General features: G+C 40.1%; 2 protein-coding genes across 4 annotated transcripts; one reads left to right on the top strand and one right to left on the bottom strand.

Annotated features, from left to right (window-relative positions):
• Positions 1–9,444: 9,444 nt before the first annotated feature.
• dsc2l (desmocollin 2 like) lies at positions 9,445–29,045 on the top strand. Of its 3 annotated transcripts, XM_077220970.1 has the most exons (17): positions 9,486–9,895; positions 12,193–12,295; positions 12,913–12,974; positions 13,050–13,103; positions 13,193–13,306; positions 13,459–13,614; positions 13,733–13,874; positions 14,671–14,825; positions 14,976–15,110; positions 15,305–15,490; positions 20,730–20,977; positions 21,222–21,364; positions 22,496–22,717; positions 22,898–23,134; positions 24,278–24,393; positions 24,488–24,772; positions 27,240–29,045. In XM_077220970.1, exons 1-17 carry the CDS (start codon positions 9,854–9,856, stop codon positions 27,450–27,452), a joined length of 2,613 nt encoding a protein of 870 aa, XP_077077085.1. In that variant the 5' UTR covers positions 9,486–9,853; the 3' UTR covers positions 27,453–29,045. The 3 variants fall into 3 exon arrangements, 2 of the variants coding, with proteins under 2 accessions (XP_077077084.1, XP_077077085.1); XM_077220969.1 differs by having other exon boundaries at positions 9,445–9,895; positions 12,913–13,103; XR_013200033.1 differs by having other exon boundaries at positions 9,449–9,895; positions 12,913–13,103; positions 24,488–25,061; positions 26,248–29,045.
• A 918-nt stretch (positions 29,046–29,963) lies between these two features.
• c1ql1 (complement C1q like 1) lies at positions 29,964–31,581 on the bottom strand. Its single transcript, XM_077219613.1, has 2 exons — positions 31,029–31,581; positions 29,964–30,251 (listed from the first exon to the last, which is right to left on the bottom strand). Exons 1-2 carry the CDS (start codon positions 31,545–31,547, stop codon positions 30,072–30,074), a joined length of 699 nt encoding a protein of 232 aa, XP_077075728.1. The 5' UTR covers positions 31,548–31,581; the 3' UTR covers positions 29,964–30,071.
• Between the last annotated feature and the right edge of the window lie 30,206 nt (positions 31,582–61,787).

Here is a 61,787-nt window from a genome sequence, read left to right as displayed (position 1 = left end):
AATGGTAACTATGTAAATGTCTTAAATTTTTATAGAAATTAAAAAAAAGAAAAGCTTATAAAATTAACGTTATTGTACAGGGCATTTTGTAAGAAGAAGAGATGAAACCCATTAAAAAATAAACATTTTCCAGATTAAAATCATCTACATTCAATTTTGTATGCATTTTTATATGAACTACAAACTGTGATAACGTGAACTAAGAATAAACATTATTACTTCTCCAGCATTTATTAATCTTAGTTAATATTAATTTCAACATTTACTAATACATTATTAAAATCAAAGGATGTATTTGTTAACATTAGGTAATGCACTGTGTGTGAACTAACATGAAGAAAAATTACAGCTGGATATTATCTAACATTAATAAAGATTAATAAATACTGTAACAAATGTATTGCTCATTGTTAGTTCATGTTATATTAGGCCATAATGTTTATAACATAAACAACAATAACAACAACAAGTATTTAGTTAATGTTTAGCATTACTTTAGTATCAGATTATCATACATTTTAAGGGACACTACCAATTAAAATTTTGAGGCTGTAGGATTTTTTTATCTTTTTGAAAAAAGTCTTGTGCTCATCAAGGCTGCATATATTTGATCAGAAATACAGTAAAAACAGTATTATTGTAAATAATTATTACAATTTAAAATAACTGTTTTGTAATGGAGTAATGCAGCCATTGCAGTCTTCAGTCACATGATCATTCAGAAATCATTCTATACTATGGCCTCTCAATAAACATTTCTTATTATAATAAATGTTGAAAACAGTTGTGCCGCTTAATATTTTTGTTAAAACCGTGATCATTTTTTTCAGGATTCTCTGTTGAGTTGCAGTTCTATAATATTAAAATACATCAAAAAATATTATTACAAATTGTTATAAAAACAAAATGTGTGTACAGAGGCACAGAAAAATAATCTTGAAAATTGATTTTAAGACATTGATTAAGTGCTATGAGAGGCCGATTAGGGTGAAACCACTGACTCACTGTCTGACTGTCATCAAACAAATCTACCTGTCACACATCTGCATTTGTCATATGCATTTGTTACATACTGTATGTCACACCCAAAGTACGTTACAAGTACAATTGACGTTTGATGATGACTTCCAATGCCCCCAAACTAAATTTTAGCGCCCAAAAACGTCATGTTTCAGTCAGAAAATATTATGTGGTAATACATTTAGAGACTGCAGAGTGGGGGAAAGGAAACAAGAGAGACAGTCACTGAGCTCAGCAACTGAATAACCCGAGCACAGAGTGATCTCTCTTAACACACAGGTGTTGAATTACATGCATGCATCGGTACTCATGCAGGCAGAGCACATTGCCTCAAACAAAGGAGTGCTACACAATACTGAAGGTTTTATAATGCAACATTTGGGAGAAATCTGAAAATAACTCTGGGAGTGAAAGTGGTTTGTGGTTTATGCTTGGGATTTAGAGGCATCTAGGACATGTTCTGTCAGTGTGTATCAATAGCACCTGTACTGTCACTGTCAACAGTTATAACATCCCATCTTACACTTGGTTTAGTGACTGGTATCTCTCTCTCTCTCTCTCTCTCTCTCTCTCTCTCTCTCTCTCTCTCTCTCTCTCTCTCTCTCTCTCTCTCTCTCTCTCTCTTTTGTCTGTCTCTTTCACACTGGTGTTGTGCACCATTCAGAATTGCATCAATTTAAGTTCCTCAATTTCAATTAAGGCAGCAAACCGAATGCATAACTTTAAATCTGAATTTAGGGAAGTTAAAAATAGGGAATAAAGCTGCTGTAAGTGTAATTTTTCACCATATAATAATACAAAATTATTAACATTTCTATATATTTTAATTACAAATACTGCACACAGCTAATGGAGCGTTTCCAAAAACATGAATAAACAGTTTATATTTATATTTATTTATAACTTTCATTATATTCTCCATATGGTGCAAGGAAACTTTGTTCCCAGAATACTCTAATTTATTTTTGTCAATATTTAGTTTTATTAAGTTATCTGAAAACAGTGTAGTGGACTTTTTGTGGTGCTGTATGGCAAAATAAAATCTGTATTAAAGACGGTAGACCGTATTAAATCTAGTTCAAGAATAGCAACTTATAGAAACATGTCTAATCAGTTGACAAATTAAAGTTACAAATATTTTATATTACATTGGCAAAGTTAATAATGTAATTGGTAAAAAAAAAGAATTCCTCTGATTTTCCGCTTTGAATTTCTTGTGTTTCCAATTTAAATTCCATTCAATTCAACTCCTACGCTGATAGTGAATAAATTCAGATTTTTGCCCCACCTTGATTCGTACACGAATTTTCTCATGATTCAGTTATAATGACAGAACTTTGTGTGATTTTCATCTGTCAGTCAGATGTTGCGCATCAGCAGGTGTGGCAGGTGCACACCCAGAGTCAAGAGAAGCTTCAGGGCTTCAACATCACCCATCACACAATGTTCATGTCAATGTTCATGTTCACATCAAGAATATCAGGATTATTATTTCTTATCACATACAAAATGGGGGTTTTCATTACACAGTCGCCCCACCAAATACAGAGTTTGCAGAAAGACTGAAAAAGTATTTCCAAGAAAAACATACTCCAATAATCCTTGTTTACATCTTTGAAAAAATTATGTTTTACAGTGTAGAATAGAATAGAATATTACTAAATGTACTTTCATGTGGAAATAAAGAGGATTTTATTATATATTATTATAGTAAAAGAAATAGAGTATTAAAATCTAAAAATAATGCAAGAAAATATATAGTTCCAATTTTACAGTGCCACCCAGCCACCCACTCCCCACGCCTATGCCATCCAGATCTTCAGCCCCATCTATGCTGGCCCCCTTAGCCCTTCGGCGGCTCCTTCGCTAATTCCACCAAGCAGTGTGGCTCCACCTTGGGTTTTCAGTTCACCAGCTCCACCCTGGTGTTTCGATCCCTAGCTCCACCTCATGCTGTCGACCCGTCGGCTCCACCTTGACTCCACGCTCCCTCGGCTCCATCATGGCAAGTCATCCCTCAAGCTTTGCCATGCTCCCTCACCCCTTCCAGCTTCCAGCGTCTTAGTCAGTCATCACCATGGTTGCGCCATGGACATCTGGTCCTCTGGCTATAGTCCCTCCACCCCTTTGTCTCCACCGGGCTCTTCCTTCCCTCTGGCTCCACCGTTGTCCTCACTTACTCTGGCTTCGCCTTAGTCTGCCAAGTCCCCATATCCTCATCGGCCCCGTGAGCCTCCCATTCCGCTCCTGTGTCTTCGTCTCCTCAGCTCCGTCTGGGTCTCTACCACCCTTGTCTCCACCTCAGTCAGTTGGGCTATTGGCCCTGGCTCCTCCCTCCTTCGGTTCTGCCATGTGCCTGCATCCTGATGGGTCTGTTTGGGGTCACTCCCTGGCTCCTTTCACTGTCATCTACTCCCTGGTCTCTTTTGCCAGATCCACGTCCTCCTCTTCAGTCCCCCCCCCCCCCCCCAACCTCTCTTAGAAATTTTTTTTTTTCTGTTCTGTTTCCAGTGTTAGTATTTGTTACCAAGGTCATTCATTATTGGATTAATGCATTGCACCTTTTTCTCATTTCCTTTCATTGGTCTACATTTATAGACAATTAAATACACAATATAGCCCTGTGTTTGTGGTGTTCTTTGTCCAATAGTTCTTTGTGGTTATTTTAAGTGGTTGCTCTGTTTTTGTATTTGGAGCGTGTTATTTTGAGTTAGTTCTCATTCAAATCAGCTGTTTCATCTAGATCCAGTCTTTATTTCATCCTTGCAAAAACTGTCACATAAAGGAGACAAGAGGCAAGTAGACACGAGGATTCAAAGGCAGAGTGATTTATTCGGATGCCAAATAGGAAAGGTTCAAACTCCAACCCCAGGAACAAACGGGAGGACACAAACTGGAACATGTAGCATGTACAACGAATCGGCACAAGACAGCAAACAAAGGGAGATTAAATAGGCTAACAAACAAAAGAGGTAACAAGGCAGACAGGTGGGGGAAATAAACCAATAACGAGATAACAAGGTGGGCGGGGTTGACAATTAGACAAGAGAGCACATGGCACAAGAAACAACAAGACACTCATGTGTTAACACAGGACCAGACTAGACATAAACACATGACAAACCGGCCGAGTCACAGTCCTGTCACAAACCCATGGGAAAATCCAGAGGTGACAGAACTGTGACACCAACACCTTGCTGAGTGTTTGCAAAACAAATAAAATCAAATAAAATCTACTGCTATGATAATGTCATTTTCAAGCTGTCATACAAATCTCTGCTGAGAAAAATTATGTGCTGTTTTGCGCATTAGTGAAGGACAACGTTTCAGAAAAGGGTCAAATTTGGTCATTGGGTGGAGACCGATAACATGCTGCATGCAGTTCACCTGGGGCCTGGGTGCTCCTCAGGACATGTGTCGCAATAACATAATTATTCAGTCTACAGTGTTGGTGAACAAATGTGGAAACCATCCAATCTTCACTGTTTAAGTTGTACCCATTGAAATAGGACATACTGTCTTCATTCTGAAAACATTCCCTTAATATTTTCTCCAAGCAATTTCTGATGACTAACTTTACCTAACATTATAGTCTTTTTAGAACTAGTTTGCATTGATCAGAATCAGAATCAGAATCAGAAGGAGCTTTATTGCCAAGTGTGCTTGCACACACAAGGAATTTGATTTGGTGCTGAGGCTTCCAGTGGACTATACAAATACAACAAGAAACATGAAACATAACACTACAAATTATAAGAATAAAGAATAAAAACATAAATATATGAGAATAAAAGTATCACAGTTAGGTTTAGTCAGAATAGACATTTCCAGATTTACAGATTATGAACATATTTACAGTGTTTTGAATATTATAATAAATAAATCTAAATATAAGTATAAGTATCACCTGAGTTGTAGGATATTGCACTAAACAGTGGGAGTATTGCACTTAAAGGCATATGTCTTGGGAGGTGTGTTAACTGTTCAGAAGGGAAATGGCCTGTGGGAAGAAACTGTTCCTGTGCCGAGATGTTCTTGTGGCCAGTGATCTAAGTCTCCGTCTTGACGGTAACCGTTCAAACAGGTGGTGACCAGGGTGATTGGAGTCTGTGATGATTTTACCTGCTCTCTTCCTCACTCTGGAAGAGTACAGGTCCTGGAGGGATGGCAGGGGGGCACCAATGATCCTCTCCGCAGTCCGGACTGTCCGTTGTAGTGTCCTGATGTCTGATTTGGTAGCTGAACCAAACCAGACAGTGATGGATGTGCATAAGACAGACTCGATGAAGGCTGAGTAGAACTGAATCAGCAGCTCCTGTGGCAAGTTGAACTTCCTCAGCTGGCGAAGGAAGTCCAGTCTCTGCTGGGCTTTTTTTTACAATGGAGTCAATGTGATTGTCCCACTTCAGATCCTGAGAGATGGTAGTGTCCAGGAACCTGAATGACTCCACTGCTTCCACAGTGCTGTTCATGATTGTGAGTGGGGGGAGTGCTGAGCTGTTCCTCCTGAAGTCCACGATCATCTCCACTGTTTTGAGCGTGTTCAGCTCAAGGTTGTTGTAACTGCACCAGACAGCCAGCTGTTCAACCTCCAGTCTGTAAGCAGACTCGTCACCGTTCCGGATGAGACCGATGACAGTGGTGTCGTCGGCAAATTTCAGGAGCTTGACAGAGGGGTCTTTAGAAGTGCAGTCATTAGTGTACAGGGAGAAGAACAGTGGGGAGAGAACGCACCCTTGAGGGGCGCCAGTGCTGGTGGTGAGAGTCCTGGATGTGTGTTTCCCCAGTCTCACTCGCTGCTGCCGGTCCATCAGGAAGCTGGAGATCCACTGACAGATCGAGGATGGTATGGAGAGCTGGGTCAGTTTGGCTGTGAGAAGATCAGGCATGATGGTATTGAAGGCTGAACTGAAGTCCACAAAGAGGATCCTTGCATAAGTCCCCGGTCTGTCGAGATGTTGCAGGATATAATGCAGTCCCATGTTGACTGCATCATCCACAGACCTGTTTGCTCTGTAAGCAAACTGAAAGGGATCCTGCAGGGGTCCAGTGATGTCCTTCAGGTGGGCCAACACCAGTCTTTCAAACGACTTCATGACCACAGACGTGAGAGAGACAGGTCTGTAGTCATTAAGTCCAGTGATTTCGGGTTTTTTTTTTTTTTCTCTGATCTCCTTTGTCAGTCTGTTTCTGGCCTGGTTATACAAGATTTTATCCCCATTTCTGTAAGCATCCTCTTTGGCTTTTACTTTGAGTTTCCCAGTAAACCATGGTTTATCATTAGTGAATGATAAGAATGTCCTGGTAAGAATGCATGTATCCTCACAGAAACTTACATATGATGTTACAGTATCTGTGAGCTCATCCAGATCGGTGGTAGCAGCTTCAAAAACAGTCCAATCAGTGCAATCAAAGCAGGCCTGTAGATCCTGCTCTGCTTCATTGGTCCATCTTTTAACAGTCCTTAACACAGGTTTAGCTGATTTCAGTTTCTGCCTGTAGGTCGGAATAAGATGAACCAAACAGTGATCAGAGAGCCCTAAAGCTGCTCGTGAAACAGAGTGATACGCATTCCTTATTGTGGTGTAACAGTGGTCCAGTATATTACTGTCTCTGGTGGGACATGTAACGTGCTGTCTGTATTTTGGTAGTTCACGGGAAAGATTTGCTTTGTTAAAATCCCCAATAATTATTAGAAGAGAGTCCGGGTGCCTTTGTTTCGTTTCAGATATTTGTTCAGCCAGCTGTTGTAGCGCCGCGCTCACGCACGGGTCTGGAGGCATGTTAACATTCACGAGAATGAAAGAGGAAAACTCCCGTGGCGAGTAGAAAGGTTTGCAATTAATGAAATGGGTCTCTAAGTTAGGAGAGCATATCTTGTTCAGTGTTGTTATATCTGAACACCAATTTTCGTTAATGTAGAAACACAATCCACCACCTCTCGTTTTCCCCGTTAGCTCCGCGATGCGATCCGCTCGGAACAGCTGGAAGCCCGGCAGATGTATTGCGTTGTCCGGTATGGCTTCACTCAGCCAGGTGTCAATGAAGCACAGAGCAGCAGAGTTAGAAAAAATCCTTGTTAATCCTTGTGAGGAGAAGTAGTTCATCCATTTTGTTAGGAAGGGATCGGAAGTTCGCAAGATGAATGCTTGGGAGTGCGGTGCGCAGGCCGCGCTCGCGGAGTTTAACCAGCGCGCCGGCACGCTTCCCGCGTTTGCGTCTGACCGCGCGTTTGAACAACAACGCTGCACCTCCGACGAGAATGTCCAGCAAAACGTCTGAATAATCAAAAACTGTATAGTTTTCTGGTGTGTGTTTCCTAATGTCCAGTAGTTCGTCTTTGGTGAAACTGATAGGAAAATAATGACTAAACACAGGACAAACGAACAAAAACAACACAATAGCTGGAGAGCTCCACACCGAGGCAGCCATCTGCGGCGCCATCTTGGTTTATATCCTGCTATCCTGCTGTTTATATCCTTGATTCTGCTATATGTATTGTATAAAGCACTAAAATAAAGGTGACTTGACTTGATGTGTTTCAGAGGACACATTTGGCCTTGAAGGCTTGCTGTGAAGGCTTGTAGACTACTCGTGTACTAGTATACAAATCATTCAAATGTATCAACTGATAATTCTGTTACATCAATTCCACTTATTCACAAAAATCTGTTCTTTTCAATGGCAAATATGCCTTTGAAGACATTAAGACTTAATAAATTAACATACAGTTTTTTAGTGATTCAGAACTAAATAGGCCAATTATTTGATTAGTTCTAATTCCCTTACAGTGCATGTGCATAATTTATTCACCTAACAAGATGTCAACACCATGAGAACTATTGGAGAACTCAATGGTTTCGCCCTCTCAGCAAACTCTCTCTTGATCGTGTCATTGCACTTGTACAACAGACATCTGTGTGTCCTGTATAAAATGAAGGTAGTAAATGTATAGCAGTTCAGTGAGCTGTTTGGCTGCATGTGTGCACAATAGTACATACTCAACACTACTGACAGGACTCTGCCAAATTCCTTTCCACCCAACCCGACCCATCCTCCACCTCCCCTTCACACAAACACCATCATAATTGCAACATGCTCATCTCCAGGCTGTCATGCTTCCACACATTCCAGTAAAATGGTCTAACAACGTGATAGATGATATCCAGAAACAAGAAATACCACTTTCTGTGAAAAACACTACCTGTCTTTGTCCATTGTTTGTTTCAGCACACATCACTAATCCCTGGCCTTTCTGTTTTTCAGCGAAGAAAGTCTAGCCTAGTTTTAGAAAATGACATTATCAATGTAGCCTGAAATGTTATAAGAAATAAAATTGCGTAAATAGTCACTTCAAAACAAAGTTCAAATAGCGGTGCTTTACACAGAAACTCTTTCTTTTCTTTTCTTTTCTTTTCTTTTCTTTTCTTTTTTTAACATGATAAAGAGGTGCTCAATCTTCAGAAATTATGATAATCAACCTCAGAAGGCCAGACTAAATATTATATGGGCTCATTAATTTCAATTCATTTTATATTAGATCTGCCAATTTTGCAGCGTTATTATAAATGAATGAATGATGAATAAATAAACAATAAACAAACAAACATAAATAAATAAATAAATATAGTAATTTAGCTAAATGTGTTTTTTTTCATATGGAAACATGGTTATGCAAATTTTGGGACAGCTGTTTTTTGGTTATTTTTGATATTTTAATAAAATAGTTTAGTTTTTTTTTTTAAATGAATTGACATTTAGTTCAACATACTGGTTGTGCGATTAAAATTATTGGAAAAAGTCTAGAAGGTGCGACTCGGGAATACTTATAATTTATATCACTTATAGTTTATTCAACAAAAACATGAGATTTAATTCTCATGTTAAATTGCACCATATTGAAAGGACATAATAGTATCACTATTTGAACACTCTCTGTGTTTTGTGATGTTTTTGTAGCTCTCATGAGTCTCTCTCAGTCATTTTTTCAGTCTGAGTCACTCTCTTATCAGTGTTTCAAAAGTTTGGTTGAAGGGAAGCATGTATCCTGTCCTTTTGTTGTTCTCATTTTCTATTTGTTTAAAGGCAACAAGACTTTAAAAGTCTGCAAAAGGCTTAATGCATCAGACAGTGAGAAACAGAAGCCAGTGACATACAGAGCCACAAAAACATGAAAGGTAATAATTTAAAATGAATAAATCACGTCCCACGTAAAAAAAGAAAGAAAAGGTGTGCACATGTGAGTGGTTTCAAGCTGGGATTGCTTTTTATTATCTTTTTTTAAATGGACTTAACGGGTGATTAAATGCAAAACCTAAAAAAGGCTTATTTTATTTGCTGAATGTGTAAATGCAATGATGACTATCTCTATAATCACCTCCTGCACTCCACCCAAAAATATGGAGATTGATTGTGTCATGCATTAATCATGTCTGGACAGTCAGATGGTATAACAGGTGAAAGTCTACTCTGTTAAAGTATAACCTCCTTCTCTCTCTTTCTCTCTCTGTCACTCTCTCCGAAACACACAAACTCAGAGGGAGTTTTAAGGGGCAGTTTGGGGTGGAGTTTAAGCCTCCAGAGCTTCCCAAGCTAAGGAAGTCAGGGACAAAGCATAGTTTGACGTGTTTAGTGTACTCTAAACTCCCATTCAGCCCTATTGATACATCAAGTGAGAGGCTGAGGCAAATGCCACACCTATAATAAAGACTTCAATGACATGTGAGCCTTACCGCGCCCAGAGGACTTTATCCGAGCACGTCTGTGAGATACACGCAGTGTGGTGGAGTCCAGAGAAATTCAACTTCTACAGATCACATACACACACAGCAGGATGTATGAGCGCGCGCTGCTCGCTGTCTGGCTACTTACTTTGGTAAGTTACATTTTGTTGCGTTAAAAGCTAATGTCGTCAGTTGTTTTTTTGCTTTGTACTTTTATTTTTTAGGTCATGTTTAGGCTTTTTCTGGGCCTACCTGAATTCTTACCGTATCCTTGCTGATTTACCTTGGTAACCATAGTTTCCGTCAAAATGCTAGTTAGTTGTTATTAGCCTGCCCAACTACACTGCAATATTTCTTAAACAAATCGAAACGCTAGTACAATAAAATATTATTAGGAGAAACACAATTATTTAAAATTATAAGAGGATACTTATTTTCAAATATGTTTACATAAACGTCAACATTTTAATAGTTTTATAAGTAAAATAAACAGAACATGTATCCTTAAAACAATATAAAACATTTTGACAACAAGTAAATATCTTATTCTAAGGATACATTTTCTGGTCATTATAATTTTTATTCTCAAATAAATGTAGGTCCTATATTTAGTTTTAAGCATGTTTAGAATGTTTTACTTTATTTTAGTTTCTTCTGATATTAGAATATTTCTTTCATTATAATTTCATTTTTATTCATGCCAGATGTGGTTAATATCATTGATCACGTTTTATTGTAGTCAGTAACTGTAGTAGGCTAAGTATGGTAATTTGGTTGAAACATTACCCAGATAGCAGACCAACACTGAATCAACATTGAATCAACTTTAATGCATTAACCAAAAATGAGGAGCATGAATGTGAATATGAATAACGTTTTGAATGAGGAAACAGATGGATTGACATAGCCCATGTCTAAGTTCCCCCAGTGGGGGAAAACGAAGCTGACCAAAAATCAACATTGATTCAATGTTTGTCTTTTTCAACACTGAAAATCATTGAAATATCAACATTGCTCCAATATTATTTAGCAATATTATTTTTCAACCTCAACCAGAACGATGATTCTGATGGAATTTCAACATTGAATTAATGTCACCTTGCTATCTGGGTACCATGATTTTTTGTAAAATATTCTCCAGTGATAATAAAACATTATTAATAGATACTTTTTCCTACATCCTCCAAACTACTTAGAAAATTATAAATAGTAAATTTATAAACAAATAGGCTAAATAATAACGTTCTTATTAGCATAGCATAATGAAGTACTCACTAATTATTTATCTGCAGTTGAATGGTCTGATTAAATTTTTCCCCCCTTCACCAAATGGTTGGGATAATTGGTCTACTTAGTATCATCCATAAATTCAAATATATACATTTAATTAATTTGCTTTGAAGACTCAGTAGTGCTATTGTAAATGTTGTCGTTCATTCATTCATTTGTTTAATTCACTGACCACTAATGTTGATTAATGAGAAAGGTGATTATTATAAGATTATCTAATGTTTCTCATTTATATAACAGAAACAATAACCATGGTTGCTCAGTTTTTGTTAACGATGATTCCACTAAATCCCAAATGGAAGCGAGTGATTTCTTGGTATTGTTATATACATTGTGGTAAACTAAATTTGTATTTTCCTGCATGTTTTAATGACATATTTGTATTGCCTCTTTGTTCGGCATCAGTAAAAATCACACAAAGACACAGTCACAGTAAACACTTCAGCATTCTACTAAAGCAACATTTTCAAGTCTGTAGATCTAGGCTACAGGTTGCACTGGAAAGATTAGGCTGGTTTTAAGATAAGATAAAGCTGATATGTATCTGTCAGAAACCCATCACATTACACAATGAAATGAGACAGAATACCATTGAGCAGCATATAGAGTTCTTGACAACTGCTGTCGATGTTGTTTCCTTAAAGCTGGTTTTGTCAATTATTTAGCTATGTTCTTATTATATTTGTATTAGTCACATGTCATTCTTGATTAATGCCAGTGATTGTTTCAGTTTATCACTGCTTGTTTGCCACACATGTAATGCCTTCATACTATGCAGCTGTTTAGGCATGAATGTAACAAGTAACAGATAATCAGAGGTGGTAATTCATATAATGTGGTGGACAAAGAGTGTAAAATAAGACACTGATTAAGAACATGTTTTCTTTTTTCTGTGTAAACCAATCACTCCAATACAGAATAGTATGTAGTATACTATTACAACAACGAGTATATACTGTTTGAAATATTTGTAAAATGCAATCTAGTTCCTTCTTTTGATCTTAAGTTTAATTTAAAATTATTCTGATGAATTAGGATTGGAAGTCATGTTTTAAGCTTCATAATTGCCTTTTACACGTGAGACTTTTGCTCAATCGCACTGTGGAATGTGATGCTTCCCTTTATTCCCACTCTCACTCACTTTCAATTCTTCCCTCAGGTGCTGTTTCAGAGCGCTGAGTCTTGTGAGTTGAGGCCTGTGCTTGCTCAGGTTCCTAAGAGACTGCCCGCCGGTTATGTCATCTCTGAGGGCATGGAAGAATGTACGTTTTGTGGTTTCATTAATTATTTTTGCCCGAATGACATGAATTGACCTCGTATGACTTTCTACAGATTAAGTTTTTCCTTCAGTTGATGTGGTTAATTAAGTTACATAATATAACAGTAGCAAAGTTAATTGGTTAGTTATTGGTAAAATAATTGCTCTCAATTTTCTCCCAAAAATGAAATTTCTGTCATTATTTACTCAGCCTCATGTCATTCCAAACATTCAAATGGACACAAGGCATCATTAAAATATCCCAAAAGTCACATGAAAACGAAAGGTCTTTTGTTTCTATGTCACTTTAATTTATTTTTTAAGTAATTTAAGTAATTCTAGAACTTATTTTAAACTTATTTTATTGCAGTTAGTTGCTTTCAACTAATATTTATTCTATTGTATTTTAGCTATATTTAAATTAACAAAAATATTCTTATTTTTAGTTAACAGTAATGGTGATACTTTTATGGCACAACCTTTTTGAAGCTTGAAAGCTTTAGTGCCAACTCATAGGTAGACACATGCCCACAACAATAGATTCAAACTGCTTAAGGTTTTGGAAAGACATAAAGCTTAGCTGTGGAATAGTTACCTGATGTTACTATTTGTTTTTCACAGTGACCCTCAAAGGCTGTGCGGTCAAGCCCGTGGCCTTTACTTCCAGCGACCCTGACTTCGCTGTAAATACAGATGGAACCATTATTACAGTTCGTGGTTTGGTGATTACAACAAAACGGTTTTCTGTTCTGGTGCAGGATGACAGCGGCCTGGATTGGAGGGTAGACATTATATTGTCTTGTAAAGATGAGGTAAAACTACGGTCTGTATTTTTTAACCATAAACCATATGATCTGGATCAGTAGCATAAGTAATGTTTCTCTACATTTCCTGGCTTCAGGCATCTCAGAAGTCCAGCAGTGTGGCTCACAAGCGCATTAAGAGAAGATGGAGACCGTTGCCTTTCTCTTTTATTGAGAATGACAGCCCTCCATTCCCAAAGGACCTGGAGATGGTGAGACCAAGTAACATTAGCTACATCTCACTTAAGTCATTCTATTACTCCCCTCCAGTTTCATCCTCCCTTCCTTGATCTCAATTTGACCTTTTGTTATACTTCTTGTTTTGTTTTTTGCTTACTGTATATTGCTGTGTGTCTCTTCACAGATTTCATCTGATTCCTCTGTAAATTACACAGTGTATTATGTGATCAGTGGACAGGGTGTTACGACAGATCCTGTGGGCCTATTCCTGCTCGACAAGAAAAGTGGCATGCTGAAGGTGACCAGGGCCGTCGACCGTGAGCAGTACCCACAATTCAACGTGAGGCTCTATATTCCAGTCCTTATACAGAGAACGGTGCAGCAGCTAATGTTTTGGAGTATAATTACAGCATCAATACAACTGAATATGTCTGCTTCTCTCGTCCCTCTTGTTGTAGCTTATAGTTCGTGTGTATGACCTAAGTGGCAGAGAAGTTGATGATTTTCTGCCCATGACTGTGATTGTGGAGGATAAGAATGACAATGCCCCTGAGTTTGTTGGAGGTCGCTTATTCTCTGTAGAAGAACAGTGCAGGGCAGGTAAAGAGACATTTTTCACCTATCAAGTCCAGACTATACAGTAATTCACACCAAAATCAAAAGATTGAAATAAGAATTAATATTTTAGAAATTAGGGCCATGGCCATTCAAATGTTTAAGTTATTTTCATAACAATTTGCATCACCGTAATATAAAAAAGATGATATTTCTTATATTCTTATTAAATATATTCTCATAAACACTCTATAGTACTTATTACATCATGGTAGTATTTGTTTTGCCACCTTTATACTTTAAAACTAAGTAAAGTATAAAGGTGGTGAAACAAATGCTACTTTACTACTACTTTAAAAAAAATTATTATTAATTTTACAATTATTTAGATATAAGCAATGTTAGTACTTTAGTTAAACTCATAATTATTACAGTACTCAAACCTGTATTATTTCGGTTAGTTGCCACGTTTTTTTAAGTTTAACTGTTTCATCTAAAATGTATTTTTTATTTTAACTAATGAAAACTATTTTCACAAAATATATAAATGATCCAAAATATAAACGTCATTATATTTATACTGAATAAAATTTTTTTTATATATATAAAAATTTAAAAATATATATAATTACTAATTTATTTCTTATCCGTTTTCAAAATTCATCACTTATTTTGGGGTGAAATATGACTCAGACTTTTCTTGACAGGCTTTGTTAAATTTTTGTGAGATAACTCTTGTGCTAACTGAGAAATGCAGTAAATTATACTGAACTATACCTGAATAAACTAATACAAATATATTTATTAGGATGTTTAAGTATATTTGTATTCTGTTTTTCAGGTACTCTTATAGGACAAGTGAATGTCACGGATAAAGATCTGGCAAACACCACACACACCTTGATCAGGTTTACTCTGCTCAATGCTACTGAAATGTTCTTCATTGAACGTTTTACTGGAAGATTGACTGCTAAAACCAACTCTTTAGACAGAGAGGTATTTTTCTATCCTTTAATAGATCCATGTATTAGTGTGTTATAGGGCTGGTTTTGCATCTACAATGTCTTTCTGTGTTGTATTTTCAGATGTATTCAGTCTGGGAATAATGTACTGTAAATGGTAAAGTTTTTTATTCCTCCCACTCAGGCTCAGGACAAAGTCTATGTTAACATAGAGATCAGAGATATGGGCGGCGATCCTACAGGGCTCTTCAACAGAGGAACAATTGTGATTACTCTCACAGACATTAATGATAACCCTCCTACCTTTAAAGAGAAGTTGGTATGGCCCTTTTATTGTCTATACAGCAATATGAGAAAACAAGTTTTCTTAACAAATCAGAACAAGAATAGCACTTTAAAACTAACATTTTGAGGTATTTTCATACTTAACATGTACAACTGGAAGGCTTGATGTTGTAAATTGTGGTATTATATATAATGTTTAAAGAATCATTATTTTTATTTTTTAAACAGTACAAAGCCAACGTCATGGAGAACCAAGAAAATGTGCTAGTTACTAGGATCCCAGTGGAAGACAAGGATTTGGTGAACACCCCCAACTGGAATGCCCTCTTTGAGGTCACCAAAGGAAATGAGAGTGGACAATTCAGGATGGAGACGGACCCCAAAACCAACGAGGGGCTTCTGTATGTCATAAAGGTGAAATAATTGAAATATTAGTCTGTAGAGAAAGTTACCAGCATATGAAAATACATTTTTTGGCAAAAAATAAGCAACATATGTCCTTGATGAATCTATTTTTGCAGAATTTGCACTTTGCTAAGTTAATTTTGCGATAGCTTCCGCTGAGGGTCATAGTCATTATCTTGAGAGCTCTTGTTCCCTCTCTGACAGGGTTGTGTTGGTTTTATTTATAGCAGCTCTGCAGGGTTAGCTCACCATTTTAGGGTTGTGTGTGAAAATGCTTGTCTGTTGGATATGCATGTTCAGTCCAACCACACCCTGTTTTACAAAGTACATCCACCAGAGAGGGAAACACAAGTTCTGCTCTTTAAGGCAGAGCTTTTGACAGCTCTTCACAGTGTTGATGCTATTGAGAACAAGTTGGTTCCCTTTCGTTGTCACTCCGAGTTACGTCAGATGATGACGAATGGGGTTTCGCTTAGAAAGCCTATCGACTTCGAGTATTACAAAACGAGCCAATGGTAAAGAAATTCCATGGTTCTGCAGAATTTGCATGGCTCAACTCCGCCCCATCTCGTGGGTATAAAAGGAGGACGCCGGCAACAAGCAGATATGTTTTTCATTTCGGAGCCAAGCTTATTTCTTCACTCCACAAGCCATCTCTGATTTCGTCAGCTTCTACAAGACGAGCAAAACTCTCCGGTGTTGGTGTGACGGCGATCTCCCAGCGAGTGCACATTTTCTTGCTTATCTGTGCAGTGGTTTGCCAATGAGTGTATTTCTCCCCAAGCGCTTCAACACTCGAGTTTTCCTCTCACAAAAGAGCTTCTACGCGGCACGTCTTTTTAAAGATGCCTCGCCCGTGCACTTCTGGTTGCGGTCGACTTGTGTCAGACTCTGATGGGCACGAGCGCTGTCTAGTGTGTTTGGGCATTTATCACACTAGAGCAGCGCTCGTGGATGACTCATGTTCTCTCTGTGGGAACATGACCATCGCAACACTACGATCGAGACTCGGTGATCAGTCAGCAGATCAGCTCCCGTCAGCAGCCAACCCCAATACCTTTCTTCCCGGACGTGCATGATGAGATCTCAAAGTCCTGGAAGACTACCATGTCTTCCTTTGACCCCTCGTTGGTCTCAACCGCCTTTCCTCCCCTCGACTGGGCTCCCCCCGGTTGAACGCTCTGTTGCGATGCAACTGTATCCTCACAGTGCTTCTTCTCACAGCGAGCCTAAGCACCCATCCAAAGCCTGTAGGTTTTCGTCTACGTTAGTGGCGAAATCTTACAGAGCGGCGGGACAGGCAGCTGCTTCTCTGCATGCCATGGCCACTCTGCAGGTCTACCAGGCCCAGATGCTCTTGGACATGCACGAGGGCAGGACAGACCCAGGGCTCTTTGATGAGCTGCGCGCCGCCACCGACCTCGCTCTCCGGGCGACGAAGGTGACCACACGCTCCCTGGGTTTGGTGATGTCCACAGCCGTAGTCCAGGAGAGACATCTCAGGCTGAACCTGGCTGACATGCGGGAGGCCGAGCGGTCCCGGCTGCTCGACACTCCCATGTCCCAGTCCGGCCTGTTCGGCAATGCGGTCGAGGATTTTGCCCAACAGTTCTCGACTGCTCAGAAACAGACTGAGGCGATTAAGCACATTCTGCCCGACGGCCCGCTGCTGCCTCCACCCAGCCGACCGGGCAGAATACTCAGTCTGTTCGCCGCCAAGGGCGCCTTCCTGCGACTCCCGCCCCTCCCGGCCGGCCCAAGCAGCAGCCTCCATCCGGGCCTGGTCGCGGAGGAAGCCGTAAGAAGGCGCCCCAGCCCTCCCCAGCCCCGCCCCCTGCTAAACGCCGGGCTTAGCGTCGCTCAGGGATGATGGCAGTCATTTCACAGGAGGTGGAGGGCCAGGGGAGAATCTTTTGTTTTCCACTCCCCACAGCTCATCCACGGGTGGGCAGCACCCTAATGTGGTTACAGAAAAAAGTGACCCCTCGTCCTCCTCTGTCTCAGAGTCGGATGACAGTGCGTGCCGTCCCCGGACCGTACCACTCTCATCCTTCTATGTCGTCAGTCCCCTGGCAGAGCAGACCCCCACGGAACGTTCTTCCTTCCCTGGTCTCCTCTGTCAGGACATGGTCTGTGACTGTGCCCCCACACCGAGCCGCTATGCTGTCCACGTCCGGGCCAGTCATTCCGCCTTGCTGCACCACCGAGGGGACGTCTGGGGTTCGCATGACCCCGCTCAGTCTCAGTCTCGGCTACGCGATTCAGTTCGCGTGGTCTCCTCCCCGCTTCAGGGGAGTCCGCTCCACTATGGTCGGTGGCAATGCCCCTATCATGAGAGCAGAGATTGCTACCCTACTTGCGAAGGGTGCGATCGAGACTGTCCCTCCAGCCGAAATGAGGTCCGGCTTCTACAGCCCCGACTTCATTGTCCCGAAGAAAACCGGTGGGTTACGGCCAATCCTGGATCTGCGCGTTATGAACTGCTCCCTTCACTGGCTGCCGTTCAAGATGCTCACGCCAAATGCATTTTCGAGTGTGTGCGGCCCCAGGATTGGTTTGCAGCAATCGACCTGAAATACGCCTACTTTCATGTCTCCATTCTCCCTCGACACAGACCGTTCCTACGGTTTGCTTTCGAGGGGCAGGCATATCAGTACGCGGTTCTCCCATTCGGGCTAGCCCTGTCTCTTCGTGTCTTCACGAAGGTCGTCGAAGCAGCCCTTGTTCCTCTACGGGAACACGGGGTTCGCATCTTGAACTATCTCGACGACTGGCTGATCCTAGCTCACTTTCGAGACCAGGTTTGCAAACACAGGGACCTAGTGCTCCGGCACCTAGCTCGTCTGGGCCTTCGGGTCAACTGGGAGAAGAGCAAACTTTGCCCCGTGCAGAGGATCTCTTTTTTTCGGTATGGAAATCGACTCGGTCACCATGTCCGCGCAGCTTACGAGCGAGCGCGCACAGTCACTGCTGACTTGCCTGAGACAGTTCATGGGCAAGAGTGCGGTCCCACTGAAACTATTTCAGAGGCTACTGGGGCATATGGCATCTGCATCTGCGGCAACGCCGCTCGGATTGCTTCATATGTGACCGCTTTGGCTTCGCGACCGAGTACCGAGGTGGGCATGGCAATAAGGCACCCTCTGAGTACCAGTTACTCCGACCTGCCGTCAGACCTTCATCCCGTGGTCGAACCTCAGTTTTCTATGGGCCGGAGTGCCCCTGGAACGAGCTTCCCGGCATGTTCCCGTCATATCTCCGGAGCCCTGAACTGTGCAGCCGACGAGCTCTCAGGGCTTCAGCCCCTCCCGGGAGATTGGCGACTCCATGCCCAGTCGGTTCAACTCATTTGGGACCAGTTTGGGGACGCACAGATAGATCTGTTTGCCTCTCATGACTCGACCCATTGCGCCCTGTATTATTCCCTGACTGAGGGCACGCTCGGCACGGATGCACTGGCGCACAGCTGGCTGCGGGGCCTCCACAAATATGCGTTTCCCCCAGTGAGCCTCCTGGCGCAGACCCTGCAAGGTCAGGGAGGACGAGGAGCAGGACATTCTGGTCGCACCGCACTGGCCCACCTGGGCCTGGTTCTCCGAACTTGTACTCCTTGCGACAGCACCTCCCTGGCCAATTCCTCTGATATAGGACCTCCTTTCTCAGGTCCGGGGCACCCTATGGCACCCTCGTCCCGATCTACGCCACGAGGTAGGTTTGAGTACCCGAATACCAGCGGTGGTGGCTACCATCACTTCCGCTAGAGCATCGTCCACGAGACGTCTACGCGTTGAAGTGGAACCTCTTCGTCAACTGGTGCTCTTCTCGCCGAGAAGACCCCCGGAGATGTTCGATCAGTGTCGTGCTTTCCTTCCTTCAAGATGGTTGGGAGCGAAGGCTGTCTCCCTCCACCCTGAAAGATTATGTTGCCGCTATTGCCGCACACCATGACCCAGTCGAAGGTAAGTCTTTGGGGAAGCACGACCTGATCGTCAGGTTCCTGAGAGGAGCGAGGAGAGTGAATCCTCCTCGCCCTCCTCTCGTTCCCTCTTGGGACCCCTCAGTGGTTCTAACTGCCCTGCAGAGTTCTCCTTTTGAGCCTTTGAAATCAGTGGAGCTTCTGATTGCATTGGCCTCCACCAAGAGGGTAGGGGTTCTGCACGCATTCTCCGTTGACGAAGCGTGCCTGGAATTCGGGCCGGCTTACTCTCACGTGATCCTGAGACTCCGGCCTGGATATGTGCCCAAGGTTCCTACCACTCCCTTCCGGGACCAGGTGGTGAACCTGCAAGCGCTGCCCCTGGTGGAGGCAGACCCAGCCTTGGCACTGCTCTGTCCAGTACGCGCTCTCTGCGCCTATGTAGACAGAACGCAGTGTTTAATGACCTCAGACCAGCTCTTTGTCTGTTATGGTGGGAAGCTGAAGGGAAAGGCTCTCTCCAAGCAAAGGTTGTCTCACTGGATAGTGGACGCCATTGCTTTGGTATACCAGCAGCAAGGTCGACCATGCCCCCTTGGTGTGACTGCCCACTCCAACCAGAGTGTGGCATTCTCTTGGGCTCTAGCGCATGGCGCCTCGCTAACATACATCTGCAGAGCTGCAGGCTGGGTGACACCTAACACATTCGCCAGATTCTACAATCTCCGAGTGGAGCCTGTGTCTTCTCATGTACTCGCTTCAACCAGCTAGAACCGGACCCACTCAGGTGCCTTCACTTGCTCGCCATTCCACTCCACGGAGTGGATACGTGCGATATTCTCCTCAGGTGTGCTTCCCCGAAAGCCCTGAGTTCCTCCAGCACACCTGACGCCGGCACCAGTGTCTGTTGCCTGGGCGTCGGCTAGGTGCCTCCCGTGTGCATGGTCCCTCCTCTGAGCGACCCCCACATGTGTATTCCACTGTAAGCCTCTCTGAGCATGTCTTTCCCTTGGCAAGCCACCTTGCCACCCCCGGGGTTGAAATATTCCACCTGCGGCTGGACACCCCAGTGTTCTACATATGCATCCCTCCGGGTCATATGTATATTCTCTAAGTTCTCATATGTATATTCTCTATTTCTTTGCCATTGGCTCGTTTTGTAATACTTGAAGTCGATAGGCTTTCTAAGCGAAACCCCATTTGTCGTCATCCGATGTAACATCTCCGTTCCCTACTCAGGGAACGAGGGTTACATCCGTAACCGAGACGTTTTGTGTAGATATCCTAGAGTAGGTTCTCAATGTTCTCATTACCCTTATGCTCCCCTTTCAGGGATTGGATTTTGAAAAAACTCCAGTGGTGAATCTAGAAATAACTGCCCGTAATGCGGTTCCACTGGTTGGGGCTGATCCCGCATGGCTCTCTGTGCCATTAGAGCTTAGTGTGGGAGATGAAGATGAAGGACCAGAGTTCAACCCTGGCATTCTATATCTCAAAGTCAAGGAGAACATTCCCAATGGAACCGTCATTGGAACCTATAAAGCTCTGGACCCAGAGACCAAGAACAGCAATGGAATAAAGTATGTTCTCTGATGATGTGTTTTTTTTTAAAGTTTTTTTTACATAACAAAATAATTCTCTTTAAAGCACCACCATACACATTCAGATGGACGTTGATCTTCTGTTCTGTTGCACACTGACTAGCAAGAACATGCCTAATGTAAATGCTCCCAAAGACATGAATTTGAAAACCACCTTTATAGGTTATAAAACTGTCACATTTTGAATGTACTTTCTCACTTTTCTATTCTATCTATGTATAAGGTACTATAAGGTGACTGACCCAGGTAACTGGATCACTGTGGTGGAGAGCACTGGAGAACTGAAAACAGCCAACACTATAGACCGAGAATCACCATTGGTCCACCAGGAAAAGTACAACATAACCATCAGAGCAGTAGATGAGAGTGAGTCTGGACAGTCACATAGTTGAATCAAGCTTAAGCCATTAACTAATAATCTGTGGACATTCAGCACAACACACACCTATGCAGAACTGAAATCTTTGTGTATTTGTGAGTACACTCTGTACCCTTTTGTTCTTTGAATAGGGGTGCGTGTTTTCTCTGACTGTTAATGAAAGACCATTTGGTTGGGTGTGGTTGGGTATAAATAGCTCAAGGCCTCTGAGAAGTTTTCGTTAGGGTGTTGGCGTGTGATGTAACATTTCTTTCTTTCTGATGATCAGCATGTCCTACTTGATAGTACATGTTCTAGACACTGAATGATGTTGAATGAGATTCCAGGAAGAGCTGGAGTACATTTGTCTCTCTTGAACTCTTATGCGTCATTTATCTCTGGACGTCATCAGGATGCTTTTCTGTAGGTTGCTAATGGCATTCTTGCTGCTTGAAGACCTAATTTTATTGGTTGGCTGTGGAACTGGTCACAGCTTTTTTATAAACTGATCACAAAAAAATTAGGCATTGCTTGTATGTACGTATAACCTGTTAAAAAAGGGGGATTTTGTCACATTGTGACACATGCCTTTGGTGTGAGAGACCCGGGTTCGAATCCACTGTGAGACACCAATGTGTCCCTGAGCAAGACACTTAACCCCTAGTTGCTCCAGAGTCGTGCGGCCTCTGAAATATAGCAATTGTAAGTCGCTTTGGATAAAAGCGTCAGCTAAATGAATAAATGTAAATGCATTATTATAAGATTCAAAGTTGCAATTTTGAGGTGAAGTTGTCAGTTACAAGAAATAAGATTGCAATTGTGAGATGTAAAGTCACAATTAAGAGAAATTTGTCGTTATTATGAGAAATAAGGTTGCAGTTGTGAGAGATAAAGTCATAGGTATGGTAGGTTGCATTTGTGAGATGTGTGAAACCATAATTGTAAGTCGCAATTACGACATATAAAGTCACAATTCTGAGAAATAAAAGTCGCAATTACCTTATTTTATATGTTTCATGTGTTTAAAGACAAATAATCAAGTCTACTAGAGTGTGTCTTTACAGCATGGTCGACTAGTTAAATTCTGACAATGTGTCCCTAAATTGACATGGAAATCACTGGAATCTCTTTTTCCTCAGGTAAGAAGGAAGGAAAGGGGATGGTTATAATCATGATCGAAGACGAGAATGACAACATGCCCGTGATTCCGGGTAATGACCTGGTCATCTGTAATAAGGGTGATGTGCTGAGCTCAGTTATGGTTGAAGCTGTGGACCCCGACAAGCGACCGTTCTCCACTCCCTTCATTTTCAAATTTGGAGCAGAGCATGATGGGAAGTGGAAACTGAAGGATAAAACAGGTAAGGATAGAGGGTAGTGATGTTTCTTGGGGCTGGGGGTACAGATTTAGATTTTGATTTATCAGTATTTTCTTTGTTATTAATTATCAATATTGCTATAACTTGACAAACAAAGCCTGATAAACTGAAAGCGTTAATGCTGCAGAATGATCACAGACATCATGTCCTCCTCTGATTTAGATTCCTCCGTGGTGCTGGAAGAGGCAGTGCCCTTGCCAAACGGTCTCTACTCTGTCCCACTCTTGGTTAAGGATCTGCAGGGATTCGGGGAAGAGCAGACCATGAATGTGCGAGTGTGCTCCTGTGAGAGGGAGGAAAATGGAGTGGGAATATGTGAGGCTCGAAGTGCCTCTACCTCTTTGGGCAGTTTGGGCATCCTTGCCTTAGTGCTCTCTAGCCTGCTGTTGCTACTGTTATGTGAGTGCCCCCTTATGGCTATGACCACCATATATTACATACATTTATTTGATATATTTCATATACATGCAGTATATCTGCATACATTTACATAAACTTATATTATATTATAGAAGACAACATTTACCTAAACTTGATCTCTTAAACTTTACTTTTTCAGCTAAAGTTCGTAACTTAAGTGGGGTAATTGATACCAACTTTATCAATTTGATAGGCAAATTGCCTCGGTAGTGGGCTCTAGTTTCTTTCATCTTCGCTCTCTTTCCAAAATAAAATCCTGTCTATCTAATGCCTCTTTAGAAGTTGCTATTCACGCCTTCATAACTTCTAGGCTAGATTACTGCAACTCTCTGTATTACGGGGTTTCTAAGAGTCAAATCTCTCGATTACAAGTTGTTCAGAATGGAATGTTGTTGGTTCAACGTGTATTTGTTGTGATTATTGTACAGCACTTTGGTTGGCCAAAAGCCGGTATTAAATGTGCTCTAGAAATAAACTAACTTGAACTTGAACTATATATAGACACAATTTTTAGGTAAGAGTTTTGTAATGTGTTTTGAAAGAAGGGCTCTTTTAAGGCTGCATTTATCAAAAATACAGTAAAAATAATTAGATAATTATAATTTATTTGAAAATGTAATTTATTCCTGTGATTGCAATGCTGAATTTTCAGCATAATTACTCCAGTCTTCAGTGTCATGTGATCCTTCAGAAGTCATTCTAATTTGCTGCTCAAGAAACATTAATTATTAATATCAATACTGTAAACAGTTGTGATAGTTAAAATTTTTGTGGAAACCCTGATACATTTTTTCAGGATTCTTTGAATAAAATACCCCCAAACATTTGTGTACACACACACACACACACACACACACACACACACACACACACACACACACACACACACACACACACACACACACACACACTTGTTGAATTGGAAAAGTTGCAGTGGAAATTTATCATGGATTTCAGAATTTCTTGGTTTTCTGTCTTGATTTTTTGTCAAAACTTTTCGAAATGTATGAACTTTTGGCTTCAGGCTAAAATAAAAACAATTATCAAATTTGTAATGCAGTCTTATATTTGTGGATCGGACTCTCTTTATCTCACTGCCCTCTGTTTTTCTTTCCGTATCAGGTCTGTTACTTATCTTCATATGCAGTACTAAGAGAGATAAGCTGTACATCAGTGATGATACTGGAACAGGAGGAATGCTGCTGAAATCCAACACTGAGGCTCCTGGTGAAGAAGTGGTAAGAAAAACACCTCCTTTTAAATGGTTTAATTAATCAGAGAAATCACAAGGAGACTGTAACCATATTTGTGTGAATGCCTTTCTGTCTTTAGAAGGAGGGAGCTTTGCCGATAATTCCTGGGACTGATGTAATGGACGGGTCACACCAGAATGGCGCCATGGTCAGTAAAAACGTGACTTCAGCTGCAGGAAATATCGGGCAGCATTTTTTACAGGGAGGCAGCGTGTACAACACCACCACTCAAGATTTTGGGACAGACAAGTACTACACATCCGGACGCTATGATAACAACCTGTATGGCAACACCCGGTTCCAGAAATTCTCAAATATGAGTGCTCTCGACTCATGGAATGCTAATGGCCGCTACTTGGAAAGAGTGAGCTAAACTTACATGACATTTTTAATCAAGTTAACAATGATATATGAAGAAATTTTCACCAACACATGTACATATGTTTAGTACAAATCTAACATAGTAATTATTAGGGCTACCCCTGACTAAAGATTTCAGGAAGAATGTTATAACTAACATTGCTAACATTGTTCTACATTACAAAGAAATGCTAAACCATATTACTGAGCCTTTCAAATATAAATTAAGATATAGCGCATACATAAAGCTTGCCGCGATGATTATGAGAATAATCTCTAAACATTTTAATAATGTATCAATTAGGGCTGCAACAACTAATCGATAAAATCGATTATAATCGATTATGAAAATCGTTGTCAACGAATGTCATTATCGATTAGTTGGTCTGCTTACGTCACGGGGAGCGTTTACTGGTACGCACACACACGCAAGGTCTCTCTCCCTCAGGCGCTCTGCCGAGCGCGCGCGCTACACGGTTTGGAGCAGTCTCTTCTGTCTCGCATGCGCGCTCTAGATTTCATTTCGGGAGTTTGAACTAATTCGCGGGCATCAGGGAGCCGCAATCAATATGCGGGAGACTCCCGGGACTTCCGGGATCTTGGGATGTCTGTATTTTGTCTCGAGCATCAGGTTGCGCAATCAGTTCGCTCGCAACGTAAGTGATGGATTAAAATAGCGCTACCGCAGAAATAGGTTAAATTAAAACGGTCTTTACAAAGCGAAGCACTAAATATAAAGGCAGTTAATAACAGCAGCAGTAAAATATTGTTTTTTAGTCACTGTACTCAGTGGTTTTCAGCGAATGCTTGTGCACTAATGCATAATTTCTCCTGTCCTTTACTCAAGCCTGTTAGCTTGCTGGGTAACGTTACCTCCATTCCGTTCTCTTTTTATAGCATTTGTCTACTAAGTTTTAATTGTTTTTCAAACGCGATCTACTGCGGCTCTACGTTCACACAATTGTTTTCAGTCTTTCTATATTTATTTAATCAATTTATCCTTATATTATTCTTTTATATATTATATATAATATATATTATATTCTTTATCCTTATATTCCTTATATATATAATTAATTTTAAATAAAAATTAAATGAATTATATATTTTAGATGTTTTTAGTTTGTTTTTAGTTCAGATATTCACATCTGAACAACATGTCTGTGTAAATTTGTTTTAACAAAAATTGTGTTAAAACATAATATGTTGGATATCATTTTTTTAACAATAATCATGTTTGTCAACTTGCCATCAGCAATTATCATTAAAAACAATGCAAATATTGATATTAGTAAAACTCAATGTGTGGCTTTTGCACTTTTTAAAGTACACTTTTACACATAAATACCCTGATTTACGGTTTTATGTAGTTATAATAAAAAAAAAATCTAATTTAATTTCTATCCGATTAATCGATTAATCGAAAAAATAATCGTCCGATTAATCGATTATCAAAATAATCGTTAGTTGCAGCCCTAGTATCAATAAACTAGTGTTTTTTCAGTCAGGGTTGGCTGCAAAGATGAAGTTACCAATGCTGACTGCAGTAGAGTGAATGCACCTTTAGATAGAAATGGACATTAAGTTAAAGGGTTAATTTTATCCCATAATTTACTCACCCTCATGCCATCCTTGGTGTATATGACTTTCTTCTTTCAGCCAAAAAATATCCTGGCTCTTCCAAGCTATATAATGGCAGTGAATGGTATGATTGCAGTTTATAAAGTTATAAATATGGATATTTTTCTTACAAAAATGCATCGCTTCGCTTCAGAGGGCCTTTATTAACCCCCTGGAGTCGTATGGATTACTTTTATGATAGATGGATGCGCTTTTTTGAGCTTCAAAATCTCAGTTACCATTTACTCCCATTTTAAATCTTGGAAGAGCCAGGCTATTTTTTATATAACTGTGTTTGGCTGAAAGAAGAAAGTCTTATACACCTAGGGTGGCTTGAGGGTAAGTAAATTATGGGATCATTTTAATTTTTGGGTGAACTAAACCTTTATGTATCATGCAGTAAGCTCAGCACTAATTTCTTCTACACTCCACACGAACACTTGGATTATGCACCTTATATTTTATATAACGTTAGAGCGAGCGTCCACTTAAAGAAGCTAATATTACGCTACTACTTGCATGTCTCAAATGATAAGCCACGTTTGAAGTCAATGCATGATAGCCAAATGTTTGGATTTCCCTCCCAACATAATTACCACATGGACCAGCCATGTTAACAATCTGTCCATCATTGACTATGTGACTTCGCCAATTTTTTTGTTTTTTTTCTGTGGCCAGCCGACTAATTAAAATTTGATCGACTATTATCGGGGCAGCCCTAGTAATATAATCTGACTAGCAAAGTAATGTTATTTACACATTCATTCACACAGGAAAGTCATATTTTACACTTTCATGCCCCACTGTAGATGTTTTTATGTGATCTAATTTTGACCCTTGTTTTGTGACAGAAACTGGCTTACTTTGGAGAGGACGAGGAGGGTAGGTACGCAGACGACCTTCTGAAGACTTATGGTAATGAGGGGGCGGGCTCTATTGCAGGCTCTGTAGGATGTTGTAGCAACTTGGGTGAACCGGAATCACTGGAATTTTTGAACACTCTCGGCCCCAAATTCAGACCACTGGCTGACGTCTGCTACACGACAAATAAAAGCGGAAACTAAAACAAGAGGTGACTGAGACGAGAGAGCGCCGTATGCTGTTTGCTAGGGGCCATCGAAGCAGACTTCAAAAAATCACGTGCTTAATCTGTATTTGTATCTCATTTCCCTGTAAAATATTTAAACATCCTCAAAACAAGATGAATTTTACGTGAGAAACAACATTTTCTAGGAACATTTTCTGAATATTAAGTCTAAATCTCCTTATATATGATTAGATTTATGTTTAAAGAAAATTAGTGTTTGACTCCATAAGATATTCTCCAAAATAAGTCTATTTTAGAGAATTTTGCTACTCAAGTAAATTTGCTTTGAGCATGTTTAGTTATTTTTACTGGAAAAAAATACTGATTTAAAAAATTACCATCACAGTGCATGTATTTCTGCTGGATTAATCAAATGTGTGTGTGTGTGTGTGTTAAGTTTTTGAGTGTGTGAATGATGCAAATAAGCTTTTCTTTAATTGTTTGCTACATTTTGCTCTGCTTTGCAATCCTCTTCCTCACAGATCTGAGGAGGGACAGTTTAAATATTAGTATACAGAAGAGACATTATTGTCTGCCCGTTCAATTGCAATTCTCAGCCGTGTGAAGTATTATCTGAGTCTGTATTTACAAAACCATGATGAAGTGTGCTCATAAACATTTTTTGGGCAACGTGTGGAATGTTAAGCGCTCTTCAGCTCCAAAAGCACTGACACCTGACATCAACTCTGGACACTAAACTCATCCTTAGGCCATTATGTATTACTGGATTTTTTGTGTTATTTTTTACATCCTGCTTAGGCAATTATTTTGAATTTCAAAGAAAAGAAACCAAATATGTTGTATGTAAGTCACTTTATACTTTGAATGAAGATGTAGGTTAAAGAATTGGTAAAAATTGAAACAAAAAATGAAAGAAAAAACACTTAGAAGTACTTTTATTTTCTTTTTTAGCTCTTTGATATTTCAGTTTTGTTCTGACAGCACATTTTAATTTTTTGTTGTTGTTGTATTTGTGGTAAACAACATATATTTAGAGGGTTCTGATTGTAGATTTATTAAAGGGATGTTCTTTGTAAATATAATTTCAGACATTTTATTATTGTCTAATGCTGTCTTTACGCTGCTAAGGCGACACAGAAACTTCAACTGCAGCACATACGATGAAAAGGCACAATTACATTGTTTAAGGCTGAACAAAGATGGCAAAAGTGTAGTTATACAGGAATTACAATTGCAAAAATGATATAATGAAATTAATGTGTTAAATATGACATTTTGAATATAAAGATAAACATAATACGTTATACATACAAAAACATGAAATCCTCCAGAAACAACTCCAGTGAATTGCATTAGGACTGATTCAAAATAAGTCAAGTCAAGAAGAGGATCAAGTAAAATGAGTGTGTGGAGGATGTGAATAATTGCATGAATATTAAGTAGCTAATGCTAACTTTTAATCATGTTTATGATGTGTCGTGCATTGTATTTATTGTTTATTTTTGTCATACATGTCCACATTTGTGTTTCACTGCCTGTACAGGGTAGGCTTCTTTATGTAAGAACTGTAAATAACAAACCTGTGCCCAATAAATCTTCCCCACTGCCATACCAGTTTCAATATATAAATACTATGTTTGCATAAAGTTCTTAAAATGATATCAAATGTGTTCAACTTAAAAAAAAAAAAAGACTTGTGTGTTGTCAAGTCTGCTAAGGTCGTTTATTAGCTTTGTGTGTTGAGGAATAAACTGAAAGTTCACAATTCACTGATTGTCTGTAGAAGTGTATGGAAACTTGTTTCCGCCACGGAATACAAAATACTTAAAAAAAAAAAAAGTAATTGCGACTTTTTATCTCACAAATCTACCTTTTTTTTTCTTGTAGCTGAGTTTAAATATCACAATTTGGACTTTATAACGCGCAATTGTATGTTTATACCTCACAATTCAGAGTAAAATGTCATATACATTAAGTTATAAACATGGAATTGTGGGAAAAAAATCTGAATTGCAAGTTTTTTAAGTGCAAATTTATATTTCACAATTCCGATTTTTCCTCGCACTACTGAGTTTATATCTCACAATTCTGAGAAAAAAAGCAAAAATTAAAATGGTAAATAATTGCAATTACTTTTTTTTTTCTTTTTTTTATTCTGTTGCGGAAACAAGCTTCCACGGGTAGTGCATTGCACCTAATTTTTATTCAGCAGTTAAAGGATATAAAAATATTGAGTGTATTGCTTTCATTTCTCCTCTAGGTTAAGTGAGATCAATAGTTTGGATTTCCTCTCACAGCTCTCTGATCTGAAGCCCTTTGCTTTGTGCGAGACAGGGCTGTTAACACGCGGTGACTGAAGTGGTGTTGAGTGCGTATGTATGTATGATACTAGTTTATCATCCTCAGTGTCCCTGAAGTCCAAGACTAATATCAGTGCCAGTGCCCTGTGAAGTATCTCGTCAAGGTCTCAGCCTTAGAAAATGGAAGGATTGATTCAGCATTGAATGAAAAGTCTGAGTCAGGCAAATTGCCAAAGAGTTCATTCTTTATTCAAGGAAACACACAAGAGTCTGAATGCAGAGGCTTCCTTTAAACTGACAGAAAGAGTTTAAAGTAGAAAGGAATCATGTTAGTCTCAGATTTCATACAGCAGGTAACCAGAGAAGGAACTGAAGCGGCTTTGTGAGTCCCTCTTGCCTACTTCACTGTTGTTCAGCTGAACATACACCCGGTCTCCAGCTTTCAGCTGCAGTACTGCACTGTTGCTTGCAGTGTCTGTATGCAGGCTGTCCACTGCCACTGCACTCGCCACAATCTGGAACACACAACCCCGGAAATGATCAGATTTATTACACTGCACAAAAAGTGTGTCCTTAATATTTGAGTAGTCTTCAGGAACCCAAAGGGGGTGCTAGAGGGTCAGCAGAAAATTTGAGAATCTCTCTCTCTCTCTCTCTCTCTCTCTCTCTCTCTCTCTCTCTCTCTCTCTCTCTCTCTCTCTCTCTATATATATATATATATATATATATATAATTAAATTGTAGTGCTTTTGAACTTAACTTAGAATATTTGCCAAACTTGAGATTTTTAATTTTTTTCATTCTGGCTTGAAATCAAGTGCGTTTTAACAGAAATAAATTGATAAATATGTATGCTTATTTAAACATTATAAAACATAATTTTAATTGAATTGATGTATAAACCTGAAGCTAAACATTTTCAAACATTATTTCAATAGTGTGTAGAAAAAAAAATACTTATTTCAAAATACCAATATAAATAAGATTTTCCAGACAGTATTTTAATAACTTGCTTTGGATTTAGTAGCCTACATTGGCAATTACTTAACTTAATTATATATATATATATATAATATAATATTTATTTGCTATTAACATTTATATTTATATCAATTTTAAAATGAATATTTACATTCATTTTAACATTTATATAAACATAATATTTTTGCTATTAACATTTATATATATATATATATATATATATATATATATATATATATATATATATATATATATATTATATTTATTAGAAAATCCCTGCAAAATGGATAATGTTAATAAGATAACCTTACCGTTTGGTCATTAAGAACCAAGTCCACTCGTAGGCTTTGTCCAGACTTCATAATGTGAAAATTGAAGTAGTATACTCCCGCTGTTTTACAGGTAAAAGCTCCAGTCGACGAGTCATAACCGGCTCCCAGATTAGTTATCACATCGTTAAACTTTAACACATCATTCTTGCTGAAGGCTTCCTGCAGCGCAACACTGAACGCTACACCTCCCTTACTTGAGGAACCTACAGCTGAGGGTCCAGGTAGGCCAGGAGGACCTGCTTTACCTGGAGGTCCAGGTGGACCAGGAGGTCCTGTTGCAGATGAGGTGAGAGGGATGACAAACCCATTGCTCCGCTCATGTGAACGGTCTGAGGAAGGGTCACACACGATCCTGCAGGATCCAGGGAGGGTCTCACAGACGCCTGCTTTGGTCAAAGATAGAAACGTGAGGAGAACCGCAATGCAGTGCTTGGCCATGATGAAGTACAAGTGAGAAGATGATGAGACTCCAATGTAAAGCCCATGGAAAAAAGTCATACAGATTTTAAGCTGTGATTGATTGAGTTAGCTGATGGTCACATGATGGAGTTGAGAAATTGTTTGTCATCTGAACTGCAAAAAACAATTTTAGTAACTTCCCTACAAGTCTTACGAAACTGTTGTTGTGCAACAATGCTTTCAGAAGATCAGACCACTGACATTTCTTATATTTGTACAAGTGATGAACCAATATAAATATTTTGGTACCGAAATGCCAATAATTATTTTAATGTTGTGGCTGATAACTAATACATGGTCGATATTAAAACTATATATTATTTTGTCTTCCTAAATGAGAAATAAAACACTAAAAACTTAAATCAATTTTAAATGCGACAAGTGCATTTAGGCATCATTCACAACATTACAATATACAGCCTGAAAAATGGATATTCGTTTAGATTACATTTAGCAGTGTTATTAAATAAGTAGTGTTTTTAATGATTAACACTTTAAGTGATAATTAAATGATGGCAAATGTAATCTAAGGTCCTGTTTACACCTGGTATTAAGATGCGTTTTGGGTTTATCGGATCACAAGAAGACGAGAGAGAAACATAGGCCTACCCGTTTACATCTGGTGTTTTAATCCGTCTCTTTTGTCCAATTTCAAACACTTCTGTCCTGATTTCTTTAAGGGGAGGGTCTAAGGGTGGGTAAATGTATGGGCTTTTTCATATCTTTCCATCTAATGGACGAAATAAGCTCACGCAATTTACATATGAACAGGACCGGAGACGACGGAAAAACGTATGGAAAGCAGCTTTTGTTTCTGCTCTGACAGCCAGAAAACCATTTGGAACGCTGTAGCTTGGAGTGCGTGTTAGAAATCAATAATGGTGAGAGAACATTGTGCTTGGTACGTTTTTCAACTCCAAACCAAACTTGGGTCTCCTGCCAAAGTTTGCAACAAAAAAAAATTGTTTAAGCATTATAGCATGCGGGAAAAAGAGATAGCTTTGGGGAGCTAGATATGATTTACAATTGTCAGAATGTTGCAGGAATAATTTGGTTAGTGATGTAAATATTGAGCATCCATATGCACAGAATCACATTATATATACCCTCAGCACGCCTAGAAAATGTCACTGAAAATAAAAATTCCCAAAATGTCAGCTTGAATGTCAAGATCTACAGCTAACATATTCAAACACTTCCACACACACATAAACCAACACGGTCACAACATATATTAGAGCAGCATGGATTATGTATATAAATGAAAGGTTATACCTCACCTCAGTACACACACACACACACACACACACACACACACACACACACACACACACACACACACACACACACACACACACACACACACACACACACACACACACACACACACACACACACACACACACACACACACTTTAATCAATGTATGCATAGAACAGGAACAAAATCATGCCAAGAATTTTTTTAAATATAAGAAATATAATATACTATAATACAATGATAATAAAAAATTTGTTTATCAATTTATCTTGATTAATAAGAAAAAAAGACAATCATAGTAATCAAGAAAATGTTTTGCAGTTTCAAAGTATTGACTGTTACAAATAAGTTTTTTCCGGGTAGAGTATTTCCTTTCACAGATACCCTTCAGACTTTCAGTTCTGTAATGCTAAGGAATTTTAGACGTTAAGCACGTTCTCTTTGTGATTGCTGTGTGTGCTATAACAGCTGTGGAAGGATCTGTAAGAGCATGCACAGTTGTCACAATTACTGGAATAAATACTGTTTAAACCCAGCACAGAGAATCTCTGTGTCTGCATTTTATAATCACCACAACTCTTTTTTGTTTCAACAGAATTTCCCCATAAGATTTAATTAGTTGTCATCGATTAAAGGCAGTTTGTGAAAAGACTGCTTTAAGAAGGACGAATTAAACATGATCATTTTAACAAAACAGATCTTTAGTGAGGAAGAATTTTCTGCTCTTATAGATTCCCAAAGGATCTCATTAAGCGCTTAACATGGTACTTTTAACATTCACTAAAGCATCCAGAGAGAATGTGGCAGAAGAGGGAAAGTAAAAGTAAGGGATCTGTTAAAAAAAAAAAAAGCTGTTTACACAGAATTTGTCGCCCCATTTAATAAAAGAAGTCTATCAATCAATCTTAAAGGAATAGTTTACAAAATAAAATAAAATAAAAATAAACATTATGGCATAATTTACTCATTTATTCTCATGTTGTTCCAAAGATGTATGACTTTCTTTCTTCTGTGGAATATAGAAAATATTTTGGATCCATTGTTTGAAAAAAAAAAAAAAAAAAACATTACAGAGGACCTATTATGCCCTTTTACAAACTCTTGATTTCGTTTTTGTAGTCTACTAGAATAGGTTGTCAGAATTTAATGTTCAAAAATTATTTTATTTTCTCACACCTTACATAACACCTCTTCCCAGTCTGTCAGTAACGCTCTGTTTAGTTCTGGTGTTTATGAAGGCCCTCCTTCCGAAAAATACAATGTGCTCACAGCTGGATCAGTGTCTTGTGACTGGTCAACCTCTTCTAGCGTGTTTCAGAAATGTCGCAGCCCTTTGTATAGTCTTAAATATGCTGTCTTCTGAGGATGCACTCCAAGGTAAGAAAGGCATGTCCGAATCCACTGTTAGCTTCACTTCCTATCTCCTGGGCAGAGGTCGAGTTAACCGAAAATTTTCCATCATTGACGGAATTTTTCAGCACTGACGGAAAAATCTGACAGCTGTCCATTATTTTCCCAGATACACCGAGGGTGATCTGATTGTAACTTGTAATTGTAATTCTCACTCCTGTCCATTTGGTGACGAGTGTGCTCTTGCTGACTATCAAGAATGGCTTTTCTGAGTTACATGACATTGTTTACAAGCTGTTTTACAGTCTGTTTTATTGACGTCTTTCTGCGTATGAGAGCGATTACATAAGAGACATGATACGGATTTCGGTAAGTTGGACTGTATCTTTCAATGTATTTTCTGATGTTCATTCATGTGTATTTCGTACTGTAACTTAGTAAAGAGGAAGGGAAGGTCGCGTTGACTCGCACTTCGCTTGAACAATGGCACATCTCTCGTGAGAAAACAGCGCCAAAACTGCATTTATTGTTTGAATTTTGTGATAAAAGGGACAGAATTAGAAAGCTGAGACTTTTTTATATCAAAAGTAACAATGCACAAAGATTATTGCGATTTATTGGACAAATATTCATGATGAAACCTGAAAAGTGACCCACAGTCTCTGTTCAACTTTCTCTTCATAAATAGGTTAAATGAATGCACAATCTAGCCTATATGCTTGTCCTGTAAGTTCGTGAATAAAAATGAAAATGTGAACAAAAATCGTACAAGGTTACTAACGGAAACTTGCGTAGCTATACGCAGTGGGAAAACTCCTTTTCTCGAGAATATTGAAGCCATTATTTTAAAACGCAGTGCAGCTGCATAGAGAGCAGAGAGCAGAGCGTCTAGTTCGTTTATTGGCTGTGCTGCAGCAAATGCACGAACCTATGGCGAGGCGGCTGAGATGCGCGAACTAATCGGGTCGCTTCGTGCCCAGGGCGCATCAGAACCCGACAGAATGGGCGTGGCTTATGCCTATATAAGCAGACCATTTCGCCATAGAGTAAGGTTAAATCGACTGAAGCGACAGCACCTAAGCCAAGTGTAATAGCACGGCAGGTTACGCAATAATCGTTCCCTACTCTCAGGGAACCGAGGTTACGTTAGTAACTGAGTACATTCCCTTTCGAGAATGTTCACTTTGTAGTGCGTAGCTATACGCAGTGGGAACCCATTTAAAAAAAACGTGCTATTAGCTAGCGACTACGCCCTGAACCATTACCTGAGGCTAAGTAGCCCGAGGTCAGTAATAAAGTTTGAAAGCCACAATTCAACCGAGGACCAGTCAAAGGTAGGGCCCTTTAGATAGAGAGTACCCGTGCCTGCAGAGCATGGACCTCTAGGTTATAAAATCTCACAAATGTGGACGGTGAGGACCAGCCTGCCGCCGCACAGATGTCTTCGATTGGTACACCACTGGACCAGGAGGAGGCCGTGCCTCTATTGGAATGAGCTCTAACACCTATGGGGCATTAAAGGCCCATGGAGGTGTAGGCTAGAGAGATAGCATCTACTATCCATCTAGAAAGTTTGTTTTGTGACCGGAAGACCTTTAGTGCAGCCACCAAAACACACAAAGAGTTGTTCCGACTGTCTGAATGTGGCGGAGCGCTCCAGATAAATTATGAGAGCCCTGACCGGGCAGACCATATTCAAATTATTATCATCTTCTGACGGGGGAAGAGCTGATAGCGCTATCAACTGGGCTCTGAACGTTGTTGAGAACACCTTAGGAACATAGCTGTGTCTTGGTCTGAGCACGACTCAAGGCATGCAGCGCTTACAGATAGCGCTTGCAGGTCGCTTACTCTTTTGACAGACGCCAGCACTAGCAGGAGTGCGGTTTTGAGTGGTTTAAGGTCCGCCGTCTGGAGTGGCTCAAGTGGGGGTCCCCTAAGGACCACGGATAGGTCCCAGGAAGGAACAAAGGGGGGCCGAGGCGGGTAGAGCCTTGAGGAAACCAGGTCACTTTTCCCCATGGAATGGCCGGCCACAGGGGTGTAAAAAGCCGCTATGGCCGCCACATATACTTTCAGCATGGAGGGGATCCTGCCCGCGTCCACCAGCTCCTGAAGAAAGGAAAGTACTAGAGGTACTTCACAAATGTTTGGGTCTACGTTATGTGCTGCACACCAGCTTGCAAACGCTGACCACTTGAGAGCATAGAGGTGTCTGGTAGATGGTGCTCTAGCTTCAATCATGGTATTTTGGACACCCTCTGGGAGGTCCCTGGGTACCCATTGAGGGGCCATACATGTAAGGCCCACAGATCTGGGCGTGGGTGCCAGATTGACCCGTTCGCCTGAGTAAGGAGGTCCTTCCTCAGCGGTATAGGCGAGGGAGCTGCCATCAGCAGTTTTGCCAGGTCTGGAAACCAAATTTTGGTTCATTGTCATTCAGCATTGTCTTCAGAGGCGGAGAGGTCGACCTCTGCCTTACCAAAGGTGCTCCATATCATGTGAACGGTCGGAGGGTGGAGAGACCATTCCCCTGGGGGGACATTGTCTCTGGATAACATATCTGCGCCCTGGTTCAGAATGCCTGGTACGTGCACTGCCCTTTGTGAGCGTAATTTGGCATGTGCCCAAATGAGGAGTCTGGCTATCGCGTCCAAGCTGGCCAATCTGAGGCCGCCCTGGTGATTTATGTATGACACCACTGACATGTTGTCCGTGCGAACCAGGATGTGGTGTCCGGCAAGATCTGGGAGAAAGGTTTTCAAGGTTAAATGAACCGCTCTCATTTCGAGGCAGTTGATATTTAGGCACTTCTCCGGGCTCGACCAGAGGCTGGAGATTGGCCTGCCCTCACATGGTGTCCCCCAACCCAAGTTGGAGGTATCTGTTGAAACCACTTTCCTTCTCAAGACCAATCCCATGTCTACACCTGACTGGTACCAGTCGGTGCGCTTCCAAGGGGTCAGGGCTCTTTGCAAGTTTGATCCTGAGACCCAGGCATTCTAGATGGCTGAGGAGCCAGGATCTGTGAGTAAGGAACTCGCTCTCCGATTGGGCCAGAATGAGCCAATCGTCGAGGTAGTTTAGGATGCGCATTCCCTGTTGTCTCAGGGGAATAAGCGCAGCATCCATGCATTTCGTGAAAGTACGGGATGCCAGAGACAGCCCGAACGGTAGGACCGTATATTGATAAGCCCGCCCCTTGAAGGCGAATCTCAAGAATGGCCTGTGGTGGTGGGATATTTAGATATAAAAGTAAGCATCTTTCAGATCCACTGACAAAAACCAATACCCTGGGCGAATTTGCGCGAGGATTTGTTTGATTGTAAGCATTCTGAATGGCCATTTCATAAGGGCCTTGTTCAGGTGTCTGAGATCTAGAATTGGCCAGAGGCCACCGTCCTTTTTCGGAACGAGGAAGTAGCGACTGTTAAAGCCAAACTCCCTTAATGATGGGGAACTGTCTCGACAGCTCCTTTCATTAGTAGATTTGACACTTCAGTGTGAAGGATGCGAGCTGCATTGCTTCCCACCGGTGTCCCGGCTACTGTGCAATAGTGCGGGGTTCTGCGAGCGAACTGGAGCGAGTAGCCTCCCTTTATTGTTTTCATTACCCAGTCTGATAGGCCTCGGCCCGTGTGGCTAGGGGTTGAATGAAATCTGACTGCCCGAACTTTGGGAGCTAGAAAAATATTATTTTCTAGTGTGTTTGGGTTTGCTATAAAGGCATCTTTTGTTATCAGTGGCGCATGCTTTGTAATGGGCCTGGTGACTGATTTTTGAACATTTCCAGCCGGCCGAACTGTGAGGGGGGCTGTAAGGGTAACACTCAGTTCTTGCTCTTTTTGAGCTGCTGTAAAAACAGCGTTTTTCTGCAGTGGTGCATGCCTTACAGGGCCCCCATTGACTGCAGTTATATGGGGGGTTAACAGAAAAGTTTTCTTTTTGTGCTTTATTTGGGTCGCTGTTAATACAGTGTTTGTTTGTAGGGGTGCGTGTTTTGTAACGAGCCCATTTACTACAGTTAAAACATTTCCAGTCACCTGAACTGAAGAGGGGACTGAGAGATGTGCACAAGCTTTCTTAGAGGGAGGTCCGGCTGCGGCGGGACTTAAACCCTTTTTGGGCAGAAAATGTCTCATGGCCTGCGATGATTTTTGTGCCTCAGTGAAGCGCTCGGAGAATCCCTTCAACGCTGGGCCGAAGAGGCCGGTAAGGTTTAGCCAGAGGTGGCGCTCCAGCACAACCAGACTGGCCATACCACTGCTGATCACCTGGGCGGTGGTTTTTGTGACGCGCAGGGCCAAGTCAATGGCGCTGTGCAAGTCCCCAATGGCCTCAGGGTCCGGGCCAGTCTCCTCCAAAGAGCGGATGAGCTTGACCTGAAACACTTGAAGTATTGCCATAGTGTGCAAAGCTGATTTAGCCTGGTCGGCGGCGGTGTAAGCGCGACCAGCGAGGGCAGATGTCATTCCGCAGGGCTTGGATGGGTGCATCGCCTCAGTTCTCCATCCCCTAGGCGGGCAGAGATGCGCGGCCACAACGTCCTCTAGGGGGGCAATATGTTATAGCCCTTTTCCTCAGTGTCGTCGATAGTTTTCAAGCGCGCTGAGTTAGGGGCGGGCCATGATTTGGTCAGCTCGTCGTGTACCTCAGGGAAGCAGGGTGCTGGTCTTTGACGAGGGGTCTGCTAACGCCCCGGCAGAAACCACCCGTCGAGACGACCGGCCAATCTTCACCCTCAAATGCAGCCAGAGACATGCTGTCATTGCCATCTTCCTCAGATGCGCCAAACGAAACGAGTCCTGCCGCTATATCCGTTTGCAAGAAAAGCACTGGTGAGGGGGTTTCGCGAGGAGAGAGCGAGGCACTAACACACACTAACAAACAGAAGTAGCTGAAAAGGATATAAGGCTTCTCTTTTGCCAGATGGCCATAGGTTAATGGCGATTCAGGGGAAAGGGAAGGTTGAAGGTGCCGCGTCCGCTGATCAGGTCGCTTATTCCGCTGCAGGGGCTCGTCGAAGGCGAAGGCGAAGGCTCGGAGATCAGCGAAGAAGGTGTTCGGTGAAGGAGATTAAATCTGACTCTATGGCGAAATGGTCTACTTATATAGGCATAAGCCACGCTCATTCTGGCGGGTTCTGACGTGCCCTAGGTGCGAAGTGACCCAATTGGTTAGCACATCTCAGCCGCCTCATCATAGGTTCGTGCAATTGCTGCAGCACAGTCAATGAGCAAACTAGTGCTGCTTCTGCTCTTTTAAAATAATGGCTTCAATATTCTCGAGAAAAGTAGTTTTCCTACTGCGTATAGCTAAGCAATACGAAGTGAACGTTCTCAAAAGGCAACAGAGCTTTTTATCATTAAAATGTTAACATTAAAATGACGAGCAATACTAGATTATGACGGACAATGCGGAAATCTAACGGACAATGCGGAAATCTAACGGAAAATGCGGAAGTCTAACTGCTCCTGAGATACCTTCATCTAATGCATGTAAAATGTAAAAAATTTTGAAGGCAGCATGGATGTATCTGTCTTTGATATCCCAGAATCCTGTACGTTTCATTCTGTGACAGTTCACCTAAAAATGCGTATGTGTACATTTTTGACATTACACTAAAGAAAGTTTAAAATGTAAATGGTAAAATAGGTCCTCTTTAAGACATTTAACAAAATAGGCTACCTTCTTTTATGTTCTACCAGAAAGACTCGGGAGATTAATTGAAAAGCTGTATACATTTATTGATAGCTCAGCAAGCATAACTTTATAAGTTCTTTGGCATAGGCCCCGTCCTTAGCGAGCAAAGCGAGGTTAGCCGAATCTGCATGTCCCGCCTGAGATGAAGGCGGGGGCGCAGCCGACCCCCTGGAGGTAAGGAAGGGACCATCCTGGTGGTGGTGATGGGGAGGATGGAGGGGAAGGTACCATCTTGGTGGTGGTTGGGGAGGATGGAGGTGAATGGCAGCGTCAGCATCTGCGAACTCAGACAAGTGTAAGTACCAATCTTTTATACTGTGACTGTTAACACCTGATTGGATAGGAATGAGGTAATGCATGACGCGCTGATTGAGTCTTCCTGACAGAACTTAAGCTAAAGCTTTCATTTCTTTTAAATTGGATTAAGTCATTACACCTCAGTTTGTCATTGACATAAAAGTATGTACATATCAGGTTGAAACAGTCCTGTAAATGTCCCCTCAGCAGGACGCTTTTAAATCCCACAGTGGGACTTGCTTGATTTGTCTATAAATCTGATTTAATCACGTTTCTCTCTATCCACCCTTAGCACAGCGAGACACATCATTTTCTTTTTACTGCCAAGTGCAAACATTCAAAACGTCTCCAATGGCTGCTGTTCATGCCAAAGAAATATCTGCTTCATTGAGATGATTTACGCAGACACTGGGAATAAAGCCGTGCGGGTTGGCAACTAACTAGCATTTTATTCTCAAAAGAAGATCTTTTTTTGCGGCCCATAATAAAAATGATGCAATCAATGAAACCCTTATTTAATGTGCTGTTTCGGCCCCTAATGTCTGAAGAGTCTTCACAACGGCGATGTGCCTTATTAAAACAGAAAAGTTAGCAGAAATCTTTATTGCTTTGAGACTATGAAGGATGCTTCTCTGCATTGAAGCGAGCGAGAGAGAATGGTGTGAGATGTATGGGGTCTCATCAGATGAAGATCACATTATCTCTCTGCTAGTTTCTACAGTCTGGATCAGCCTGCAGGCAAGCTTTGGATAAATGCAAATGTTTAACAAGATTTTGGAGTCTCAGGTGTAAAGAAAGTCTTTATAATCTCACATCTTGTTCTATATATTGTGTAATCTTTCATAAATGCTTTATTTGCAGCTGAGACGCTACAATCTTATTGAACATTACAGTGAACACGAGGTACAGTGGGTTTTCTATTGTGAACTAACAGACAAAAAAGTATCATGGCATGTTACATGTATGTGTTATTTTGGTAGCACTGATTTAATATGATACGTTTTGTTAATGTTTTGAATTAGATTTTAATTGTTGTTAATTTTTTAAAAAGAATTTGTTATTAAAAATGTCTATATAGTTTTTTTTATTAAGTTTAAGTTTTAGTTATTTTAGTATTTCAATTAGAACAAAACAAGAATTTGAAATGTTGCATTGTCAACTAGCTGAAATAAAATAAATGTATTTTAATTTCAAGTAATTGAGTTTTTTTTTTTTTTAAGTGATTTTACTTTGAGTTAACTGTAATGATCCTGGCATGTATATTCTTTGAGGTGTTACCTTGAGGCGAATGGGCAGATTATGCTGTGTGTTTTTGCTGCCAGATGTATACTGTTAAGGTTTTTCAATGTAGCACCTTAAGAATAAAATCATTTTTCAATGTGTAGGGCTTTGGAACTGACTATATGGTTCTTATTTGAAATGTTTTGTTTAAATTATAGGTTCATCAGATCTGTGTATTTGGCTAATATCTGGGTTCCTTAAAGGAACAGCACATTGCTTCTGACTACATAAAAAAAAAAAAAAAAACTTAAACTTTTAAACTTAAAAATGTTTTTCAAAGGTGACAGCCCTGAGTTTGGTTATTATGTCATATAGGCCTACCAAATGTGTATTTTGGACACAGATTTTATTTTTTATGGCCACCAGGTGGCACTGTTGTTCCTTCGTTCACACTTTATCAAAACACAGGGACTGCTGTGAAAATTTTTCACAAATAGGTGCTATACATTATTTATTTGATTGTGAACGAGGCTGACTTAGCAGCAATGATGAAATCTAAAACCAAACTTTTCTTCCTAACATTCACATCATCCCCATGTTCCCCTATCATGTATTTCTTAATATACTGGGTAAAATATTAAACATATCCATTTTAAAGATTCATATCAGTTGACTTTCTTTTAACAGAACTTCACAATTAAAGGGATAGTTAACCCAAAAATGAAAATTCTGTCATTATTTACTCAACCTCAAGTTGTTTCAAACCTGTTTACATTTCAATGTTCTGCTGAACACAAAGGAAGATATTTGAAAGAATGTTAGTAACCCAGCATCTCACCCCCCATTGACTACCATAGTACTCCCCCCACCCTCCCCCCTTTAGATGAATTGACAAAAATCAGTTTGATATCAATATTTTAAAATACTAAGTTATTTTTGACATCCTTGTGGCTGTCACCATTAGGCTTCTGTTTGACTTTCAGTTTGTTTTGTTTTGCCACGTGTGTTCCCCAGTCTGAGTTTCCCGCCACCAATCTGTTTCCATGGACACTGATCACCTCCCTCACAGCTGCCTGTCATTTGTAATCATCATCACTGTGTATTTAAGTTCCTGCCTGTCTTCAGTTCAAGGTCCGGTATTGTTTGTGTGTTACACTTTGTTTTGTGTTCACACGCTGTTGCACCCGTTTGCCTGTCTTGTGTATTAAACTCGTTGTTGGATTATACCTGCCGCTCCTGTCCTTCCCGAACCTCCCCGTGACAGTGGCTATGACATCTGACCAATGGCTAAATTTAGATCTTCTTTTCATCCTTTTATATGTTAATTGTTTTATTTCCATCCTGTTACATTCATCCAGTTAGGAATTCTGTTAATTTTCTTATACAAGTGTGGACAAAACTAAATACAAAATTTAATGAAACAAAAAATCTAAACAAAACAAAAAGGTCTGCTACAGTTTATCATTTTTCATCTTCTGTAAATGACAACACAAGCATTAATTTTTAAAGGTTACATAGCTCAAACAGTAATTCATAACAGGAATTATCGGTATGACTTCCATCTACCTCATACACAAAACTATTTTTTTCTATCTGTCTCTGCTTCTCTCTTTTGCCATTTTTTGATCGAGTACTCACATTACTTGACGAATCTCTACCTAAGATATCTGTTTAAACAGCCATTTATTAAAATCAGTGGGACTGAATATGTTATTAAATGATATCAATCAACATGACACCAGTCTGAAACCAAGGTATGGTAACGGCTTCCTCTGATGCTCTGTCAAGACTATGGGATGTTCTCTGCATGCGGTATTAGGATTGAGAAAGACAGTTGGCGGTATTCGGACTGCTGGGTGTTCACACACCATCGTTGTTCATCAGATACAGCTTGAGAAACTCAGGGAGTGTATTACTCTCACTGGCTGTTCTTTTCTTTGTGTGTGTGACATTGCGAAAGTGCTTGAAGTTACAGAACAGAATCTGTTTACTTGAATGTGTGTTTTCACAATAACACTCTATGGCAAGAATCCACAGTCAGAAAGAAACACAGACAAAGAAAAAGACCAGCTTCAGCTGCCTGTCAACTATGGCAACAAGGTCATGTGCAGAAATCAACACAGGCTCATTGGAAAAGCGTACCTCTGGCAACACTTTTGCAAAACGCAAAATACGTACCAATACATACATATCACTGCAGTTTCCAACATAAATTAACACTAGAGGTAGTAAACAGCAATCATTTTCACACACAATTATGATTACAGGGGCATATTATAGATTAATAAAGACTTTTTCTAACACGGCTCCTTGCACAATTATGTTATGACCTCAAAACACTTTGTTTACACTTACACTTGAGCATAGTGTAAGATTTGTAAACTAATATATTTTGGAGTTCGCATCATTAAGCTCTCAAACACCATATGTTCGGTTTTACTGATGTACAGCTTGTTCGGTAGATTAGCTGGTACATAATTGTATTTGTGATAAGGAGAGCTTGGGTACGAATCCCATGAAAGACGATTCATGATAAAAGAGCTCAAAGACAAGAGTTCAAAAACAAGCTAAAATGCCATTGTTATGGTTGTGTTTTTATGTCACATTTGATTTTGTAAACACTATCAGGTAGGTTTAGGGTTTAGTGTAGGTGTACATTATTTTAAAATGGAGCATTAAAGGTATAGTTCACCCAAAAATGAAAATTAACCCATGATTTACTCACCCTGAAGTCATCCTAGGTGTATATGACTTTCTTATTTCAGACGAATACAATCGGAGACACAAGTAGACTGTGTATGGCCGTTTGGGCGGAAGCAAAAATTTTACTTTGTAACGTGGTAAATATAAATATTTTTCTTATAAACGCATCGCTTTGCTTTATTAACTCCCCGGCGCCGTGTGGAGCACTTTTATGATGGATAGATGCACTTTTATGGACTTCAAAACAGAAACAGCCATTCACTGCCATTATAAACCTTGGAAGAGCCAGGACATTTTTTTTTAACTCCGATTGTATTTGTCTGAAAGAAGAATGTCATATACACCTATGACTTGAAGGTGAGTCAATCATGGGCTAATTTTCATTTTTGGGTGAACTATCCCTATAAGCTTTTGGTGCCACTCACCGGACATTTCAATTCAGAACTGTGGTGATAACTCCAATATAATAAAACGTAGATATATTTACGTGAATCGTCTCCGGGAAAAAAGCTAAACACGCTTTTAGCACCACTCACTGGACATTTCACTTTGAAAATGTCGTGAAATGTGCACAACGCAACGTATTTTACGTTTTGCAAAAATTTTGCCACATGTACGTTTTTCTAATGAGCCTGGGCTGGCAGAAATGTTTACTAAACAAATTATATATATTTATTGCATGGCTTGGTTGAATTCTAATGTAGAATCATCATCATCAATCGGCTGCGAACAAAACGGGTTTGCAGTCGGTCACAAGTTTTCTCCATTCTGTTTGATTACTAGCAGCATTTCGTATCTTGTCAGCAGTTGGTGGCATGTCATTGTTGATTAGTTTGCCGATGTATGTATGGTATAATGTGCGTGGCTTTCCTCGGCTTCGTTTGCCATGTCTTTCTTCGGGCGCATAACACATATTTATTAATTTGGTCATTTGGATCTCTTCTAAGTGAGTGGCCGACGAAGCGTAACTGCCTTTGTTGGATTTGAAGGATCAGCTGGTTCTTTTCGACTGCTTCGTATACAGCTTGGTTACTTATTCGATCCATTTTCTTGATGCAGAGCATGATTCTGTAGCAACTGGTGGCGAAGCTGTTGAGTGAGTTTTGCATTTTCTGGTTGATAATCCAACTTTCTCAGCCGTACAGGAGTATGGAGATGCACGCTGCTTCAAAGATGTTTAGATTGAGTTTGATTGGAAGAGGTTTTGATAGAAATACATCCTTCATTTTCCAGAATGCTCCCCACGCTTGTCCTTTTCGTGCTCTGGTGTCTGTTTCGCTCGAAGCGATGTAAGAGCCAAGATACTTCAAGTCTTTTGTCCATTAGATTTTTTGTCCGTCAAGTTCAATGAAATGATGTAAATTGACCGGCGTCTCTGGCCCGGCAAGCTCTTGATTGCTAAAAGCTTCCTTCTTTTTAATGTTGACCTCAAGTCCTACTCGTTTTGCCCACTTTGCTGTTGTTTGAAGTTGAGCTTTCTGTTGAGAAGTTTTCTAGATTTTGCTGCTTGTTGTTGTCGCCGCCCTTGAGCAGCGTAATGCCGTCGGCCAAGTCGAGATTGAACAGTGCAGTGACTGGATATCTCAATGATCTAGATAGATTCGTTGTGAAGCCATGTGAGCCTGTTGATGTTGAATGCTCTTGTTCTGCTTTCTTTAGGACGAAATCTATGACGATGATGAATAGAAAGGGAGCTAGTGTGTCTCCTTGAAGAACGGCAGTTGAGATGTTGAACTGTTCTGAGCTTACCCTCAACCATTACTTGACTTTGTCAAGTCGATTTGTTGTAGATAGTGCAAATCACTCTTACAATTTTATCAGGAATTCCGTAGTGTCGCAAGATGTCAAACAAGACGTTTCATGTGACCGAGTCGAACGCTTTCAAGTCGACGAATATGATGTAGAGGTCTAGGTTCTTGTCGATGGCGCCCTCGATTATTCGTCTAAGTATGTGAACTTGTTCGGTGCATCCTCTTCCTCTTCGAAATCCTGCTTGATTCTTTCTCATGATGTCGTCGACTGGTTTTCTTATTCGATTAAGAAAAACTTTATTGTAGACTTTCGCTGTGACTTTCGACTTTCGATCAAACTGATCCCTCTGTAGTTATTCATCAATGTAAGATCGCCTTTCTTGGGCAATGGAACGATGAGACTGGTGGTGAATTGCTCTGGTGCTTTTTCTTGCATTTACACAGCTGTCTGACTGCGTGGGGGTCTCCGTATTTGAGAGCTTCGGCGGTAATGGGATAGTCGCAACCTAGTGATTTGCCATTTTTGAGTTCGTCTACGGCCATTTTGACTTCTTCGAGCGTGAATGGGCCTACATCGATCTCTAAGTCTCTGGTAGCTGGCTCGATGTGTAGATGTTCCGTGACTGTTTCGTTGTTCAGTCGAGTTTTGAAGTAATTTTGCCATTCGTCTAGCAGTTCCTTAGAAGAATTGATATCTCTGCCATCTGTTTTCTTCATTTTATGCTTGTTTATTGATTTTGTTTTGCCGCTGATCTCATTGATAACTTACCATGTGGTTCGTAGCCTGTTTTCTTTCGCAGCTTCCTTGAGACGCTGAGTTTGTATTTCTTGTTTGTCTTCACTTAGCACGCTGAAGTGGTTTTTGATTGCGATCACATATTTGTTTTGTAGCTCGTTATTCTCTTTTAGCTTCCTCCAGTCGTATTTTGGTCTCTTGTTCTTGTTTTCGACTGGTGTGCGCAGACTGACTCTTATTTGCGCCTTGACTATGCTATGATCTGAGCCAATGTCTACTGTGTTATATGCTTGAATGTTCTTCACTGAGTTTGCCCATTTTCTTCTTATAAGTATGTGGTCAAGTTTTCCTTTCTGTTAGCATTCGGGTTGCCACATCCAGATTATAGACTTCTTGTGCGGGAATCTAAACTGAGCAGTTCTTGTGTTTGTTGTCTCGCATAACTCTACAAGTCTACTGCCATTTTCGTCCGTCTTCTCGTGTAAGGCATGTTTGCCTACTGCTCTTGGATTTGATATACTGCTATCGAGGCCAATTCTTGCGTTGAAGTCACCTGTGATGACAAGCATTTTATGTGGTGGCACTTCTTGTGCGCACTTTAACAACTTGGCATAGAAGTCGTCTTTCTCTGCTTTTGACTTTTTTTCGCTTGGTGCGTATGCAACAATGACAGTTTTTATTGGATTGCCAGCTAAATTAGCTTTCATTATTCTGTCTGACACTTTAGTTGTTGATGTCATAGTTTTGGCTGCTTCGCTGTTTGTAAGAAGGCCGATTCCTCTGACATGATTTCCCTGAGATGTTTTTGTTGCTGAGCAATAGTCGAATCGCCATTCTTTATTGTTGTAGGTTTCTGTATAGGTATTGATGTTGTCTGAGGCTGGTAGTCTATGCTCTTGTACTGCTACAATATCTATATTTTTGTCTTCACAGCCATGGATGAGCTGGTGAAATCTTTCTGATTGTTCGAAAGTTTCAGGTGTTAAGAGTTTGCCGTCTCTGTTTGTTCTATGTAGCGTTCGGACATTGTATGTTGCTACATTGATTGTTTTACGATGGGAGAAGTGGCGGTGGGAAGCCAAGTTGGTGGTACTTTTGTTGTCCTGTATTATCGCTGCATTATTGGGTGTATACACTGTCATAAGCGAATTAATCGCACAGCGAATGTAGAATACGGTCTGTTATTTCTTGATAACAGACCGCTGCTAAGTAGTATAACACACCGTTGTCATGAAAAACAGAGTGTTGCAATGGACACAGTTCTGTTCACTCTGGAGCAATGCAATCGTTTTTAAATTTAAAAAAATCCTTTTTAAATCAATATTTTGTGTCAAATTATAGAGCGAGGCGTTTGTTATAGCGAATGCAACCTCGACAGGCTGATCAGGACCCCGACACGAAGCGGAGGTATATATATACTGTGTGTGTGTATGTACAGTATGTATTTGTGTACACACACACAAACACACACACACACACACACACACACACACACACACACACACACACACACACACACACACACACACACACACACACACACAAATGCTTTGCCAAATAAATTTGTATTGTTACAGCAGTTACATATTCACAATGTGAATTCCACATTCTAACTTAGGGTGTTTTCACACCTGAAAGTCTACACCAAGGTCCGAACCAAGGTCCGATACATTTTATACTTTCAAAGTTTTGGTTTGATTTCACACTGCAATTATGCGAGCACACTAAATAACTTTATGTCCTGTCGTCATCATCATCTAAGTGGGCTGCATCTCGACATTGATTGGTTTGTAAATGGACGTGCGTCTGACGTCAGCGTGTTGTCAATTCGGCGGGTAACTTTGACAACATGAATGAACAGACGCATATCGTTGCAACTGTATTGTTATTTTTTCGTCGTGCGAACATTTTCTCGTCGCCGGCAGGAAAGGAGGAGAAGACTGCAAGCAATCATGCGATTATTATTATTATGTCATCAGTCCATACTTCAATTAAAAACCTCTTTTCCTCCTCTCCCCATGTGCTACCACGGCTCATTTTCCCTGCCACCTTTTGTTTTTTCGGCTATGCGGGAACCACCGGAACTTCCTGTAAAAGGTCTGAAAGTCCGAACCATACAGAAATGCTTTCACACTAGAAACGAACCAAACCTTTGTTCAGTTTGATCCGGACCGAGACTACCTCTTTTCGTCGGACCAAATTTCATCTGTTTGTTCCGGACCGTGGTAGGTTTCACACCTGTAATTTTCGGACCAAACTGAAAAGTCCGAAAGTCTGGACCAAACAAGGTAGGTGTGAAAGGGCCCTTAATTTAGATAAAGTTCACCTGTTCATTCACTTTATTGCTTGTGTAGATTGAATAAACTTCAATATTGTGTTTAAGTTCTGGACATATTTTATGTTATTACACTCACATATATTCCTATCCGAACCACAGAAAAGAAATAAATTCAAAGATTTGCATCATGATCTCAACTGCTGTGTCAGGGATTATTTTGTGATAATGGCTGGGTGACTTCACATAACTCTGGTCACATTTTCAGAATTAGTAAGTATTGTAATAGTTTTTTACATTTTTACAATTGGAAGACATTATAGGCACATTCACACATAGCCTACACCCAAATCAGCCCCACTTCATTGTTGTAAAAGCTGGCTGGCACCAGGATAACTCTAGACAGGTCTTCAGGGACACATCTCAGAAAATACACTACAAACACGTAAGGGCATATTTATCTAGCGAATGCTTAAATTTTGACTAGGTCACTAAATAAGCACATTTGTGACTAATCATTTGACTGTATAGACAGTCAAGTGTTTCTGCTTCCATTGCAACATGCTCTTTAGATAGATCTCAAATCATAACATGATCAAGCTCTCAAATGTTGCTGCCATTAAAGCAAAAGGAAGACAACAAATACAAAAAAGTTATTATTTTCCAGTTCAGCTTAATATATTAAATCATTTTTTACAATTTTATCTTTTCACTCAAAATGTTATGATGATACTACTATTTATCATGAAAAAAAAGAACTGTGATGTGAAAAAGCATGTCTGTGAATGTATTGACAGTAACAAGTCTCAGTACTTCCTCTGCAGCGGCAGCAGCAGTGTAGCAGATCTATTCAGTCAAGACCAAATACTGTACATTGTGCATGATGTCACTGTTTTCACACATTCACATTATTGTAGTTTACATGGAGACGATAACGATATCGTTTTCAAAAACTTGCACTTTGAAACCCTTTTACAAAAGTTTGAGTTTTTTAGGCCCCACACTGTTCTGTAAATAGGCCTAAATGGCAAAAAAGCATAAACGTTTTATGTTTTTAGTTGAAAACAGTGTCATGTAAACAACCCCTAAAACTCATAAAAGTACCAAAAAAAGTGAGTTTTGAAGAAATAACAGTTATCAGTAAAAAATAGCTTTTTTTATAGTTTACTTATATGCACACAATTAATTAACTAGTTTCATAGTGTAGGGGAGAGCGGGGCACAATCTAACACTTTTTGACTTTCTCAGTTTGTGCAAATCCACTTGGGGTTCAGAGAACTTATTTTTTCCCACATTAATTTCAGACATCTAGTTCAATAATGTGGTTTTGTGTAATTAATATAGTGTACTGTATACGTTTTTTTCTTGATATACCTTTAAAGAATGGAAGTGAAATGTGACAGCATGCCCCATAGGTAGGGTACGTTGTAACGTGAGGGGTAGGGATGGTCGATATGACGATATATAAATATAATACCATTCACCACTGTTTTTGGCTACAAGTGATAGCTGCATGAATTCTTGAGAGCCTCAGAAGCACAAACATTGATCTAAAGTAAAACATACCCATCATCAAATATACCATATATATCAAATATATCAATTACATAAAATTACATAATTAAAAAAACCTGTAAAAATCCAAACACCAGCCCTTGCAGAAATGGAAAAGTTGCAGATACACGTTTCTTCTGTAAAAGTGCTGTTTAAATAGTGCAAATGTACTGACAAACATAACACATTTCCACACAATAATAATTCAAATCAATTACAAGTTTGAAATTTAAAAAACTAACAATAATACTGATAAGATAATAATACTACTACGAATTCTGCTACTAATAACAATATAAACCACACTAAGGATTGATGAGCTGCTGAGTTCATGAATATTAGTCACATCTGCGTTTGCCCATTAGTTTCTGCTTGCTCGGCCCTGTCCCAATTGGCGCACTTCATGTGGACTTTCGGTCTCATGGACTTAAATTGCGCGTGCCCGCTGAGCCTATGAGTCCGTAGGCCATCATTTTAAAGCTCTGAAGTGTGCTTAGCAGCGCACTCTTTGTACCCTTCAAGCGGTCTTCCGCGAAGCCAGCATGGATGCAGGCTCCACACACTTTAACTACCCAGGAATCCTTGGGAAAGCTCCAATCAGACAACGGATGGGAGGAGATTTCGCTCACGGACAATTGTTAACATGGCTGAGAAGAAAATCTTTAAGTGTAAGTTATGTTTTTTATGACCATGTATATTTAACAGTTATTACCTACAGTTTATACAAACATTATGGTTATCGACAAGTGGTTGATGTCTGAAACATAGGCTAATAATAGTGCGCTGAATAATATGATCCCATTATGATTAATTAAATAAATAGAACCGAATGTCATGGCTTTATGTCATATGTACGTAAACGTAGTGTGAATATTTAAACATGTAAATTCATCTTTATCTCATGCACATTTTCATTATGTGTTAAAATTGTAATCTTATTTCAAATGGAACATTATGCATTATTATGAACAATACATTTAAATAGGCATGTACAGGTCCTTCTCAAGAAATTAGCATATTGTGATAAAGTTAATTATTTTCAATACTGTAATGATAAAAATTAAACTTTTATATATTTTAGATTCATTGCACACCAACTGAAATATTTCAGTTCTTGTATTGTTTTAATACTGATGATTTTGGCATACAGCTCATAAAAACCCAAACTTCCTATCTCAAAAAACTAGCAATCATAAAAAGAGTCTCTAAACGAGCTATTAACCTAATCATCTGAATCAACTAATTAACTCTAAACACCTGCAAAAGATTCCTGAGGCTTTTAAAAACTCCCAGCCTGTTTCATTACTCAAAACCGCAATCATGGGTAAGACTGCCGACTTGACTGCTGTCCAGAAGGCCATCATTGACACCCTCAAGCAAGAGGGTAAGACACAGAAAGAAATTTCTGAACAAATAGGCTGTTCCCAGAGTGCTGTATCAAGGCACCTCAGTGGGAAGTCTGTGGGAAGGAAAAAGTGTGGCAAAAAACGCTGCACAACGAGAAGAGGTGACCGGACCCTGAGGAAGATTGTGGAGAAGGACCGATTCCAGACCTTGGGGGACCTGCGGAAGCAGTGGACTGAGTCTGGAGTAGAAACATCCAGAGCCACCGTGCACAGGCGTGTGCAGGAAATGGGCTACAGGTGCCGCATTCCCCAGGTCAAGCCACTTTTGAACCAGAAACAGCGGCAGAAGCGCCTGACCTGGGCTACAGAGAAGCAGCACTGGACTGTTACTCAGTGGTCCAAAGTACTTTTTTCGGATGAAAGCAAATTTTGCATGTCATTCGGAAATCAAGGTGCCAGAGTCTGGAGGAAGACTGGGGAGAAGGAAATGCCAAAATGCCTGAAGTCCAGTGTCAAGTACCCAAAGTCAGTGATGGTCTGGGGTGCCATGTCAGCTGCTGGTGTTGGTCCACTGTGTTTTATCAAGGGCAGGGTCAATGCAGCTAGCTATCAGGAGATTTTGGAGCACTTCATGCTTTATGCCACACTTCCCACTGAGGTGCCTTGATACAGGGTGATACTTACCCTTGCTTGAGGGTGTCAATGATGGCCTTCTGGACAGCAGTCAGGTCGGCAGTCTTACCCATGATTGAGGTTTTGAGTAATGAAACAGGCAGGGAGTTTTTAAAAGCCTCAGGAATCTTTTACAGGTGTTTAGAGTTAATTAGTTGATTCAGATGATTAGGTTAATAGCTCGTTTTGAGACCCTTTTCATGATATGCAAATTTTTTTAGATTTTTTGGGTTTTCATGAGCTGTATGCCAAAATTATCAGTATTAAAACAATAAAAGACCTGAAATATTTCAGTTGGTGTGCAATGAATCTAAAATATATGAAAGTTTAATGTTTATCATTACTTTACTGAAAATAATGAACTTTATCACAATATGCTAATTTTTTTAGAAGGACCTGTATGTATTGTCTAATGCCTAAGAGGCATACACAATATCAAAAGAACTGTAAAAGCAGGATGTGTAGTTGACATGGAGATATTATTTGGGAAAATAAAATAAATCCTGTTCTCGATCGATGCAAATAGTAAAATATTTGTATATGATATTTCTAATTTTTATCTAATAAAGGGACTGATGAGATGACCTTTCAGTTTATGCGGCTCCGTATGGAGATGGATAAGGCTTGAGCGAATCTGTCCCTCAATGTGTCCTCCTCGTGGACTCGTGCCAAGGGCCCTATTATGTCTGCACTACATGACGTCACCAAAGTGTGGACCCTGAGGAAGTCCACAAGTCCGGAGTGTACTTGTGGGACAGGGCCCCATTTGGTACTCCCATTTGGGACAGGGCCCTCATGTAGCCGGGTGGTATTTGAACTCATAAGAAAGAGAGTACTTTCCCTTTAAGAAAAGCGAGCCCTGATGACGACCAAGGAGGTAATCCATCAGCCGGAAGTTGAAGCCTCGCGGGAGCCGCCATTGTAGCAGAACTTCTCCTGCTGTTAGCATTCCATTGACTCCAATTCATTTTGGCATCACTTTGACAGCGAATAACTTTACATCTGAGGCGTCCAAATACTTCATTTGTCAATTATTTATTTATAAATAAACACGACAATGTATAAAAGGCTCCATTACTTTGTATCTTACGTTATGGCCCCGTACAAGCCGCTTTTGATAAAAACAGGCTAACAATTGTGTCATAACCACGCGACTTTCTGTCGCACAATAGAGACATTACCGTATAGACAGGAGGAAAAGCTCGCCGGCAATCGGGGGACGTGCCGTCAAGGGAGAAGCCCATAGATAATGAGTCCATAAAAGCAACGGGACAAAATATTTCAACAACGTTTTTGGGGAATTGGAAATAATTCGGTATGTGGTAAGGGAATACATATGAAGTGACATTTATCCACGAACTTTAATAATTTATCTACTTCGTTAAATAATGAAGTATGGGTAACGGCCGCTATATTGACGGGGGATGGAGAAATTATCAGGAAATTATACAGGCAATGTAAGAAAAGAAAACAATCTCAATGCCAATCGTGGTTAACGTTCCTTTATTTATTTACAGATCTACGCTTGAAGATGAATGTGATCCCTTTCATCCTGGTCGGAAGCCATCTACAAAATGTCATAGAACTATAACGTGAATCCGTGAAATAAAGAAAAAAGTTTTTTGTTCAAGTGTTTTTGACCATGATTTATTAGCCAAAACTGCATGATTTAACACCTAGCTCACAATTATTTATATATTTGAATATTAGCCTATGGGCAAATGTTTTACGTGAACTGATATGTAGAATAATAAGCAATTTTAAGAGTCTATAAATTAATAGCCTATATTGAATGGATGCGAAAATGACTCAGGGATGTTGTATACTGACATAATGGTTCCTGGGCCTATATATGTCTTGATGTAGATCGAAGGAAACGAAGAAGGACGTTTTTTTTAATAATGCATGTATGTGTGCATGTGCTATTTGAATCACTTTTAATAATTTTGGATGATTGTACATGTTCTTTATTATCTGTTATTTTTATATTTTATATACACACACACACACACACACACACACATATATGTATATATATATATATATATATATATATATATATATATATATATATATATATATATTCAATTCAATTCAAATTTATTTGTATAGCGCTTTTCACAATACACATTGTCTCAAAGCAGCTTTACAGAAAGTGCATTTCGGAAATGTACATAGAAAAATACAGTCAGTTAATCATGTATTAATTTAGGGCATAACATATCGCCGGCGTTGAGTCGTCTCTTCACAGCAGGATTGTGAATCGCCGACAGGTCAAGATATTGAGCATGCCAAATATGTGTGTGTGTGTGTGTGTGTGCGTGTGTGTTAAAAATAAAATGGGCGGTTAAATATTGAATATGAATTCATATCACAAGTTCTTGAACATCATTTTACATCATTTCTTAATAGTATGCATTAACTTAATATGGCGTACTGGCGTTACATTTTAAAATAAATACTATACAAATTAATTATTAATCAGAATACTTAATCCTGCTCACTCAAGCCAAATAACTCTTTGCTCAAGTTCCCCGTCTCTGCAAGATTAACGTTGGCAATTTTCACGCACAGCTAATACAAGATTTACGTCAGACAGGTTGCTCACGTCATCAAGCTTAGTTTGAGTCGGTTTGAGTTTGTGCGTCAGGAACGGAAGTGCTCAAAAATCGCTAAAAATGGGCTTCAACTTTCTCAACTGAGTTCCAATGAGATGGCTCTGTCCATGATGACGACATGTTATAGCGCGATACAGGGAATGACGACTAATGCCGAGTTCAGACTGTACGATTTTAGCCCAGATTTTGGCTCGCCGACAGGTTTTGTGAAATCGCAGACAAATGCCCCAAATCACAGGCAAACCGGTGCTCGTTCACGCGAGTGACAATCACGCAGTGTGAATGAGCAAAGACGCGATCTGAGAGAATCGCTGACGAGTCTCCGACGCCCGTGAGATATTTGGCATGCTAAATATCTGGACCTGTCGGCGATTCACAATCCTGCTGTGTGAATGTGTTCTGACTGAAAACTACATCGGCGATGACTGACAGCCAATGAGAGAGCAAGATACAGGACAGCAGGCTGTTCGGGGAGGAGTTATAGACCAGAATATCAGTATTTTAATAGATAGGCCTATATTTACAATTATATCAAACAGAAACAAAGCACAAACATTTGCATGACCAGCAGCAACAGCAGGACATTTGCAAAATTATTTATTTACCCCCAACTCTCTTTGCAAAACACAGTCCTTGCTCCCCTCGTCTTCCCAACCATTTCCTGCATAAACTGTTTATTATTATTTATTTTTTTTTCATTTTCGCTACAAATCAGTGCACAGACAATTTGGATCGAAATCTTCTTGTAGGCTATCATTTTTAATAACAAATTCAGTGCCGCGCGAGAACTCTCACGCACGCTGATCTTCCGTTATTTCTTTATCACTTCTCGCGTTTGTTTGGTTGTGAAACGTAGTTTGCGTACCAGGCAGAAGTTGTTGGCGATTCTTTATTTTGTAAAGTCATGCAGTGTGAAACTTCATGTCGCCCATCCATCGTGCAGTGTGAACACAGCAGCAACTGAATGTTACCCCAGATAGTCATGCAGTGTGAAAACAACAGTGACCCGATTATTTTGAAAATCGTGAAGTCTGAGCTCGGCATAAAGCAAAGCATGAGAGACGAATCCAGTCGTGTGTCAAGGGTCCGTGAACTTGTCGGCCAACCGATTTTCGTTTTGAAAGGAAAAAAACAAAAACGAAAAACGGTCAGTTTCCAAATTACATTTAGTAAATAGGAAAACAAAAAGCGGAAAACAACCCATTATTCGTTTTTTTGTTTTGATATTAAAAAACGGACAACGAAAAACAATCTCGTTATCCGATTGTCCTTGATGTGTTTATAGATGGAAATCAGAAATCAAAATACGTATATATAGTCGTAATCCTTAATTCCATAGATATAAACACAAATTCTGCACTGGTATTTTTTCGTGACCCGGAAGTTACTCCCGCCACGCCAAGACCCACCCTATTTGAAAAATGTATCTGATGTTTTCGGAGTTGTGAGATCCAGGCGATTACCGGGCGTTCAGCGCTCATTAACAGCTTTTCCTCGGCTAGTGCTTCTGATGTTTGCCGCTGGCTCTGATCTCTTTAGTCTAGTGGTTAAACATGAGATATAATTTGTCTTGTGTATAAGCGCTGAGGTTTGTAAGTAAAGACTAAATGGCAGCATGGCAGCATCTGATATATTTTTTAGAGGAGTGCCGTGAGGCATGATTTCAGCCTCTGTGCTCGCGCTGGCCAGTGAAAAAGTGGCTAAAGGGTGAAGATGGCATGAAGAACACTGTAGGCTACATTAGCAGGATGGACGTATGCGCATCAGGCTACTCTCTTTGTTCTGTGTTTTCTTTATAAACAGTTAGGCTATTTTTAGGTGGTATTTTTCATGTTTTCATCACGCAATCATGTTTTTGATGCGGTGGTGACCATAGACTGTAAAAAAACGTGTTCTGACGCGTTCACATAACATGATGTAAGGGCGGCGGCGCTGCCGATAAAGCACATAAAAGCGGTCACAAAGAACAGGCAAAAGCAATGATTATGAATATATGAAATATTGCAAGGAGACATTTTAATTGTTTATTAATAAAGATGAAGTTGACGTTGCTGACTCGCAATCTTCGCAGTAGGCTGAATGCGCCAGAGAGAAATGCACATTTCATAAGCAGAGAGCAGTCGGTTTTCTTTCGTTTTGAATTGTTCTGTTTACAAGTAGACATTTCAATATAGATATATTTTTCAGGTCTATGAAGTAGGCTACCTTCGATGCTGAGTATGAGACGTGCTCCAGTTCACGCGCAGGCGCCTCCGTGTCGTGATTAGCCTATATTATCTGCAATATTTACTTCTTATTTATTAAATCCAGGCACTTGGTTGATGAAACATTGATTAAAATTAAGATACAATTAGTGCAAATCGAAATTCACTTTAAAGAAAGTTTGTAAATGCAAACACGAAAAATAAAATAAAATGAGTAGTTTATGTTCTGTGGAAAGCCAACCCTTCTTCATTCGGCGGGTAGTAGGCTATTACTTTTGATTTGCGCAGTGTAATTCACAGAATTACAAAAAAATATTTTGCCTCCAAAAGTTTAATATTTTTTCTGTCACGCATGAATGTGTGAATGTGTGTGTATTTCCCTCATATTAGATATAAAACACATGTGTAGACTGATATTTTTATAATGTTTGGACTCCTTTAAGGGGGTAGCCTATGGATAAACAGACGTTTCAATATGTTGGTATAGGGATGTCCCGCGTGACGTCACGCCATTTGGAGCAGCCATCTTGACAGAATAGAAAATGCTATACCGCCGGTGATAATACAGCTCGTCGCGAAATATTTCTATAATGCCCGAGCGATGCTGTGCAGTTGGATGCGATCAGATACGTGATCATACAAAAGAAATATCTTTATACCATATCCCAAAAGAAACAAAACGGAGAAACAAGTGGTTGGCGGCAATGAACAGGCAAAACGCTGATGGCAGTGTTACTGTTTGGCTTCCAACTCAACACAGTCCAACTCAACACAGCTTTGCAGTCTTCATTTTGGATCAGGTAAGTTGTCCCCTCGAATGCTAATGAATGATTTCTCAGAGTTCGGGATCAAATGTTATAAATCCACTGTTGCCATAGAAATCCGCAATGTTTGTGTGCACTACCATTCAGCATAACATAAGCTTGTCTTAGCCAGACACATCAGGCTCCCACTTTTTCGATATATATATATATATATATAACATTTCACTTGCGCATACGCGTGCGGTTTGTGTTTGGAGCTCCGTCGAATTGATTCATAAATCCTTGATTTTCTTCTTCACCACTCATTTATAAACAAGCACTTTCTATTTTTATAGCATGTGAACTTATCTTCGATACTTTTCCTTATAAAAAACAATTGGATTGCTTTGATTTCGCTACTTAGATCCAACTTTCCGAATCTCCGCTACTAGCCTTTAGCCCGCTAGCATCGCACGCGTGGCCTCTCGCCTATTGATTGGTAGTATCACTACTGATTTAGTGTTCATCTGTTATAATGGCGAATATATCGGATGTGTGTCTAACGTTACCTCTGAGTGCAGGTGAGGACACATTCGAGCTGCATTCGGTGTTGTTGGAGCTGGAGTCCGTGGAGAAGCAGATCCGTGGTCTGCTAGAGAGGCAAGCCGAGCTGCGAGATCGGCGATCAGCGCTTGAAACATCACGCGCCGATGCTCACAAGTCAGTAGTTAGTAACTATTTGACTCCGACCTCGTCTACTCTGTGTGCTTCTCTGCACAGGACGCAAGCACCCAGGACGCGATCTTCCCTGGCTTCATTCACTCCGGCACCGACACAACACCATGGGCCCTGGGTGATTCCTCAGCGGAAGACACGAGCCAGGACCAGACCAAGAACTTCTCCGCCTCTCCCGGTCTTGGAGATCTCCACCCGGAACCGCTTCTCCCCTCTTCGCGAGTCGGAACGCTACGACGCCGTGATTATCGGCAGTTCCATCGTCCGTCATGTCCGTGCTACCTCAGGTAAGGGTAAGGTGCGCACTCACTGCTTTCCTGGTGCTCGTGTTCTAGATGTCGCTGCACTTGTTCCCGAGATCCTGAACGGTGACGAGCGCGTCGGAGCTGCACGCGGGAGTGAACGACATCAGGCTGCGGCAGACGGAGGTTCCGAAGAAGGACTACAGGAGCCTGATCGAGACGGTACGCAGCACATCGCCTGAAGCAACGATCATCGTGTCTGGACCGCTTCACACGTACCGACAAGGACAGGAAAGGTTCAGTAGATTATTTGCACTAAATGAATGGTTAATGTCATTGTGTAATGAACAGAAACTGCTCTTTGTAAATAATTGGAATCTTTTCTGGGAGCGACCTAGGCTCTACCGTGCTGATGGCCTGCACCCCAGCAGAATTGGAGCGGCTGTTCTGTCGGACAACATCTCCAAGATGTTACACACCATATGACTAGTAAGTCGAAGTCCAAATCACAGTCTTTGCTGTCCCAACTTAATTGATATAAGAAGTGTAGCACATTATATAGAAACTGTGTATATTCCTCGTTTAGTGAGGCCAAACAATAAAACTACTGTAGGATCTAGGAAAAATCTTATTGTAATTGAACCAGAAAATCTCAATATCAGTGAACAAAAACAATTTCTAAAGCTAGGTCTTCTAAACATTAGATCGCTCACACCTAAGGCGGTTATTGTAAACGAAATGGTCACAGATAATAGTTTCGATGTATTTTGCCTTACTGAAACCTGGCTTAAGCCAAATGATTATTTCGGTCTAAATGAGTCTACTCCACCAGGATACTGTTATAAGCATGAGCCCCGTCTGATCGGTCGTGGCGGCGGTGTTGCAACAATATATAGAGATATTCTAAATGTTACTCAGAAAACAGGTCACAGGTTTAATTAGTTTGAAGTACTTGTGCTAAATGTTACGCCCTTAGATGTAAGAAAGAAATCCCTAATATCTCTAGCCTTGGCTACTGTATATAGACCTCCAGGGCCCTATGCTGATTTCCTAAAAGAGATTGCAGACTTTCTCTCAGATCTATTGGTCAATGTCGATAAAGCAATAATTGTTGGAGATTTTAACATACACGTAGATAACACAAATGATGCGTTAGGGGCTGCGTTTACAGATTTATTAAACTCCTTTGGGGTCAAGCAAAACGTCAGTGGTCCCACTCATCGTCTAAATCATACACTAGATTTAGTTATATCATATGGAACCAACCCAACCGATATAGATATTGTACCGCAAAGTGATGATGTCACTGATTGTTACATGATTACTTGCATAATACATACTGCTGAAATTTGTCATGTTGCGCCACGTTATCGACCAGGCAGAACAATCCTTCCAACCACTATAGATAGATTCTCAAATAGCTTACCTGATCTATCTCAGCTGCTCAATGAACCCAAACAAACAGATGAACTAGAGGAAATGACTAGCAGTTTGAGCACCATTTTGTCTAGTACAATAAAAATTGTTGCACCAATTAGATTAAAAAAGGTTAGAGAGAAAACTAAAGCACCATGGTACAACAGTGCTACGCATGTCATCAAGAGAGAAACTCGTAACTTAGAGCGTAAATGGAAACAAACTAATTTAGAGGTCTTTAGAATCGCGTGGAAAGACAGTATGTCACGTTATAAAAAGGCTCTAAAAGCAGCCAGGGCTGAGCATCTCCGCAAACTAATAGAAAATAACCAAAATAATCCTAGGTTTTTATTCAACACCGTAGCTAGACTAACAAATAAACAAACATCACCAGAGCAAAATATTCCATTACAGTATAGTAGTAATGATTTTATGAATTTCTTCAATGAGAAAATAGAAAGCATCAAAAACACAATTGTAAATGTACAATCTTTTATGGTGTCTTATGATCCAGCGTCAATTATCGCCCCTCAAGAACAACTACACCGCTTTACAAATATAGGACAGGAAGAGCTAAATAAACTTATCATTGCATCTAAACCAATAACATGTTTATTAGATCCAATACCCACTAAACTACTGAAAGAAGTGTTACCTGTAGTGGAAGAGCCTCTTCTCAATATTATTAACTCGTCTTTATTTTTAGGTCATGTTCCAAAAATATTCAAACTGGCAGTAATAATACCTCTCATTAAGAAACCGCAATTAGATCCAAATAACCTTGCAAATTACAGACCCATTTCAAATCTTCCATTTATATCTAAAATACTAGAAAAAGTTTTGTCCGCTCAATTGTGCTCTTCCTTGCAAGAAAATGATATCTATGAAAAAATTTCAGTCAGGATTCAGACCGCATCATAGCCCAGAAACTGCGCTAGTTAAAATTACAAATGATTTACTTTCAGCTTCTGACCAAGGCTGTATCTCAATACTAGTTCTACTCAATCTTAGCGCTGCGTTCGACACTCTAGATCATAAAATACTCTTGGATCGACTACAAAACTACACTGGAGTTCAGGGACAGGCATTAAGCTGGTTTAGATCGTACTTATCAGACCGTTATCATTTTGTCTGTTTAAATGGGGAAAAATCGAAGATAACGTCAGTAGACTATGGACTGCCGCAAGGATCGGTGTTAGGGCCTCTGCTATTCTCAATATATATGCTGCCACTTGGTAATATTATAAGAAAACATGGAATTAATTTCCACTGTTATGCTGATGACACTCAATTATAGATTTCATCACGACCAGATGAAAACACTAACTCATCTAAATTGACAGAGTGTCTCAAAGATATAAAATGCTGGATGACGTGTAATTTCCTGCTATTAAATTCAGATAAAACGGAGGTATTACTTATTGGTCCAAAAAACTACCCACAAAACCTTGTA

This window comes from Siphateles boraxobius, unplaced genomic scaffold (genome assembly GCF_051911475.1).
Source record: "Siphateles boraxobius isolate OS27281-9 unplaced genomic scaffold, OSU_SipBor_1 8, whole genome shotgun sequence".
NCBI classification, from domain to species: Eukaryota; Metazoa; Chordata; class Actinopteri; order Cypriniformes; family Leuciscidae; genus Siphateles; species Siphateles boraxobius.
The sequence above is the reverse complement of the archived record's forward strand: the minus strand, read 5'-3'. Positions and strand labels throughout refer to the sequence as shown.

Coding starts and splice junctions, on each gene's coding strand:
- dsc2l (XM_077220969.1), top strand. CDS start 9,854: ATGTATGAGCGCGCGCTGCTCGCTGTCTGGCTACTTACTTTG. Junction 12,296..12,912: donor CTCTGAGGGCATGGAAGAAT/GTACGTTTTGTG, acceptor TGTTTTTCACAG/TGACCCTCAAAGGCTGTGCG. Junction 23,135..24,277: donor CCTGCTGTTGCTACTGTTAT/GTGAGTGCCCCC, acceptor TTTCCGTATCAG/GTCTGTTACTTATCTTCATA.
- c1ql1 (XM_077219613.1), bottom strand. CDS start 31,547: ATGACTTTTTTCCATGGGCTTTACATTGGAGTCTCATCATCTTCTCAC. Junction 30,252..31,028: donor TGGTTCTTAATGACCAAACG/GTAAGGTTATCT, acceptor TGTGTGTTCCAG/ATTGTGGCGAGTGCAGTGGC.